Here is a 72,089-nt window from a genome sequence, read left to right as displayed (position 1 = left end):
TTTTCCTTAAACAAACAAACAAACAAACAAACACCTAGAAAGTCATGTGGAAGTCTTGCATCCTCAGGGATTTTTATTTAATTCAAAAGTTCCTCCTTGAACTAGGAGAAAGAAGAACTGTGAAATTTTCTCAATTTATGCTATATCTTGAGCTCTTTACTTTTGAACATGCTCCTTAATTTAAATGGACTCATTTGACTTAGTTTTTTTGCAAACTAATATTAGTGACTGATTTTAGTGTCAAGTATCTTGGTTAACACCACTAGTCAGTTAATATCAATCATTACACCCCTTGGTAAAAGGTTAGGGCTGCTAGATATTGCCATTCAAGTTGCACGCTACTATCTACAGGAATGGAATTCACAAAGAATATGGTCTGAATGGTAAACAAGATTTAGGTAATGTGCAGCATACATAATCTGCCTAAATGTCTGCTGTGACCATGCATATTCTCATAGAGACAATCAGATAGGTATGAATAAGCTAGATACATGTGAGGGTTACATTTGTCCATGATAATTTCCTTAATATAGACTCTAATATCATTAGTGACTCCTCTGCTGTTATACACCTCCAAACTAGACATTTTGTAAGTTCAATGTCACTCCAGGGTTTGAGACCAAGTGTGTCCCCATTCAACAGAAACCTTATAAATCATAAACTAATAATTCAGGCAGAGAGAATTGAATCAGACTCTGAAGTTCTCAATTTGCCAACTAATATCTGTTCTTGAAATTATGTTCTTGCCTCGTTCCTTGGTACCTGAATTACTAGCTGGTTCCCTTCTTCTAATAGAAAATAAGTTCTATGAAGGTAGGAATGTTTGTTTGTCTACTGTGGTCACTGCTATAACCCTAGGCCAGAACAAACCCTCAAATCTAGTAGGTGCAAAAGAAACACAGTAAAACCTTGTATTGCAGGTAACTTGGTCCGCGAGTATTCCATAAGACATGCAAACATTTCTAGTAAGTTTTAACTTGAGAAACGAGCAATGTCTTGCAATATGAGTAGTACGTGACACTGAACGTCATGTGATCAAAACTGAGTCAATGGCTCTTGCAATTTGCTTTAATATATGAGTGCTTTGGATTACAAGCATATTTCCAGAACAGATGATGCCGGCAAACCAAGATTTTACTGTAATTGTTGATTTGTTAATGAATGGATAGAGCACTGTGCTATTCTGTCCAGTTGATCTGGCAGCAGGGATTTTGTCTACTCCTAAACCCTGGTTTCAAGTCAGGCACCCAGACGTTCAACCCTCTGCCATTCTCCTTGGTTCTCTAAGTTGCCAGCTTCCAGACTCTCTGACACTGGAGCCCACATGCCTGCTGCCCCAGATGGTTAAACATCCACCTGAATGGGCTGCCTGCCTGCCTGTGGTCACCTTCATCTTTTCTCTCTGTGTTCTACCTCCTGAGCTGTTTGCCCTAACACCTCAGAGAGCTTACTCTAGTTTTGAGCACTTGCTCTATTATGAAGTGCATCCATTTCATCTCTAGGCCCTAAGCCCTACATCTCAGCCCTCCTCAATTCCCACATAACTTACATCCTGACCATGCTTACTGTACTTGAAGCCGGGTTAATGAAAGATTTTTCTTTTGGACAGCATTCAGAGATTTTCTCCTTTTCAACCCAAAGAATCAAGAAACTGCAAAGAGTTAGAGGGCTCACTGTCAGCAAAAGGGCTCATCAGACCCTTTCAGGATGGACGCCACACTCCTTCATGTCCCCTAAATCTAGAGCAAATTACTAACACTCTCTGAACCTCAGTCTCCCCAAAAGCAAAGTGGAATTAAAGAGCTAGCTTTTGAGAAGTGCACAATATGGCCCTTGGCAGTTAACAATTATCAGCAAATTAGCTTTTCTCCATTACTTTCTTTAAAGAGAAACGTAAGAGCTGGGATTGGCAAAGTTCTCGCTTAGGTGTCAAAGTCTACCTAACGCTGGTAGATTATATCTGATCTGCTTGCCAGGGCCTGCTTCCTGCCTCTTGCTCCATCCTGACAGATCCTACTTTCTGATTATTAGTTTTAGCCTTCTCACCTCTGGTATTTCTACCTGCATTTCAGATCTCACTGTGCATGTGGATATCTGCCTGAATCTCTAGATGCAACCCTTGGTTTGTTCTACCCTCTCATCTATGACGTTACCACCCCAACTCTTTCTATTGCTCAGTGTCCTTTGTTTGACATGGAGAGGGTTTAGGAAATCCAATTTAGAATAAGACTTTTAAGAAGCTGAGAGCCCCGGGGGTACCTGGGTTGGCTAAGCATCTGACTCCTGATTTTGGCTCAGGTCATGATCTCACAGTTCATGGGTTTGAGCCTTGTCTCAGGCTCTGCTCTGGTGGCGGGGAGCCTGCTTGAAATTCTCTCTCTCTCTCTCTCTCTCTCTCTCTCTCTCTGCCCCTTCCCTGCTCACATTCTCTCACTCTCTCTTTTTCTCTCTCAAAATAAATAAATAAACTTAAAAGAAGAAGAAGAAGAAGAAGAAGAAGAAGAAGCAGCCGAGAGCTCCCTTCCTTTCCTCCTCAGGCTTTGAAGTTGAGACTAAAAGTAGTGAACGGGACACCTGGGTGGTTCAGTCAGTTGAGCGTCCCACTTAGGCTCAGATCATGATCTCATGGTTTGTGGGTTTGAGCCCCGCATCCAATTCTGTGCTGACAGGTCAGAGCCTGGACCCTGCTTCAGATTCTGTGTCTCCCTCTCTCTCTGCACCTTCCCTATTTGCGCTCTGTGTGTCTCTCTCTCTCCTTTCAAAAAATAAACATTAAAAAAATTTTTTTAAAGACTAAAAGTAGTGAAATATTTTTTCCTAAATTAATGACTATGTGTCTGAGTTGGGGCTAAAACTTGGGTCTTTGAGAGTCTTTATTCTTCTTGTTCCTTGTTCCTTGTTCCTCATCCATAATCTACCTCCATCTCCAAAATGTCACTGAGACTATCAGCTAGCAAATTCTTACTTCACACTTAGCAGTAATAGGAATATTTTATGAATGATTCCACAAAGCATCCAGGCTCAGAACATATTACATTTTTAGGAGTGACTTATTTAGGAACAATAAATGTGGTCCCTGATTCCTAATCTGCTTGACCAGTTTAAGGAGAGAAAGGTTAACTTAATTATGTTTTTTAACATTAAGTTCTAAGGGACACTCTCCTTTCTGAACTTAAGCCTGAGTAGTAGACATGCCTTAAATATAGTTGTGATACATGGCATTTAACTACTTTGCATTGCCCTAAAGCAATTGTGCTGTAGATAGATTGTGAACTCCTAGAGAAAAGACTCTTAGTTATCTTTGATTGTCCAATATCTAGTAGAGTGCTCTGGCAACATGTTTTCTTTATGAATAAATTCTTCAGAACCAAGCAGTGATATAGGAAATATATTACTGGTTCTGTAGAACCAATCAGTGACATGGAAAACACATAACAGTCCAAAATGTACCCATACTTTAAACATATAAGACAATATAGTTTTTAATTGTTAATCTGGCAAAGGATCTGAGAGATCCTTATATATTTCCCCTGCAATTAGAACCTTACCTTACTTGTTAGGAAATACATGACTCCCCCTTTTCTTTTCTTTTTGTAAAAAGAAGCTTCTCAGGGGCTGTCTCAGATGCTTGTCTTCCCTTATGGGTGATAAAAGTAAGAGTAAGGATTTTAGGCAGCAGCATTACTGCTTGTGAGGGTATAGCTGATAGAATCATATAATTCAGGCATAGAAAGGTTGTAGAGAGATAAAAAAGCAAGTAAAAAACTCCAGCTACCAAAAATCAAGTCCAGTCTACCATGTGAGGGGTGGGGCCATGAATCACTGGAAGCAGCCCTAGGAAGTTCTTTCTCTGTTTTTCCCTCCAACACTGAAAATAGATTTTTTTCTTTTTATTCTTTTTTGTTATTGTTGTTGGTAGTTTCCACTTTGGCGGGGTTAGAGGTCTTTAATGCGTGCAAGGCTAAATGTGTAAATTATCAATAAATCTTAGGAAGTGCTTTAGCTCAGAAAATGTTCACAGCTTATGGAGGATGCCATCTGAAGGAGTGGCAAGTCGACTGTTTACTTTCTTCTCCTCCTGACCTTTCTAACGCCCTCAAACACTCCATTCTCCATCACTCTGCAGGATGGGACTTGTTGTTGGCCATCTGTTTGGAAAACAATCCTCTTGTGGTTGAATCTAATACGTGTAGCACATGGAGTTCAGAATGTGAGATCTGTGAATTCACTCCCACATTCAGATACCAGCTCATCTAGCTAGATCCAGGCACATCGTTTTCAGTCGACACATGTTTTGAAAAATACCAGTTATTAATATAAACAGAAATGCATCTTTTTTGGCTTAAAGGCAATACCTAAAAGAAAACAAACTTCATTTTACATATACTCTATGCTGAGTTCTACTACTATATTTGCTCTAATTTTAAGTATCATTAATAAGAATATAAGCAAAGATCAATTAGGTCTATCATTGTATTTGACATCTTTAAATTGAAGGTAGCAGGGTAGGGTATAGCTAAATAAATTGCAATGGCATTAGATTTACAGGTCTCTGGACTGTATGTTTGCTGTTTTTTTTTTTTTTAATTTTTTTTAACGTTTATTTATTTTTGAGACAGAGAGAGACAGAGCATGAACAGGGGAGGGGCAGAGAGAGAGGGAGACACAGAATCTGAAACAGGCTCCAGGCTCTGAGCTGTCAACACAGAGCCCAACGCGGGGCTCGAACTCACGGACCGCGAGACCATGACCTGAGCTGGAGTCGGACGCTTAACCGACCAAGCCACCCAGGTGCCCCTGTATGTTTCTCTTTAAAGAGGTGCATATGCTTACAAAACTTTCAATAATACTTTGTGTGTTTATTGTGAAGTACAGTGTTTCTGTTTCTTTCCTTATTGCACCTGACTCCAGTCACTTTTATATATTCAGAAGGGATGTTCAAACTCTAGCGTGTGAGATGCACTTTAGGATAAATGATAAGCAGCCCTACCTTTTCCTTTCACATACAATTCCTGAAGGTCAAATAAATAGTATTTGCTTAATAACTTACTGACAGCATTTTTGCAAATGTTAACTGACCAAGGGGATTTACGCTGTTTTATTTTGTTTCATAGACTTGGCATTTAATTTTGCTCCAACTCCTGGGCTCTTTGGAATGTCAGAGCTATGAGTGTAGCCTCATTATAGATCAGAGTTGAGTCCTACTAGAAAAAGCTATTGCCCCTTGCACGCCTCAGCTGAAAGGCCCACATGCCAGGAGTAAAAGGGAATGTTTTAGACATAAAAATATCTCATAAAGCAAAAAACAACAGTTTGTGTGTGTGTGAGAGAGAGAGAGCAAGCCCAGTTTTAGTTGAGAGAATTAGACATTTCTGCCCAAAGAGGATGGCAAAGTGTCGATAGAACACAGTATGATGACCTTACTTGCGATTACGGACATAAACTGATCCGGATATCCTTTCATGCATTTGTTCATTCATCATTTATCTATTTGTGCAACATTTACAGTTGATTCTGATTTATTTATTTTAAGAGTCTTCCCTCTACCCAGCAAAGTGTTTGTGGGTCAATCCAAAATGAGTACTCAGCATGTTGACAATTTTTAGATTTAGCTTTCTTAATTGTTATCTTCCTCTGGTCACCAACCTTTTCTAATCCTTCTCGATTTCTTCACCCTTGCCCTGATTTAGCCCTTTCATTTTTTTTTTTAATCCCTGATTAGTTACCCAGCTCTAAATTTTTGTCTTTTTTCCCCCAATATCTGGATTTCAGATTATCACATTGGGAACAATAATTCCAGTAACCACCTCCTTCATTTTGCCAAACATCAGAGCCATTCTCAAGTACTACTTTTACTGACAGATCCTACTGGAGAGAACTTGGAGCTAAAGGGACATTGGAGTTGAGTGACTGAGACACAATTTGCAAACTAATCTACATCACCGACTTCAGAATATATTTTTCTGAAACTGATTACAGATTTATCTACTATGAAGAATATTGTGTCCTTGTACTAATTATGTCCTACTCCCACATTCTGAAACCTCATCCCTCTTCCTGTTGGATATATATGAGTGTGGTCCTAAATTTTTGCTTGAGAATCAAAAGTTTTTTTTATATGAGACAAACTCAAGTTAATTGGCTGTATTTCTGTGAAATGTTACACGTTATGTGGGCCTAAAGTGTTTGATTCTGGGAACCCCAGTGATATGAAAGATGAGGAAATTAGAGAAATATAAGTTTTATTTTAATTCAACAAATATGAATGTGGTATGTTCATGATTATTGAAAGAATCACAGAATTGAAAAAAAAAAGACTTACTCTGACTTCAGAAGCTCAGAACTCAGTGGGAGAGATATCCAAATACATAAATACAAGTCAGACTGTAAAGTGTTGCAAAAGAAAAATAAAAATATCTACCAGGATAACTTACAGTATTATCAACTTTAACCAAGAGGATCTGAAAAGCTTATTAGAAAATAAAGTAAACAGAGGGAACAATTTGAGAAAAGAAGCTGGTGATTTGCCAACTTCATTTATTCACACAACCTTGCTTAATGACCTAATGCTGGCTGGTGTTAGAGAAATGAAAGGTGCGTCTCTGCCAATAAGGAGCGTCTCTGGTTGGGAGGAGAGACTCAATTACAGTCTGATAAGTGATATCATAGTGAAGGGTAGGTTCTGAGCAGTTATCTAAGGCAGTGATTTCCCAGAATCTCCCAAAGCTCTGTTAAGAAATTATGATGCCTGGAAACCACAATCTCTGTGGGTATCTGCTTTTTGATAACAACTCCTCAGGTGACTTTGATGATCAAACAGTTTTAAAAGTCAATTACCTACTAAATAATGAAACTTGAGTCTATAAAGGGGCAGAGGAGTTAAGTGGTGAGGAGAGGGGAAGAGCAGAGATCTTCCAGATAGAGGAAAAGGCTTTGTCCAGATGCTAGAGAGCGTTACTGGTTCAAAGGAACTGCGTGCATGTTAAGGAGTCGTAACAGGTGAATCTAGGAAAGCAGACAAGGGTCAGAGTGGGAAAGATCTTGCATGCCGAGCTAAATACTTTGTATTTTCTCCTGATAGCAATGGGAACCTTTAAAAGGGTAGTGCAAAGCCAATGTGGTAAAGGAGGTACTGAGAAATTGATGCTAATGCAGCTGACCACCCAGGAAAGTTTTTTTTTTTCCACTGTTTGAATTTTTGTGGTTGGAAAATTTTGTTTAAATGGATGGTCACATGATTAGTTTCCTTCTACCATGAGAATTTTCATGCCTAAACCCCATTTTGGGGCTTTATCCCTTGTAGTTCATTTCATCTCTGTAAATCAGTTTGGCTTAATAGAACTTAGTTGATCAATTTAATCGATCTCTGCCAAAAACAAAACAAAAAAGGTAAAAACAGTGTCTACCAATGTTTTGATTATCTGTTTAAAGTCTCCTTACATATGTAAGAACATTAGTTAGTAGCTTGCATTTGATGTATGTCATTAACAACCATGATATACTCTGATATCTCCACGTGTTCTAATTACTGACCATTGATTACAAAAAAATCCAGTAAAATTTAGTTTTTAAGCACTTGCTATAAGAAGGTGGCCATGCAGGTGATAAGAGGGTGAGGAGGTGCCCTCTATGCCCTGATGAATCTCACAGGCATTGTGGAAAGTGAAAAGTGGAGGGGCTTTGGTCCTATGTATCTCATTCACAGTTGTGTCAGTCACCTTGGATACAATGTTTTCATGGAGTCTCATTGTTTTTCTTCATCTGTAAAATGGGGTGGCTAAACAAGATTACCTCCAAGATAGCCTTCTGGTTTTAACCATGGGTTTCTAGTGATCTAGTAGGAAAAAGTGTGGTGCTAATATAAGGTAGAAGTCTACCTTGTATAGTGGCATTAGTACCATATTCTCTGGAGTCAGTCTGACCCAGGATCCCAGCTCCATTATGTGCTACTTGTGAAAACTGGGATAGCATAAAATATCACTCCAATCAGGCTCAATCAGTTAAGCATCTGACTCTTGATTTCAGCTCAGAGACAGGGCGACCTGTTGGGCTATGCCCTGACAGCACAGAGCCTGCTTGGGATTCATTCTCTCCCTTTCTTTCTGCCCCACCCCCACTCATCCATGCTCTATCTCTCTGTCTCAAAATAAATAAACATTAAAAAAATATCCATCACTCTAGGGGCACCTGGGTGGCTCAGTCAGTTAAGCGTCCAACTTCAGCTCAGGTCATGATCTCACGGTTTATAGGTTGGGCTCTGTGCTTACAGCTCAGAGCCTGCTTCAAATTCTGGGTCTCCGTCTCTTTCTGCCCCTCCCCAGCTCACACTCCGTCTCTCTCTCTCAAAAATAAATAAAAACTTTAAAAATGTTTTTAAATAATGAAAAAATATATATCACCTGTTTCCTCATCCATAAAATGTGTGTCCATAATAGCAATGACCTCTTCTGATTGTTGGGAGAATGAAAAGAGACGATATTTAAAAAAGAATTAGCTCAGTTTGTGTCATGTAATAAGCCTTCAATAAATGTTTGCAACACTAATAATTATTCTTATGTGTAATATATATATATGTATATATATATACATATATATATATGTATATGTATATATATATATACATATATATATATATATATATATATATGTATGTATTATAAGCCAAGAGTTAAAATTAGTTCAAAGGAGAGATTACATACAAACGGGGGTGTCACACTATACTCATAAGAAGATAACATTTGAGAAGTTTCTTGAAGATGGAAGAGGATCCCAATGAGTAGGTTTGGGAGAAAGGGAAGAGGCCAGAATGCCAGAAGGTCTTTCTGATGGAGGGTAAAACTTTACAGTGTTTCTACACGGATATAAAACAGGATACAAAGTACAATAGAGCGCCTTCCACCTTTCCTGAGTGATGTCAATTTCACCGTCTCCCTGAGGGCAGGTTGGTTGAAACTATTTCACTGATAAATTTAGATGAGTGAAGTGACTTGCTTCATAGTTTCAGTACAAAGCTTTTGTAGGACCAAGATGACAATCCAAAGGTCACGAGTGCCAGGCCCTGATTCTATCTTGTTCGGTCTTACGTTGATCTTACACTTGAATCCTGCCTTAGGATCTTATGGAGTCAGAATTTTGGACAGCTACCAGGTAGAGTAGAAGCTTGTCCCTGAACACTTGCCAGGTGTGAGGAGGCCTTGATTTCAGAAGGACTTCCATTTCCCTGACTCATGTACGTTGGCTTTCATAGTTTCTACTGGACACCTGCCTGTGTTCCGCTTTGTCTTGCATCCAAACTCTGATTCTGCCACATTCTTGTTCTGTCACTTTGGTTAAGTCTTTTGACAAATGGTGCTCATTTTCTTCATCTAAAAAATGGTGATATGATGCTTTTCTAATTACGTCTTAATACAAAATTAAGTAATATAAGTGAAAATGTTCATGAACTCCAGTTAAATATAGCTAACTTGATAAAGAGTTATTTCCATTACTTCTTTGAAAACTCGTATATAGACCTTTTATTCATTTGAGGCATAGGTATAGAAATTTACTTGAAGTCTTGTTTTGAACCTCTGTTACATAAATTGACTATCTATAATGACCAAATTTACTGGACAATTGTTAAAGCTACTTAATTATCATAAAAGCTAAGAAAATCTAAAGTGTACCTGGGAGTGAACCAAGTATATGGAATTTCAGCTCAGTATTTTCTATTAAAACGTCCTGCCTCTCATACTCTGGTTTCTCTTCAGATCATATAAATCTTTCACTTTTTACTAAAACATCCTGCCTCTTAAATGTAAAATGTATTTCAGATAAACTATACTATTACAGGACCACTGTAGAGGGACCTATGTCGAATGTGAAAGGTAAACTTATATCTTTATCTGAGAGATAGCAAATATCTATTAAGAGCCTAAATATTATTGAATGCCCTTTCCCCACTGGCATATTTTGTTCTTTGATGAGTTTCCAGCATGACACCTAACAAATGGAAATGCAACTCATTTATTAATTTATGCATTCACTCAATATATAGTTATTGAACCCTGGAATTCAGTAAAACTAGGCACATTTTCTATTTCCAGGAAACTTATATTCTTAAACAAACAAATAACCCCAGCCTGTGAGATTCTACAATGATGTAATCACTGTACTTAGTACAGGCCAAATAAATAAATAAATAAATAAATAAATATCCCTGTTTCATTTGCCTAGAGGATGGCTATCACAAACTCATCCCTCAACAATGAGATTGACCCTTGGGCCTTTGTTCCTTTGTCAGCAATACTCTTTTTCCATCTTTTGTGTTCAGTGACATCTAAGCATTTAAATATCAGATCAACCATCAGCTCCTCCATTAAGTCTTAGCAATAATTGCCTAGAGATATTAATCACTCCATCATTTATGCCCCTAAAACATTTTTCAGAAACACATATTTCAACACAAGATCTATCTATCTATCTATCTATCTATCTGTCTGTCTATCATGTATCTATCTATTTGACTGCAAACTTCTTAAATGGTGTTTTATTGATTTGGGGATAGTAAGCCCATCATATGCTTAACATACACTTTATACTGAAGATTTTTGTTTTGTTAAGCACTATCTGGAGACATCAGACTAACATATAGAAAACTTGAAATAATGACATGCTAAACTATGTGGCTGTGGATTACAAATCCAAACAACAGAGAGGAGAGTGAGCTAACAATATCAAATCAGGGTCCATGAAGTTAATGATGAGGATTATAATAAATGGCAAGAAAAATAAAAACCATCTCAGCCAGAAGAAAGAGCATCAACATATGTTCAGAGACAGAAGTTACCACAGATTAAGGGAAAAAATGCATAATAACTAGAATGGGAGCTACATTGATAAGGACTGAGTAAGAAAGAGGGGGTAATATATCATTGTCTTATGAGAGGTATAGACAGGTTCTACAAAGAAACAGAACTAATAGGATGTGGGAGATATGTGTCTGTCTGTATATATCCTAGTTATCTATATATCTATATCTACATGTATCTATCACTCTACTGTGGTTATGGTGGTGGGCAAGTCGAGTCCCAAGACCTTCAAGATGAATGGTTAAGCTGGAGACCCAGAAGAATTGGTCCACAATCTGCAGGTCTGAGAACCAGGAGAGCCAATTATAGTTCCCATCTGAAGGCTGGCAGTCTGCAGACCAAGGAAGGGCAAATGTTTTAGTTCAAATCTGAAGAGAAGAGAAAAACTAATGTCCCAGTTTGGAGGCAGTCTGATGGGAAGAATTCTCTCTTACTGGGAGGAAGTTTAGCCTTGTTCTATTCAGACCTTCAGAGGACTGGATGAGACCCACCCACATTAAGAAGGACAATCTACTTTACTCAGTATACTGCTTTCAATATTAATCTCACCCAAACACCCTCACAGAAACACCCAGAGTACTGTTTGACCAAATATCAGGGTGCTCTGTGACCCACTCAAGTTGATAACATAGTTAGCCATCTCAAGATATACAGAGGAAATGACAGGAAAGATAAATGTTGTCTCATGTTATTAATAACAGGCTTTCTGAAGAAGGCATCTGGAAAGATATATTGGTTTGGGATAAGTGGGTTTGGAGTATTAGTGGAGATCACTCCTAAAGACAAAGCAATATGAACAAAGATATAAGTCAGGAAAGGTCAGAGTGTTTGTGGTTCCAGCAGTAGCTACTTACACGGAACACAGCGTAGGCTATGGAGTAGAAATAGCAAGATGTCCCCACCACACGTTCCTCCCCCCGAGCAGTCACGTCCTTTGCATTTCTGTTCCCTTTTGGCTCCCTACTGCTTTTCCAGCTCAAGACTGACTGAAAATAATGCTGGATGTGTAAAGTGTAGACAAGTTATGAAGGTTAAAAAAAATTAGGCTGATGAATTTGCTTCTAAATTAGTACATTTTAGGTCACGTGCCAAAGAACCAGAGGGTCAGTTAAGGACTGGAGTTGCTTCTCCTTGGTGGACAAAAGGAAACAGGTCTTCTTAAACGGACTGACACAAGGGGAGGTCCCAGGGACTAGAGGTGAGCAGGATGGGATGGATGTTAGTCAGACTGGCCAGGAGGGGGAGTACAAGCTGTGTCCTAGGAGCCACCAAAGGTAAAAACTAGACAGTCCAGTCCATTTACAAGTCCAAGTGGTCAGTACCAGGATTTCAATGACTGATAGACTCCAAAGACTGTGAATCCAGGAAGCTATTGGAAGACAGGACACTGGCATGGGGTGATTTGGGGCAAAGAGCAAGGGAACGAGTGAAAGTAATTTCCTCAAGTATAATTCATTGATCAGGCCTTGTTTACATTTGCTTCCCCATACCTGGTTGGTGGAGCTCACTCTGGTTTAAAGGCTAAGGATTAGGACAGAGAGGAATTAAGTTCACAGGGGCAGAAGAAAAGGATGCTGTCTGGTCTCTCTGCTACTTCATCACTCGTGCTTTCTTGTTGAAAACGTTCAGTGATTCACAACAAATATCAAGTTAATCCATGCTCCTCAATCTGGAATTGAAGATCTTCTACAATGTGACCATAACTTGCCACTCCAACTTCATTTTTCTCTACTGTCCCAAAAATATGCTAAACTATGGATACAGCAGAGTACTCACTCTTTCCTCCCAGCTCTAGGCCCTTGCTAACAGGATTTTATCACTGATGTCATTTAGCACCAGTGTAGTAAGTGAAATTGGAAGTTAGTAATCCACTGTCTTGATGGGAACTTTCTTTGTGCTATTTTCATCCCAGAGAGCTGAGGTAAGAATACATTAATTGATCCCACTGGATTATAAAGGTGGGCACAGAGGGGCAGTGATAAGGACACAGCCTGAAAGTTTGTGAGAGCATGTCCTACAATCCCCTGATAGTCTTACCCAATGTGGATGAAGGATACACTGAACATTCACCATTCACAGAGTCTTTGGGATTTGTTTTTAATGCTTATTATTTATTTTGAGAGAGAGAGAAAGAGAGAGAGAGAGAGAGAGAGAGAGGCAGAGACAGAGACTGAGACAGAATCCAAAGCAGCTTCAGGCTCTGAGCTGTTAGCACAGAGCCCAATGAGGGGCTTGAACTCATGACCTTTGAGATCACGACCTGAGCCAAAGTCAGATGCTTAACTGACTGAGCCACCCAGGTGCCCCGAAGTCTTTGTGATGTAAACAGAAGAGCTGAAACTAACTCCATAAGTGAATGCTTACATATGAGGAGAGAAAATAAGAATGAAGAGCAAAATGATGAGAAAAACTTAGTAATGGCAAATTGAATGTGCATGAATCATTTGAAAAAAGAGTTTCACGTGTGAGAAGCCTGATTCTGACGGACTCACTTAATACCAATTTAATACTGAACATAAGGATGTCGGTAGAGGGGTGTAGGCCATTCAACAGAAAAGTTTCATGTTAGGATGGCTTTATGAGTTATGTGTTAACTCAAAGGGAGTAAAATGCTAACCTTTGATACCAGGTTTATTCTAGCATATTCACCCAAAGCACCCTTGAAGGCTGAATGGTACCGTAACATGATGAAAGTCTTGTTTTTCCAGGTGAAATAAGTCACAGAATGAGTAATGCTGTAAGCATTGCTGCTGAATTGAGGTGTGATTTTTGATGAATGATTCACTGAGTCATCTCTGAGATTTGGCTTAAGTAAGACTCAAATTCTATGTAAAGTAAGACATAAATTAACAGCATAAAATTTCCAGGACCTCATGCTCTCCCATGTGTTTTCAAATTGGAGAGTCCAAGTATCCCATCATGAACTGATTCATGAACTCTCTACCAGTGGTAAGCCTTCCTCTATGTGAATATCTTCAATGTCAAGAAACCCACCAGACCAGACTGGAAATTGTTGGAAATTTCTCCCTTAACTGAGTACAATTCTGTTTTCCTATGCTTTCAAATATTTTTTTAGTCACATTCACCAAAGCCTCCCAGAAAGATCATCATTTCTTTCCTACATGGCAATTCTCCTATTATTTAAAACCCACTATCATGTTTGTCTCCTTTATTTAGTTTCAAATACCCTCTCGATCCCAACTTTCCCAGCCATACCTAATATGAGATGGCTGCCAATCTCCTCATTAACTTCACTACCTGGAAGCTTCTCCTCTAGATGGGTTCCATTTACATTAACTGGTGGTACTCAGAACAAAGCACAACCAATCTAAACATGGTCTAGCCAGGATGAACACTAGAGTTCCAGTCTAACATCACATAAGTCTCTGTAATACGTTTTTCATTTGGAGGCATTTAGTCCCAGTTTCAACTGAAGTCACTAGACAAAAATATCACATTCCACAATGGGATGAGAGACCCCAGGCAGAAATTGCAAAAGAGGTGTCTTAGAACCTGTTTTGCAACTCTTAGTGGCCAGCTATCTCAGCCCTGCACCACCCAGCATCCCGCCCCCATCGTCATATACTGTGAACTGCAACAAAGAAGATAAATATTAGAAGATTTTTTGGAGACAACTGGTAGTATGTGTTGAGTCTCACTTCCTTGTCATCATGGAGAAAGGAGAGAGTTCTCAAATCTCACTGTAAGTCTAGGGAAAGGGGTTCCAACTCATCTACTCTGAAATCGTAATTCATTGTTTATTATTTTCCAGGCACTCTATTAAGGCTTTTGAAAATGTTACTTACCTTTCATAGCCATCTTAGACAGATTTCATAATTCTCATTTCATTGAGCAAGCAATTAAGTGACCGGCCCAGGAGAGCACATGTGTTAAGTGGCTTAGCCTGAACTCAGGTTTGCCTGCCTCTGAGGTCCAAGCTTTTAACCACAGATTTATTTTGCTATTAGTTATAGTCAGTATGGCCTCTGACAACAGCAACTGATTTTGTCATGTAAGTTTTTCCAATGAGCACTGGGCAATTAAAAATGAGTGAGAAGAGCATTCATGAGTTGTAGTATAAATCAGCTATTCCTTCTAAGGACGTGTATTCTTATAAAGAATATAGATAGAAGGGACAGTGTGTGACACTAAGAGAAACAACAGTTAACACACACAAAAAAACACCTTACTGTTTTTCTGAAACGAAAGTGCTGAGCTGCTTCCACCTACAGGCCAAAGGGGTAACTGCAGTCTTTCCAGTTGTTCAATGAGCTCCTTCCACAGACCAAGAGATCAGCTGCCAGGCTGGGGGAGCCACTCACTTCATCACCAGGTGGCTTTAAGGCTTCATCCAGGCCCAGTGTGTGCCCAGGGGAACACAGTGAATATGAATGGACCGAAATTTCTTAGTGACTGTGCAGAACAGAGAGCTCTGGAGCTGCAAAGATGGTAGTGCCACTTCTGCCAGCCTGGGATTGATCCTGGGGGAGCCGGGATGGCTCAGAAAGAGCAAGTGTAACCTTACTTCCTTTTCTATAAAATGTGGGAGCTGTGAGGATTCAATTAAATTCAGCATATATTTGGTAAGACCTACCTCATGCCAGGCGGAATTTTAAGCACTTGGGGTGCACTGAACAAAACAAAGCTGTCTTTATGACACTTACATGAGATAATGCATTTGAAAATATTTTGTAAACACTGCTGAGCCACATGCATGGTGACAATTGTCCTTTGTGTTTCTATTACATTGGGAAACTCTGCTTTTTTCTAACTAATATGCCTGGACATTATTCTGAGGAGTGGAACTATAACTTAAGGTTGTATTCAGAGTTACCTAAGTGGAGTTCTTCATTTCACACCATGAGCCTGGCTCTGGGTCATAGACTATAACTTCTCCAAGACAGGGACCACGTCTTCCATCTTCTATTTTTTTCTGTGTCCCCAGAACCTCGCATAAAACTGGAGTCAGAGTAGGCTGCCCATAAATGTGGGCATGGAACAGAACTAAACTGTGAATGAGTTGATAAAGCTAGTTACCAGAGTCGACAGCACGGGCAGAAAGCAAAAGTCATTGTCTGTATGGACTTGTGAGTGATTTGTTCTCCTTCTACACTCTCCATCTTCACAGCTGCCTACACATTTCAATCTTCCTTAGAAATGCACACACATTCCATCATGAAGTCCTTCCTCCTCTGTTAGTTGGTATGGCTCTCCTTTCCTGGGTCCCCTTTCATATTATGGACTCACCCACAGAAATGAACATTTAAATCTGATTGCCTTGTGTTGTTCTCTAAAAGTACTAAACTTTTGATTCAGGAACAGTTCTATAGTTATAGGAATAGTACCTTCACCTTCAAAGATATGCAATGTTTAGTACCACTTGAGGAATGAAAGTAATTTATAGTCTATACTTTTCTTATAGAAGAATCTCTGATTTCCCAAGATACACGTGTACATGTTTGTGTTTGCATGTAGAATGCATGCATGTGCTCAGCGTTTTCTCTCTTTCTTGATCTTCTCTGTTAAGCTCTTATATCTGGATCTGGGACCTGCTATTGGTTATCAATAGGGAAGTGTTTGTACCAAAGATGCAATTCTGACATCTCCCCTCCCATGGCTTTGTGGTCTATAATATATGACTATGAAAAATAGTATGCTGGTTTTAATTCTGATTTTCTTCTCTTCTTCTCAGTCTCTCAGTGTGGTCATCTGTTTCAGAATCAGAATTTTAAACAAGACATTTGTAAAATCTGAACACGTGCCCTCCACTCCCAATTTCCTGAATTCAAATCTTTGAGGGTGGAGCTCCCACTTCTGCATTTGTAACAAGTGGCTTTGGAAATTCCAGTGTGCACTGAAGTTTTAGAACCATTGCCCTGGGTGCACTGTTAGCGGGAATAGTTCATTGTGAAAGGTCCCTAGGTGGAAAGCTAGCTGCTAAGTCCGGGATTTTTCCTGTAATGGGTTGTGTGCTTTTGGAATGGGTTTCCTCTCCCAGACCAATAGAGCGTGAACGTTTTAGATTTTAGGGCACAGGGAAAGATTCAATTGTGACTCAGCAAAATAGTATGTATGCATTGTGGCTGCCTTACACCATAGATAATTCCATTCTTGAATGAACACTTCAAACAATAAGCATTATTTTTCCCAATTGTTAAGTAAAATAAGTCAGTAAAATTAGTAAAATTGAAAGCATCTCAAGTGCAACTTATAAACTAACAGTAACTACCTCTAACATATGTATCCTCGTTTATGGTGACAGTTATCTTCCACATATGGTTTTACATAAACTTATGCATTTACTCTTAACTTTAAATTTACATTTTTATATATTTGAACACAAATGAATTAAAATGAGAAAATAACAAGTTTCAGTTATAAAAAGTTATTATTTTAATATATCCTTGAAGGATATTGTATCAATACTGATTTTAGACTTTTACCCTAAATAGTATAACCCAATCATTTTTAAGTTGGAAAAAAAGTGATCCTTCTTTGAGCCGTTCCTAAAATAATTATCTTAGTAGCTGAGTCTTCCCAAAGTAATGACCTATTTGTAATTCTTTTCCTGTTCCTCACCACCCTCTTCTTTTTCTATCTCACCCCTTTTGTATTCTCTCTCTTGGATTAAGAACCATGTAATATAGTTTTAATTATTACACTTAAGTGCTGTGTTTTAGTTTAGAGAAGTCTATCTGATTATGATAAAATGGGTGTGTGTATGCTCTTCTAGGTATTTTAAAAAGACTACTGGTTATGGAATATTTTTACCCAATAAAACTACCCATTCAGATAAAAGTAAAGCTCCAGTTGTATATGCTATATCAAAAACTTTTTAAAAATGTTTTTCCCTAACATAAACTGGTGTTTTTGTTCGTTTATTTGCTTGTTTTTTGACATGCATTCAGTCAGGAATATATGGGAGAAAAGTAACCATATAAGGACTTCTTGGTCATGTTAATATTTACCACTTAACTACTTTTGTTGGATACTGTCCTAAATGATATACAGACACAATATCAGACAATTCTCACAAATGTCTCATGAAGATGGCATTAGTACCTCCAGTTTTCCAGAACCCACAGCTCAAGTGCCCTCTGCCTATAAGCTTCAGAGCAAGGATTTACACACAGAACTGACGATGAAACTGCGCACGCCTTCCCACTCTGTGGTGCCAGAAGGTTAGGAACTGTGACTCCACCTGGGGCTAGGGTGCTGGAAACCCTTCAAGGAGCTGTTCTGCCCAACACTGTGGAATGCAAACTCCCTTGAGCAAACACTTGTTTAGCATAGTTTCACCAGTGGCCTGTCTGTCCAAGGTAGTCAACGAATATTAAAATAGTCCTCATAATAAAAGAGCACTCAGTCAACCGTGTAGCCTCCTTACTGAGGGGGAGGAGAATAGCTCACTTTCCCTGGAGGGCCTGAGAAAGATCGGTTTACAGGCGTCAGCATGGGGTGTGACCCTTCTTCTCTCCATCTTGGCGCTGGCACGTGCCTCGGGTGACCATCACCTCACATTAGCCCACAGTCTGGCCCGAAAATGTTACCACAGTGCCTTTTCTCCCCCACCCAAAACACACTCAGCCCTTTCACTGACCTGGCTTCTGATTGGAGGCTGGTTGCTTTGGATAATGACCTCCAGGACCCCTCTGTGGGTTACAGCCTGTTCGTGTTACTCTTACCACAACTTAAGACATCTGCGGTGGGGTGTGAGGAAAAGTAAAAGACCGGTATTTTCACATCCCCAGGTACCAGAAGCTCAGAAGACTGACAACGTTCCAGCCACCTGAGTGGGCCCAGGGCTCGCAGCTGCCCATGTGTCCCTTCCAGACAGGCTGCTTGCTAAAATGAGGGATCTTCTTCAGTACACCGCCTGCTTCTTTGCCTTTTTCTCTACTGGGTTCTTGGTTGTGGCCACCTGGACAGACTGTTGGATGGTGAATGCTGACGATTCCCTGGAGGTAAGAAGTCAGCACCTTCTTTTTCTGACCCAAGCCTGTCCAAATTTTCTCTCAGCCCTGCTGTCTCAGGATGCTTACTGGGGATAGAAATAATAGCCAACGTGGATGGACTTACTCCTTACTTACTACTTACTGAGTCTTATGTTAGCTCATTTAATCCTCACAGCTGATCTATGAGGTAGGCATTGTTATTATCCCATTATATAGATGAGGTAACTGGATAATCCCTCTTTTTTCTTAAGGATAGATTCGCATAAGTGTAATTACATAATCCCTGCCACTGAGTCTTCTAGAAACTCACCTCTTCCACTGCTGCTTATACTAAATTAGAATAACATTCCAGTGACAGCCTTTCTCATAACCATTTTCTAATTTGGATAACAGCATTATGACTGGCCTCTCTTAAAGAGTGATAATCTAAGAAATTGAGTAATCAAGCTCAAGGTGTATAAAAACCTACCCATTTCCTACATAAGAGGAATTGTTATTTTAAGGTGTTTCCAAGTAGGAGCGAGAGGAAGAACAAATCTTTCCAGTGGGTCCCAAAGTACGGGGGACAGATATGGATTTAAGAAACTCTCAAAAATAAGTTGCTCTTGGAAGCCAACTGTTAACACAAATGAGTGAGTGGTTCACATTTGCAGATTTTATTTTTCTTACTGGAGAAGCTCAGAAAGAAACCATTTTGAAATTTACAGTAATTTCCTGCGGCTATAGGAATGTGAGGAAGGTAGAACTGATTAAAAATCAAATCTTCAAAATCAGCTACTGTTCATTAGTGAGGTTTCAGAAAAAGTAGGTAAGAAAAGAAACAATATATCAGGAACTCAATGACTATGCAGCAACTCTCTTACTTATATCCTGAGGGGAACAATTTGTTCTAACAAATGCTATAATATCACCTCTATGAAGTTTAGGAAAGATACCCAAGAGCTAGTTTATATATTTTTTTCTCCTAATTTTATTTATTAGACTCTTATGTTACAGTTAGAAACAGAAAGTAATGACCTTTCTATTCTGCTGTGTATTATTTTGGCTTGCTTTATTTATTTATTTATTTATTTATTTATTTATTTATATTTAGCTTTTAATTTTCCTCTGACTTCTACATGGCATTTCAAAACCAACAGAGTTATAAATACTTCTTTAGAGCTAGAAAATTATGTGCCTGAAAATTGCGATAGAATTGAAATACTGCAGAGGATGTGTGCTATATGTGAGTCCAGTGATGTATGTTATCTGGCCTCGCATGTAAGTGGTGAATGAAAAAAAGAATGCCTTTTGAACAGTGCTCAGAGAAAAGTGCAGATAAAAATGTCTGCTGCCATTAGCTCCCCAGAATCCAGACTGCCAGTAGTAGGAGATTAATTTAAAAATATATTGGACTCTAGCACACACAAAATTATTTTTGAAAAATATGCAAAATCTCATCTAAGAGCACTGTTAAAATATTTTCTGAAACAATTTGAAAATCTTTCTGCTTAAGCCGACAGAAATAGTAACTTCACTTGGCAAGAATGGAAGTTTAGGAAGGGTCAGACCTTGCTGAGGGAGATGGAGAGTCCCGGCATTTAAAGCATTTTCTTGCTTGTATTTCAGTACATCCAACCAATTTGCCATCTGCTCTGTGCAAGAACACTTCTAGTTAAAATGAATGGTATGAGCAGTCCAGGTTATTCACCTCAAGTAAATCCTTGCTAACTTTGGACAAGAGTTAGTATTTCTTGGCTTCTTTCTTATTTCCCATACTTGAAACATACTATGCAAACATTCTCCAAGACGCTTCCACATTAAAAGAAAAACTGTAACAAATGAGGCTTCTGCTCTCCAACAATCTCTATTGGTCAGTATTTTCAATGCGACAGGGACCTCTTGTAATAATTGCTCCTTCAGTTGGCCAATATATGAAGGCATACAGTTATCCACAGATTTCAGTGTTCGGATACCCACTGACTCAAGTCTGTTACTCTCGCTCCTTGCTTCCTTCCTTATGTATGTATCATTTTTGGTCCACATGAGCAGCTCACTTTAAACAACTATTGGACAAAAGTTAACACAGTAAAAGTGCTTTAAAAAAACCCACCTGTGCAGTATTTAAGCAAAAAGGAGTATTATGAATTTTTAGCTTTGTTAGCTTTGTTAATCTTCTAGAGTGATGGAGATGGAAAATGGAAAATGGATTCAACAGTTCAATTCAACGTAACAAACATGGAATGTATGACATATAAAAAGTACTGGGCTAATCTTCCTAGGGGAGGCAAAGATAAAGCGGGAATGGGTCATGCCTTCTAGGAGTGGACATTTAGTAGAGAAAAAAGATACACATGGAACTATAATGAAAGGCATAGGCCAGTTCATATTTGAGAAAGAAATGAACAATATACCATTGAAGCAAAGAAGATAGAATGATTATTTCCTGTTGAGGACATTGAAGCTGGCCTCAGGGAGGAAAAGGCATTTGAGCAAAGCCTCCAAAAGGACTTCAAAAGGTAGAAATGGCAGCAGGGGCCTTCTAGACGAGAGGATACATGGCAAAAGTACAGAATGAGTAAAAACTCAAGGCTTGTTACAGGATTAAGATGAATAACTGGGAGCACAAGGCAGAAAGAGCTCAAATACTCTTTTGTCTTACTACAGCATACTCAAAATAGTATAAAACATTATTTTGCCTTACTCATGCCTCCCTTGAAGAAAGTTCTTTGCATTAAGTAAAAATGTTAGGAGAAAAGAAATGGCACACGGATGGCACAGTGCACAGCTCCAAACCAGGGACTGGGGGCCCTGCTCCTCCATTACTGATTCCTGTGTCTCTGGGAGGACTGATGCGGTGGAAAGATCTAGGGCTTCGAGATTATTCCAGCCTGTGTTCGCATCTTACGTGTCTTCCATTGAGCAAGCCCCCGCTCTGTCTTCAATTAGCTCAGTTTCTTCAATTAGAAGATGAAGTAAACTCCATAGTTTTAAGATCCTTCCTCAGTCTTCATGTTGTTTAACACAAGGACTCCTTGACTATGACTGTCTGTGATCCCAAAGTCATGGCCACTCACTGAAGGACCCATGGTGTCTACAGTCTCCCCAGAAACTTCCATTTGGAATCTAATGCAAACCCTCTCTGTTTCTCTGTTACTTCCTATGTTCTTCCTTCCATATTACTCCATTCCTCATTACTTATTTCTTCTTGTCCTTCCCTCCACCCTCTTTTTCTCGCTACCTCCATTCTCCTTTTTTCCCTGTCTCCTTTCTTCCCTCTTCTACCCCTTATGCTCTTCCTCTCCTTACTTATTCTTTTTCCTTCCCATAATTTCCCCCTCATCTCTGTTTCCTTCCCTCTCTCTCTCTCCTTTTATTATTTTCTTTCTATCTTCTTTCATTCCACAAATACTGTCTGATACCTCTGTCCCCCTGGGGTTGCAGTGGGTAGACGTTTGGAAGGAATATGTGACCTGGATCTACCTTGGGTTGTCCCAACATTACTGGGAGTTATGGGCAAGTGAACTGAAAGTTACCATACGGTGTGACAAGTGCCATGATAACAAATAACTCTGAGTGACTGGCTCACCCAGTCTTAGAGAATGAGTAAAGGCAACCCAGAAGAAACACCTAGCGTAGGACCTAAGGACAGGTGAATAAGGAAGAAGTAGAGAGTATTGCAAGCACAGGAAATAGTATGGGCAGCGATCCAGGTATGAGAGCAATATATGTGGCTTTGGACTATGTCAGCATGGTAAGAATTTCTAATGTAGGGAGGAGACAATAGGAGCTTGGTCATCAAAGGCTTTGTGTTCAAGTAAAATATAGATCTTACACTGTAGTGAAAGGTGTTTCACTGTAAACAAATATGCACACGTGTTTTACAAATATCAATTGTTGTGGCTACTTATGGGGAAAAGTTAGAATGAATAGAAGGAAATGTAGGAGACTAGTTGGGAGGTCTTTGCCGTAGAACAGGAGGGAAACATTGATGGCTTGAACTAGTGAGGCAGCAAGCATAGAGAAACGTGAAGATATGGGAAGCTCTAAAGAACTTGAATGGATAGGATTAATAAGTGCATGTGGAGAAAGGAGCTGATTCAAGGGACAAGCCAAGGTTGAAATCCACTTTACTGTTTTTAAGCAATTAGAGGAATGGTGGAGTCACTCACCAAGAGCTCAAATGGAGGAAAACGAGTCTCTGTACAGAAGTCATTAAGCAGCAATGTCCCTGGACCATCCCACTATTTTTTCCTCACTGAGATTATTATACAGCACCTCGAGGGGGCCAGGAGTACAATGCTTTCTAGTGGGAAAGTTCACAGGTTGGACTTGATGTGAGAGGACCCTAGATTAAATCCCACACTCCCAGGCAATACCTGTATGCTTTTAAATAGCAGACATTTAAATTGCTATAAAGCACATTTTTTCCTCTGTAAAGGGAGGATAATAATGTAATAAGTGCCTTGTGAGGATTCAATGAGCTTGTGTACCTAAAGCATTTACCACAGTCCCGGGCAAATACAAATCAGTCAATAAACGAGAGATATATTATTGTCTATTTGCAGTTTATTGTTTTGTTTTTGTTCTGGAGGAGGAGATGACATTTTGTATAATGTTCACTGAAGGTAGAGATATGAGATTTAAGTTCTATCCCTGTGTTAGCTATTGATTCTCTTGGAGAAATTTTGTTCACTTCTCTGAGCTGTGGTTTGCCCATTTTTATACTTATGACTGTTTCCTTTTTATCTAACCAGGGAATAAGAGCAAACAATAGAGACAAAGTAGCATGAGTTACCTATTAAATGCATCTTTTTTTTTCTTTTTTTTTTCAACGTTTATTTATTTTTGGGACAGAGAGAGACAGAGCATGAACGGGGGAGGGGCAACGAGAGAGGGAGACACAGAATCGGAAACAGGCTCCAGGCTCTGAGTCATCAGCCCAGAGCCTGACGCGGGGCTCGAACTCACGGACCGCGAGGTCGTGACCTGGCTGAAGTCGGATGCTTAACCGACTGCGCCACCCCGGCGCCCCTAAATGCATCTTAGAAAGAAAAATAAACTGAATTATTATTATTAGTTTGTTAACTATATTAGAAAATATGAAATTCTTCATTACCACACTGAAATAAAAAAAAAAAGTAGTTTCTTGGCAAAGTTCTTTCAATTATCAGAGGGAAAGAATGTTTTCACAAGATTAATCCCTTTTCAGTTAATCTTGCATTAATTATTTACTGAGAATTTGCTATACACCAAGCACTATTATGATTAAAATTTTATTACCTCAAATGAAGGTTTCTCACATTTGGATTTATTTTATCCCCATGATCAGGTTCTTCCCTGGGATTTCTAATTACATTAATGGTGCTGCAGTTGTTTTGGATATAAAATAAATGTTAAAATTATCATACCTGCATGTACTCTGATTATATATATATATATATATATATATATATATATATACTGGTTTTACTTTCCCGACTCATTGCAAACTCATTCAGCAGACATTGGCGGCTACAGATATTCTCTTGCTCATCTCATGATCTCCTCCTCTTCACACCAATTTCCACATCATGGAAACTCATGATTCACATGAACTGACAGGGCGCATCTATTAAGATACTTGGCATGTTTATGAAAAGATGAATATCATGCGATGTGGTCTTTGGAAATCACACATTGAGCCATAAGTGAAAAGTATCTCTGTGGGGAGACCACCACCATTTTGTAGGCAAGGCTTTTTAATCTTAGTACAATTTAAAATTGTTGAAGATATGGATTTCGCCCCTTTTTTTAAAAAGGCAGGAATAAAAATCTAATTCCCTGGGATGTACAATAAGGTTGGTGAAGAGTGTATTCTGGTCCAGAGAATATAGTTTTTTCTGCCTGGTGCTTTAAATAAAGACAGAAATGAAGAAACGAAGAAAGGAAAAAGCAAACTAATATTTTATTACCATTCACTCAGCAAACACTGATCTGTCACAACTGATGCAGTAGTCATTGCAAAGTTAGGATGCCATGCTTTCAGAAGCATTCTAAAATGATTAAACGTGTGATTCAAATAAACAATAAATGTTAAAACTGATATATTTAGGGGTGCCTGGATGCTTCAGTCGGGTAAGTGTCTGGCTCTTGTTTTCGGCTGGGGTCATGATCTCATGATTCGTGAATCTGAGCCCCACATCAGGCTCTGAGCTGACAGAGCAGAGCCTACTTGGGATTCTCTCTCCTTCTCTCTCTGCCCCTCTCTCACTGGTGTACTCTGTCTCTCTCTCAAAATAAATAAATAAACTTAAAAAAATAGAAATGTTTAGTTCAAATATGTAAATTAGGTAATATAACCATGAAGACCATTTTACCTACTAAGTAAGTATTATCTCGTTCTTGCCATTTTTACTTTTAGCCAGCCTCCCACAAATAAACAGGCAGAACTAAACCAAATGTATTTCAGCAAATAACTCGTGGCACATAAATGGAGAGGAAAAGAAAGGTAACATCTATTATGCTTACTTTAATCTTGCTTCTTTATCTTTATAAATGACTGTTTTGAGTTCTTTTAGACCTTGGGATAGTTATATATATATATATATATATATATATATATATATATATATATATATATATTTGAGAGAGAGAGAGAGCATGAGTGGGGAAGAGGGGCAGAGGGAGAGATAGAAAGGGAGAGAGAATCTTAAGCAGGCTCCATGCTCAGCATTTATCCCTACATAGAACTTGATCCCAGGACCCTGGAATCATGACCTAAGCCAAAATCAGGAGTCATACACTCAAGTGGCTGAGCCACCCAGGTGTCCCAATAATATAAAATATTAAAATGAAAAGTTCAGAATCCTGGTATAAAAAACACTCAAATGCATTTCATGTTAAAATTGAAATTGTCTCAAGTATTAGTAGAAAGGAGGTTATTTACTATGGAATTATTAAGGTTTTGCATCTTAATGAATATATTTAAGTAAATACTGGTAACAGCTAAGTTGTATCTTCTGTATTAAAGAACATTGACACAAGAATGGTAAAGTGGTGTGAAAAGCATAAATTCCTATAATATGTGTGTGCAAGGTGGTTTTTAAAATAGTACATCTTCATGGCTTCTTCTACTTTTCTTTTGGTTTATGCATACTTCTCTATGTATTATATTTACACACACATCTCAGTGCATATGCACTTATAACTTAATGCGCATTGACAAAGAAAAATCTTATTTTATAGTGGCCAGCCAACGATACATATTTATTAAAACTATTGAGTATATAAATATATTTTTCCCCACACAGCCGGAAGAAAAATAAATGCCGATTAATTAAAGTATTTTTAAGTTTCTCTAATTCCCAAAAGATATATAAAATACATGGAGGCAAGACAAACACATCCAGTACTACAGGAAACATGACAAGGCAGGCAAAATTGTATGTTGCTGTCTGTAAATATTTCCAGAGTGACAAGGAAAAAAAATGGCAAAGACAAGGGTAGAGAAGCCTTAATGGGAAGTTGCTAAAGAGATGGGAATAGGAAATCCCAGGATTAAGGAACTAATTTAGGATACTATAAATTCAACAGGGAAGATACGTGGTCAGTATGGTGTCCTAAAGAATTTTCTGAGTGGTATCCTGCTCATCCCGAGTCCTGTGGTAAACACTTACTTCCCAGAGCTGGTTGAGTAGATAGGGTCCAGCGTGACAATAAATCAGTATTAACTCTATAGTCTAAATCATAATTCTTTGACTCCTAGATTCAGCTGTTTTATCCATTCAGTCAAGTCAGAAGCATATATTAAGCACCAGTTGTGCATAGAGTGTATCAGTAACCATTATCTAAAGACAGATGGTTAATGTGAATTTTAAAAAGTGACCAGGACGCCTGGGTGGCTCAGTCGGTTGGGCTTCTGACTTTGGCTCAGGTCATGAACTTGCTTTCGTGATTTGGAGCCCGCGTCAGGCTGTGTGCTGACAGCTCAGAGCCTGGAACCTGCTTCGAATTCTCTCTGCCCCTCCCCTGCTCACACTCTGTCTCTGTCTCTGTCTCTCTCTCAAAGGAAATAAAGATTCAAAAAAAAAAAAAAAAAGAAAGAAAAAGTGACCAATTTTTTTTTTCTTAATAAACATCTTTTGAGCATCCATTATGTTCCAAGCAGGAGGGTCTGTAAGCTCCTTGAAACGAGGTGCCATACCTTTCTTGGGCTTTGCTTTATCCCCAGCATTTTGTTAGTCTGTTGACTGGCACATGGCAGATCTTCAATGAATATAGTTTGAAAGAGGACAACAGACAGACTTGGGAGACAGATGTCTGCAAATGCACAGAAGAATAGTAATGCAATATTGTAAATACTATAGAAAATATGCACAGATTATGGTATGATCTAGGAATAAATTAACCCTAGCTGGAGAAACTGGGAGAACTTCTTGGAAGAAGGAGTATCTTTGAAGTGCCATTTGAAGGATAGGTAGAAATTTGACAAATTGAAGGCAAAGGGAGTCATTCTCATTATTATACACGAGGAGTGAGAAAGTTAAATGCTGTTAGGAACCAGGTAACCAACATCCTTGAGAGAGGCAGATTGGGGGAGGAGAGAGGGAGAGGAAAACTGTGAGTACAAGCCCCATCTAAAGGAAGCAGCCAGTCCCTTGGCGCTAATCATTGTTATGTGGGACTGAGGAGTCCAGGTGGCCAGCATGACTAAGTTGCCAAAGGAAAGCAGAAATATGGACTGCTCTATAAGATCTCTGTTTTACTATTGTAATTAAATAATATTAAGAGATTTATGCCAGCCTCATGTTTGTGACTTATGCTTTTATTGTTACATCTTGGATAAACTGAGTTCTCCCCATTTAGGAGATAATCTCCTCACGTCAGGACAGATATTCATTGAAATAATATAGAAATCCCTCTAGTATCATTATCTGTATTTAATAATGTATAAATTGCATGTTAAAAGAGTAAGCTTAAAATTGCAATCTTCTATTTTGAATGACCCTGCAAGATAAGAATTATTAGTTAACATTTTGCATTTTTGCCCTTTAAGAAAGGTTAATCATAATATTTGAAGCATCAGTCTCCTTTTTAAATAGAACCTTGTCTTAAAACTTTTAAGAATTTAGATTTACCTGCCTTTGAGAGAGTTCTTAATAAGCCTCTGTATAACACAGGAATAAGTAAGTGAAGATTATATATTATAGCCAAGGAGGGCTTCCCTAAATATGATAAATACCATAAAAAATTTTAACCTTGTCTTTGTGCACAAAGGCACCTTTAAGGGTGTCTCCAGTAAGTGCTATATTAACACAGAAGTTTAGTTAATTACAGCCACTATTCTCACGTACCTTAACCGAGTGTGAATACCAAGCAATCTAATAGTGTGCCCCTGAGCATTAATACCTAATGAAATTAGATTCCTGTTTCCTCTAATGAGCTCATTGCTTTTCTAAATATGGTCATTGCAGGTAAATGATCAATAGCCTTGAAAATGACACCACTGCTGGATTATTTTGCCAAGAGACTCTTTTTTAGTGTAAAATGAGTATTCCTACATATATCTCTCAGGTTCCTTTCTAAATAACCTCATATATAAAAAGAAATACCACAGTAGGAGTGTTTGTTTGTTTGTTTGTTTGTTTGTTTTAATGGGGCTATGTTAGGCAGCAGGAATTATGGACAGTCACTGTCTAATTATGGAACAGTGACTTCAAATCCGTATAACCTAGCTCTAGTTGGTGTAAACTGGATCCAGTATGTTCTTGTTAATTGAGGGACTGAACAGGAATAAGCTATGAGAAGTCCTGTTTTCTATTTCAGTATAACAGCTCTGTACCAGTCATATCTACTGTATTTGTCTCCTAGGGCTGCCATAACAAATTACCACAATTTGGTGGCTTAACTCAAGAGAAATTTATTCTCTTGAGTTAAGCCACCAAATTGTGGTAATCCTTACCACAATTAAGTTAAGGGTAAGATCCTTAACTTCACTACATATGCAAAGTCCCTTTTTCCTTTTTTTTTAAATATGAAATTTATTGTCAAATTGGTTTCCATAAAACACCCAGTGCTCATCCCAATAGGTGCCCTCCTCAATACCCATCACCCACCCTCCCCTCCCTCCCAACCCCCATCAACCCTCAGTTTGTTCTCAGTTTTTAAGAATCTGTTATGTTTTGGCTCCCTCCCTCTCTAACCTCTTTTTTTTTTCCTTCCCCTCCTCTATGGTCTTCTGTCAAGTTTCTCAGGATCCACATAGGAGTGACAACATATGGTATCTGTCTTTCTCTGTATGGCTTATTTCACTTAGCATAACACTCTCCAGTTCCATCCACGTTGCTACAAAGGGTCATATTTCATTCTTTCTCATTGCCACGTAGTATTCCATTGTGTATATAAACCACAATTTCTCTATCCATGCATCAATTGATGGACATTTAGGCTCTTTCCATAATTTGGCTATTGTTGAGAGTGCTGCTATAAACATTGGGGTACAAGTGCCCCTATGCATCAGTACTCCTGTATCCCTTGGATAAATTCCTAGCAGTGCTATTGCTGGGTCATAGGGTAGGTCTATTTTTAATTTTTTGAGGAACCTCCACACTGTTTTCCAGAGCATCTGCACCATTTTGCATTCCCACCAACAGTGCAAGAGGGTTCCTGTTTCTCCACATCCTCGCCAGCATCTATAGTCCCCTGATTTGTTCATTTTAGCCACTCTGACTTGGCGTGAGGTGGTATCTGAGTGTGGTTTTGATTTGTATTTCCCTGATGAGGAGCGACGTTGAACATCTTTTCATGTGCCTGTTGGCCATCTGGATGTCTTCTTTAGAGAAGTGTCTATTCATGTTTTCTGCCCATTTGTTCACTGGATTATTTGTTTTTCGGGTGTGGAGTTTGGTGAGTTGTTTACAGATTTTGGATACTAGCCCTTATCTGATATGTCATTTGCAAATATCATTTCCCATTCCGTTGGTTGCCTTTTAGTTGGCATTTCCCATTCCGTTGGTTTTGTTGATTGTTTCCTTTGCAGTGCAGAAGCTTTTTATCTTCATGAGGTCCCAATAGTTCATTTTTGCTTTTAATTCCTTTGCCTTTGGGGATATGTCAGGTAAGAAATTGCTGCGGCTGAGGTCAGAGAGGTTTTTTCCTGCTTTCTCCTCTAGGGTTTTGATGGTTTCCTGTCTCACACTCAGGTCCTTTATCCATTTTGAGTTTGTTTTTGTGAATGGTGTAAGAAAGTGGTCTAGTTTCATTCTGCATGTTGCTGTCCAGTTCTCCCAGCACCATTTGTTAAAGAGACTGTCTTTTTTCCATTGGATGTTCTTTCCTGCTTTGTCAAAGATTAGTTGGCCATATGCAAAGTCCCTTTTTCCAAAAAAGATAACATCCAAAAATCCATAGGTTCTGGGGATTAGGACTTAGACAAATCTTTGGTGGGAGAAGTGAGGGAGGGGGCATCATTCAACCCATCATACCTACCCTTCTTCACTTTGATTGTGGTTAGTTAGCAATGTTGAACACTGTCACTACTCAGGTTGTTACGATGTTTAAGTACTTTACTAAGATCACTTATGAGCAAATCATTTATATTGTGTGTTTGTAATTTTTTTAATTCTTATAACTGTCCTAGCACTATCTCCTTTACACAGATAAGAAGATTGAGGCTCAAAAAAAGGTAAGATCTTGACCAAAGATACAACACATTTAAAAAGTGTCAACTTAGATTTAAAGTCTATACTTTTTTAGTGGCAGCTTAAGTTGCATGCATATCTAACTTGAGATGCTCACATCCATCATTAAAAAATTGGTATGTTAACTTTCACAAGGTAGATCTGTGTTAAATTTTTGGTTACTGCAGTTCCTGAGGCAGATAATATCCCCAAAGCATCCCTTCAGTTTTAACCTTAGGAAGAGCAAGCCAAAGTGAAGGTTTGTAGAATAATAGCCATAGGACAAGATTAAAGTTAGGGTTTATAACCCTTCACCCCAAGCTATCTTCTCATTTTCAGTGCTGGAGTACTCTAGCCTGAAATGGATTTGGAATTTCTTAAAATGGTTTTAAGTATACTGTGGTGCTTAAGAGCAAGCACACAGATTGCTGTATTTGTGAGCTATGCTTGCTTGGGGTTATCACTTACCTTTCCTATTCCTCATTCTCCTTATTTGTAAAATAGCTGATAGTAATTGATGTCTCACAGGAGCAGTTAAGGAATAAATGGGATAATAATATACTTAAATAGTAACTGCTTCACAGTATGGACTCAATATAGATTTATTATTACTGATTATGTGTATTTTGCCTATAAAAGGACAATAGAAGTACAACATTGACATTTGTAGTGGAAGAACAAGCAGTAAAGTTTTATTTGGCACACAATACACCTGCAAGGTAGAACACCAAGCAAAGCTTCAAAGCACAAATATTCCCTGATACGGTTTCCTTTTGCAGATCAAAGGGTTTTATGTCCCTTCCTTTCTTCTTCACACCAATTTTAATCTCCCCGCTTTGGCATTTCTCTTCCTACATTGTTATTTAGTCTTTCTTTAAGGAAAAAAAATAAGTTTTTATTTTCCAAGATAATTCTTGGTTAAATTTTACTAAACTATTCCCAGAATCCCAAGGTAATGTGAATCTGTAATTGAATCAGGACAAACAATCATATTAGCTCTGTTCCATATGCATGAGCTGTGTCAAGAATATTTGAAACTATTTCCCATTGGCATGTTTACAATTTTAGGAAATCTTTTGTGACGTGCAGCTTACAGATAAAACATGGAATGGCTCTGGGCACTGGTGTCTTTTAGCTCTAGGTGGACACTTAGAATCATCTGCACTATGATTCTAAGTAAAAGTGGTTTCCAGCTGTCAGTTTCTATGACATTAATGCTCAGTTCGTTCACATTCATATCATAGCTGGAACATTTGTAATGTGTCAGTGGAGCAAAAAGGAAGAAGCTGTGGGTCTTTATATTTCATTTGTTGCTGTCCTGAGGTATGGCATTCTTTGGCAATTATTGTAAAATTGTGAACTTCATATACAATAATACCTTTCTTCATGGGACTCAGTGTTTATCGGGGTGAAAAATTAATGTACATTCTTAATAGACTCAGGACGTCAAGAGTTAGCATTTATTGTTATATTTATTTATTTATTTATTTATGATGAAAAATGTCAGCAGAGGAAAAGTGACATAAATTGTCTCCGTGTGAAACCATGACTCCACGATCAAACCAGCCATAGACATTTGCCTATATGTAATGAAGACTTTATGTAGTTAGGTACCACTGCCCCCCCTCCCCACCCCATCAGGAAGTGAATTCATTTCCTGGTGGAGAAAGCCTTTAGTTGTTAGTGCTTAAGGGAAAATACTGTAAAACACATTGTGTTTGTGGTAAATGAAATTCTGATCACGCTTGCAACCAATGTACTTTACTATCAAATGCACAACAGCCAAGGTCTTCCTTTGATCGAGAGGAACTAGAGTGTGCCTGCATGAGTTGTTTCACACAGTGTCTTCTCCCAACATCTAGGTGAGCACCAAATGCCGAGGCCTCTGGTGGGAGTGTGTCACGAACGTTTTTGATGGGATTCGCACCTGTGACGAGTATGATTCTATCCTTGCCGAACACCCCTGTATGTATGCCTTAGACAACCCCTTGCCAGGGAGGGAACCCAAACAGGTTTTCATTGTGTGTGTGTGTGTGTGTGTGTGTGTGTGTGTGTGTTTCTACAGAACTATGGTAAAGTTCTGTCTCATTTTAAATGTTTCCATAAAAAGTTCAGAAACGTGAATTGAAACACGTTGGGCATATTTTATCTTTTTCCATGTTGTATACATTCTTTTAAGGTAAAAATATTAACTTCTTCATCTCTGCCCCCCTCCCCCCAAATACCTGGCAGAGTGTCTTACACACAGACTTAAAGTAAACACTTTTTAAATTGAGATGAATTCTTCAGGGTGTGGTTACTGGAGGATTAGAATTGACACATTAGAGGAAAACCATTTCAGAGATGTCTTTTAGCTGTGATGTAAGTCAAATAGGAAGTTGACAGTAATTCATTGAGAGTTGCTGAGAAAGAGAGAAGGTGGAAACAGAGGGGGCAGAGACAAAGAGAAAAACAGACATGGAGATAGGCAAAGAGAGACACACAGATTATAGGATCAGGGAATGAAAAGAATCAATACATATGACACACAATTAACAGAAATAGTAAAGCCAGCTCCTTCTTCTTCCTAACCTTTAGCTTTAAATTTTAATTAGGTATTAACAAGGTCCATATTTCTATGAAGAAAGAGATTTCATAGATGAAAAAATGTTATCATTGATTCTCTCAGTATTTCTCCACAGCAGATATTTATTTATTTAGAACATTGAATCATGCCAAGAAATACTGGTGCTGTTGTTAAAGCTAATTGGTTTTGGTCTCCTTCAAAGCAGACGGGGTATGGTAGAGCATGGCAACTTCTTTTCTGAAGATAAATGAAAAGCAAATGCTTGGAATGTGACTTTTCCCCTGGACAGCTATTTCAGTCCAGGGATAAGCATTTAAAAGGAGCAGTGCTCTAAAATATCTTCTTCTGCTATTTAGGATTTGAGTGTTTTTTTTTAACCTAATTCATAAAGCCTATATTTCATTTTTTTTTGAAACTTCTTAATTCTTTCTCTTTTTCCCTCCTTGTGGTAACGTACTTCTATCCACGAAAAAGCATGATTTGGTCAATAAAAATGTAAGCTCATGTGGACACTAGGCTATTCCAGAAATGTGGTGCTATGGTGGGAGCGGAGAAAAAAAAAATAAAGATAAAATATTTCAAACTTGTAAATGTTGTTATGTACATTTATACAAGAATAACAGAAAATCACTTATAAGCTTACTGCACAGAGAAAACTGCTGATTGTATTTTTAAATATTTCTTTTTTTAATCTTTTGCCTCACATTTTAAAATATGTTCTTACCTATGAATTTCAAATAATATCTTAAAAAGTAATTACTTTTGATTAAGAAATTCCATCATATGCTTAGAGACTACAGCTACAAACATGTATTCTAAGAAAATAACAACTATACCCTCTAAGTTAGGATATTACCTATAAAATTTTATTTTTAGTCTTTGATATCTTTTATAGAATCACAATTAGATAACTTTTCCCACTGTCCTATGGACCTAGGATATACAGACCCAGACAAAATTTTTTTTCAGGGCTCTTGTTGATATAGTTAATTTGAGTTCCCTTTTCTCCAGTCAGAATATTTAACATTATTCTAGCAGCCAGTTCTCAGACAATACCTGGGAAAAAAATTCCTGGTTCGTTAGCATTAGCAGTCTGCCTGCAGAACTGCCCTCTTAGAACTGGACAGGCCATAAGGCTGGCTGGATAATACCATAGACATGAGTCCTGGAGTTCTACAGAGCATCAGAAATCATGCTTTATGTAGGATCAAGGCTTGGAGAGGGGAAAACCAGGGTCACAATTTCAACGTGTCCCATTCAAAGGCAATCCTGGCCCTATTGGTCCCAGGTCCAAAAGGGACTTAATATTTAAGGAAGGCACTCCAAAGTGTGGGACTGCTTGGCTTGGGGTGCTGAGTAGGAAACCCGCTTCTATATATATAGCCTAGTTAGGCACATATTTTTCTCTTTCTTGAAATTTGAGAAAAATAAGCCTTAGATTTGGCCTAAATGAGAAATATAAATCTAAATTTTTTGAAATAATGCCATATATTAAGATCTTAATTATTCACCTATTAATCAGGTAAAAGCTGATTTTATGCATTGATTTCCTCTTAGATGGATTATAAAGGTATTTTTTTATTTTAAATAAATTGGCCACATTTTACAAGCCATCTATTACTAAATCAGCCCTAAATTTATCTCACCACTGCAGAAGAATTATTTAAAATACAAGGAAGCCCCCATCACTATGAAAATAAAACATAATTACAATACCCTCAAAAAGAATAAATTGTATTCCTCCTTTCCATTAGTGAGCTAAAATAGTAGTAGTTTTGACATCAGGTAATTAACCCTCCATTTCTGACAAAATTTCCCATTTTTAAGTTAGCATAACCGAGACTCACAGTTCAAGAGGTTTTCACATTTGAGGATGCTTCCACTGCAGACGATGATTGCTACTATTCCACTTCTACTTACCTAATACCCTCTTCCCTGGACCTTCTACCACATACTCTCATTGGCCATAGTTGAAATTTGCTCAGTTGACAGTGCAAGATTAAAGGGTTAAGATGGAATGTTGGCCAAGAAGGGTCACCCCTGGAAGCGATGAAAAAGAATATGATCTGGCCTTTAGAAGTAGTCTTCGACTAAATAACAGAAGCTCTGTAGCTCCTCCTCCTTCTAAAGAGATGGCTTTAGAAGAGATGGCTCCCATTAGCCTGAACGGGCAAGAGACATCTTGAATCATTTTATCCTGCTCCCCTGTACCAAATTTTAACCAGTTATTTTAAGTATATTTTTCAATGGAACTTCAAACAACTATAGTGATTGTTTATTTCTTAAATATTCATTGGCAACTCTGCAGAATAGATACTCTACTTTCAATTGAGTATTCAGCTATAATACTTGTGAACAAGTCTCATTCCAGAACAAGAAACAAACAAGGAAAAAGGTATTTAGTGTACACGATAGGCCAAGCATTTTGCTAGGGGGCTGACAAGTCTAAGTAATAATCAGTGCTTAAACAAATAATAATACCGATAATCTCATGATATTTTTGCATTTTATGAAAAAAAAATCCAAGTTCATGCAAATTTAAATTCTAATTCAATGGGCATTTGTTAATGTATGTAATTATCTGTTCTTTGGCACACCTCGACATTAACGTGTTTCCTTCCTCTGACCATGATTTAACCACATGCCCTGATCTTCCAGTGAAGCTGGTGGTAACTCGAGCGTTGATGATTACTGCAGATATTTTAGCTGGATTTGGATTTATCACCCTGCTTCTTGGTCTCCACTGTGTGAAATTCCTCCCTGATGAGCCATACATCAAAGTCCGCATCTGCTTTGTTGCTGGAACCATATTACTAATAGCAGGTACTCTCTGCACTAGGGATGGGGGTAGAGGTGCTCATCTGCAGTCTTGAGATGAAGGAGGATGCTGTTGTGAAGCAGTTCATTTTTTTTACGTTTATTTATTATTAAGTTTTGTTCCAGAGAGAGAGGAAGAGCACACGTGCACATGTGCAAATGAACAGGGGAGGGGCAGAGAGAGGGGCAGAGAGAGAATCCCAAGCAGGCTCCACAGTATCAGCACAGAGACCAATGTGGGGCTCTATCTCATGACCCTGAGATCATGACCTAAGCCAAAATCAAGAGTCAGTCACTGAACTGACTAAGCTATACAGGTGCCCCGTGAAGCTGTTCATTTTAACATCATATGTGACTTGCTTTTCTAGATTGAAGGAATAAGGAGCACATCAGCCCTTCTTTCTTCAGCTGTGAAATCAGATAATTTTTGGTACGATGTTAGTTCAAAGTTTATTGAAGTCCTCAAACTATTTTTAACCATTTAAAAAGTTATATAATGGTTTAAAATTTTCAAATAATTTATTTTTTATTATTCCTGAAGTTAAATCCTAAAGTCCCAAGGTCCCATCTCCTTACCAGTACCCACTGTAGGAGTAGGCAATTCTTTAGCAATTCTTTAGCAACTAAGTTGTGCCAAGTCCTATGTCAGGTTTTCTTATGTGCCAACCCATCTGAATGTAAATGTAACAATAAGCAGATTATATCTCCACTTAAGAGGCAGATGAATAAATGGAATTCTGAAGGATAATAAATCAAGCATGACTTATAAACAAGCCAAGAAGCACTTTACATGGTGTTTATTGATGAAAAAGCATCATTAAATTCTGTCATTAAATTCACTTTAGTCTTCCTCTGTCACAATATGATGTCTTCTTAAGACCTTAATGCAAGTTGGGAGAAAATACACTGTCCAAGAGACCAAAGCGCAGGAAGATTGAAAACCAATGGGCACACCCCCAGAGAGGAAACTATCTTTTTTTTTTAATGGTAGTAGTGAAAATTTAGCAAAGCAAATATAAGTGATAACTTCACCAGGAAGTATAAAATGAATGGATAGGGATTTTGGAATTAAAAATACTTGCAGAAGTGTCTGGCTGGCTCAGTCAGTAGAGTATGCAATCTTGATCTCAGAGTTGGGAACTCGAGTTCCACGTTGGGGGTAGAGTTTACTTAAAAAAATTTTTTTTAGGGGCACCTGGGTGGCTCAGTCGGTAAAGTGTCCAACTTCAGCTCAGGTCATGATCTTGCTGTTCCCGAGTTTAAGCCCCACATTGGGCTCTGTGCTGACAGCTCAGAGCCTGGAGCCTGCTTCAGATTATGTGTTTCCCTCTCTCTCTCTCTCTGACCCTCCCCCACACATGTCTGTCTTTCTGTCTCAAAAATAAACATTAAACTTTTTTTTTAAATTTTTTTAATACTTGGAGATATATATATGTGATTTTTGACCTTAGGCCAGTTTCTTAACTGGTCTTCTTTACTTGATCTGCAAAATAAGGCCACATCCCAGCAATAAAATCTATTCTGAATTGCTGTTGTAAAGATCCAGTGTGGACAGAGTGAGCCCATAGCAGAGAGCCTAACCCATCACACAGTCAAAACTGGGGCCTCCCTGATTTTTTTCACACAAGCATTGAGTCAAGGCCTGATGATCCTTAGGTTGTATTAAAAAACCATAAGAACTTAGTAAGTTTTCCTTTTTAAGACATTTATTCTCATGTCTAGGTTGGCCTAGTGATAACATAGAGCTTTTGTATGTAACCATGTGTTTTATTTAACAAATTTAAACACCATTTAATGCATACAGTTTTGTTCCAGAATACTTTCTGAGATACCATTATATATGCCCCTTTTTATTTAAAAAAATAAAAATCAGCTAAATATTAAAATATGAGTTGATTGGGGCGCCTGGGTGGCTCAGTCGGTTAAGCGGCCGACTTCGGCTCAGGTCATGATCTCGGGGTCCATGAGTTCAAGCCCCGCGTCGGGCTCTGGGCTGATGGCTCAGAGCCTGGAGCCTGTTTCAGAGTCTGTGTCTCCCTCTCTCTGACCCTACCCCGTTCATGCTCTGTCTCTGTCTCAAAAATAAATGTTAAAAAAAAAAAAAAATTAAAAAAAAATAAGAGTTGATGAAAAATTCCCTATAGGAATGGATGAAGAAATGATGAAATTAAATTTCCAGATATTGCCAAAGGCTTGAAACCATCATTTGAAATTACTATGCCAAGGGTACCTGGGTGGCTCAGTCAGTTAAGCCTCTGCCTCTTGATTTTGGTTCAGGTTATAATCTCCTGGTTCATGAGTTTGAGCCCCACATTGGGCTCCGTGCTGGTGGTGCAGAGCCTGCTTGGACTTCTCTCTCTTTCTCCCTCTCTCCATGCCCTACCTCCCCCCCCCGACTCTGTCTTTCAAAATAAATAAACCTAAAAAGAGAAGAAATTAGATATATATTATATAATTATATTATATTACATATAATAAATATATATAATACATAAAATACTAACACCATACATATATATAAATATATATGACATGCTATTTTCATATGGTATAAAATGAAATATATGCATATTTCATATATATATGTATCTATGTGTGTTATATGTATATATAATTTTACATAATCTGTTTCTAAGTTTTAAAAAAGGAATTTCCATCTTAAACCCATAGATTAGAAGTATTGTAGAAAATAGGTGGTAATTTATACCCTGTTATCTAAAGGTTATGTGTTCATTATCTGTCTTAAACTTCTTGCATTAAACAACTGGGAAAATAATGCAATGAAATGGTGACTTAAATACATATCACAGACCCCCTAGAAAAGAATGTGAAACACCATTTCCACATAGCATTTTGTCCTATAGCTCCTCACCTTTTTTTTTCCTGCACCTTAGCACTGATGTGCAATTTATACCTTTAAAACAAGCAGACTCTACTGGCATCATTCCAAGCCAGTCAAATTGTCAGATAGACTAATTTGGGGGGTTAAATTTTGTTTAAAAGGAACAAAATTTCTTAGTTTGTTCTCTCATGGTGTGTGGGTGGTAGGTAAGAATTTATTTTAAAATAAAGACAATTTTTACTCCAGTTATTTGTTTTTAAGCCCAACAGACTAAAATTATTGACTTCAAAAAACATAGTTTCCATATGGGTGCTGATTATGTAGCTGACACAGCTTTAATTGTGGGTCCAGGGGGTGGGGCAGAGAAGAATAGAATATTCTTAAAGATATATACTTTTAATTAAAAAAATCAATAGAGTGAACGTATGCTGTGTATTATTTGTCTTCAATTTTGTGTTCTCTCTTTTTTTCTGTTGTTTTTCATATTTCCTTTTACACAGCATTCAAAATAACATGTGAGAGAGGAAAATTAAAGAAAACCACAATGATCATTTTAAGTTTACACAAACAGATGAACACTGCATTTTAAAATTTTTGTATTTCTCTTTATGTGTAAACTGATACATAATTTGGAAGAAACACAAAATAGATAGCAATTATTATTGCCCCTCCAAATGATTATTATCCCTCTCTAAATGATGCCATCCATTTTGGGTAGCAGTCCATGAACTTACATTTGGAAAGCCTGTATTATTTTAGCAACTTTTCTTTCTTTCAGGTGCCCCAGGAATCATTGGTTCAGTGTGGTATGCTGTTGATGTTTATGTAGAACGTTCTTCTCTGGTTTTGCACAATATATTTCTTGGCATCCAATACAAATTTGGTTGGTCTTGCTGGCTTGGAATGGCTGGGTCTCTGGGTTGCTTTTTGGCTGGTGCTGTCCTGACATGCTGCTTATACCTCTTCAAAGGTAAGAACAAAATAAAATAGCACACTTACTTGCCTCCATTATCAATCTTTCCAATCTGGTAGAAACAGTTCTCACCAGTGCAAAATAATGTTGCTTACTTGATCCCTACCTCTTATAAAAAATGACACTTGAGAAGTTTCTGTTGTTCAAAGAAAACTGATTTGCAATATTCAAGCCTCATACCTCATAAGTGGTATATTGGGTGAAAAAACCACATCTATAACTGTATCCAATATCTAAATATATAATGATGATTTCAATGTGTTCATAATCTTATATATCTAACTTCATCTAATCTACTAAATTTATATCTAGAGTTAAACAGAGAAGTAGACTGAGAGCCAAGTCAAATATTTGTTGTTAACAAATATAATGTATTACTATTGGGTTTCTAAAAATATTGTTAAAAAGCAAGAAAATCCATCTCCTCATCAGGAAAGAAGGAAGGAGGGAAGGAAGGAAGAAAAGAGAAAGGAAAGAAGGAAGGAAGGAAGGAAGGACAGAAGAGAGGGAGGAGAGAAAAAGAAGGAAAGTACCTAAGCTTTTAATCTAAAAATAACTTTCCAGATGAAAATCTTAGATTTTATTCTAGGGTTCTTCTTAGATGATTCCTTCTTAAAGTATTTATATTTTTGTCTCTTTATGAGAAGAATGTGTAAAATGACATTTTTCCCCAAAGTTCACTGAATCATAATTATTTCTATACAACTACATTTATCTCTTTCCAACAGATGTTGGACCTGAAAGGAACTATCCGTATTCCATGAGGAAAGCCTACTCAAATGCAGCTATTTCCATGGCCAAGTCATACGTAGCCCCTCGGACAGAGACCGCCAAAATGTATGCCGTGGACACGAGAGTGTAAAGTGCCACACATCAGTCTGTGTATATATGTTCCTGAAATGATCAATCAATATGTTTAGGTTAATACAATAGCAGGTTGATCTAGGAGCACTTACTTAGTCCTCATGTTCAACTAAGTTAATTGCTCAGCTTAATCAGGAAGTTTGATTCTGCTATCACTGCTCCTTTTCTGTTATTCCCATATTCTCCCTCCTTTCTACCCTCCTCTTGCACATGCTCACATACACTTGCCCTGTATTTGCAGATAAGGTTGCTAGGATATACAAATGTTTGTTTGTGATTTCATATTGCTATTAGAGATTGTGACATGGTGATATTCAAGTAAAATGATACTTTAAGACTAGAAAGCAACCTTTAAAAGAGGCCAGAGATTCTAATCTTTGAAGGTATTGACAGCCTCTTAGCTCCTTCTCTGGCTTTTGGTTCATTCTTTGTGTTCTCAACTGAGTGAGTTATTTGATAACTTTGAAGATGATTTTCCACATTTAAACTAGTATATCAAACCCTACTGTTACTCTGACTCTGTTAAAATAGAAAAAAGAAATTAACAGCTTCATCTACCAGCTGCTGGTGGAACCGAAAGATAAGAAGTGTCCCCTCCATACTTGGAATGTCAAAAGCAAATGTCAGATTAATAGCACAGCAGTGGTCACTGTCTTCCTCGTAAACAACATAAGAGATCTGTGTATTATTTTATTGCGACTGTAAGTTTGCCTATATATTGCCGAATTATTAGACCACAGCTGCAACAGCTAAACCGGAGAGTTCAGTCATTTATATATTGGATATCCAAAAATGTTTCAGAAATGCACCATATTAAAATTCACTGATTCAGGTGTTCTCCCACCAACTGGATCCTTAGCACCCAGGAAAATATCTGACAAATGATAAAATTTAACAAATATTTGTTGATTGGAAGAAATAAATCCTCACAACTCTCCACTGAAATAAAGATCAGTTTTTCTCACAAAATGTCTATTTGTCAAGAAAAAAAAATGGAATTATATATTTAATAATACACGTAAAGAAATCAGTGAATGATTGCTAATAGCATCTTGTTCATATTCACACTGTGGTCATACATTTTTTTTAAATGGTAGGGTTTGTTTTTAAAGTTATATAATTTAATCTCAGGTTTTCTGATTTCTTGTAAATCACATGAATTGCTTAATGCTTTTGCAGTACCTTAACAGGCTACCCACTGAACTAGATAGTAGTTCTCTGGAAAATGGAAATTTAGCTGCGAATTTCTGAAGACCCCCAAAAGAAGTATTTTAAGTTAATAAAAGCTAAAAACAATGTGAAAATAAGATGATGAAAGCCTAGAACATATATTTACATTGAGAGTGGTGTTCATGACTTCACATGGTATCTCTTTACTAGTATTCTCAGGAGAAATTCTAATCTAACTTTAAGGTTAAGAATAACTGATTCACTTTTATTTCATGGATATTATTAACCATGTAATTGACACTTAAAAAATTATTTGTAGATCACGTTTACCTGTTATACTGGTGTCATTCTATGCAGTTTAAAATTAATTTCGTGTTGTTCTTTCTCAGCCTTGGTTTTTAAAATTTTTATTCCCATCCTTATTTTATGATACATTGTCATGTTTTACATATTCTAACAAGTCTCTTGAAATTCTTCTTGGGAAAGGCGGGGTAAAATTAATTAAATAACTCATTAGATTTTAGAGAGATAAATTTTTCCTTCCTCAAAGACTTCATTTGTATAAGAAAATATTTCAGAGGATTCAGAATATTGACATTCATGAATGTTTTAAAATTTTTCTCAATAAAAATGTTTCGTATATCCTCGGAGAAATATTCATTTTTTTTATTCCTTTGGGAATGTTTATTACTAATTCACTATAATTTAATGAATCTTCCCAAAATAAAGCATAACAAAGAATACAGTGACAACAAAACAAATATTAAATAGTGAGGAAGTAATAATTGACATGGTAGCAACTCAACATGCCCAGAAAGAAAAATTAAGATAAGCCCAAAATATACAAACAGTATCTGATACTAAAATTCAGTCGTATCTTGTTACTTGGAACAAGAAAAAATAAAATTTATAAAATTGGACAATTTTATTTACCTATCTCTCCATTAAATCCTATTTTCTAATATCACACTTTTAATGGAAATTAGCCTTTTGTTATTATACACGTTGTATGTGTGCATTACAGAAAGTTGGAGAACAGGGGCACCTGGGTGACTCAGTCAGTTAAGTGTCCAACTTCAGCTTAGGTCATGATGTCACGGTTCGTGGGTTCAAGCCTTGTGTCCAGCTCTGTGCTGACAGCTTGGAGCCTGGAGCCTGCTTCAGATTCTGTGTCTCCCTCTCTCCCTGCCCCTCCCCTGCTCATGCTCTGTCTTTGTCTCTCTCTCTCTCTCTCAAAAATAAACATTCAACTTTTTAAAATAAATAAAACAGAGGAATTAACTGAGAATTAGGTAGTAAAAGAATTATTGGAGCAGGCTCTGCAGCTTTTGAGCTCAGAAATAATTATTCCCAAGTAAATAATGTTGGCCCCTGATGTGCAGTAATTAATTGAAAACAGCATAATGCACAATGCGATATTGGTTACCCTATGTTTCCATTCAAAAACGCTGGTGATTTGTCACTTAAAATTTTTATTGAGATAATCTTATTATCTCAATAAAAGATAAGGAAGAAAACAAACAAACAAACACACAAACAAAAACACTAATTATTCCAGCACTTAGAGAATCTATTGAAACAGAGAAAATTATATATGCTTAAGATTTTTCAAAAATTAACAATACAGAACTGTGAATATTAACATCTCTCTTACCAGCATCCATGGACTTCCCTTACAGTCTCTCTCCCAAGAGTTGTACCTCTTACATATTTCTTGTATCCTTTCAAACAAAAAAAAAATAAAATTTATGGCATATATAGATCCTTGGAAAATGTATTCACCATGCTGCTACTCAGTAGTTTCATTTTTAAAATAAAATCAATAATTAAATATATTTATTGGCATTTTTCCATAACACCTCATTCTTTTTAATGGCTGCATAGTTCATTGTTTATATAAACTGTTATTTATCTCATCTGTCCCTTTAAATACCTTCATTTTTGCAATTATAGGCTATGTGGCAATGGATATTTTTTTAAAAACACCTTTGTCTTCATGCAGGATTATAACTATAGCGTTACTCTCCCTGTCTAAGAGTGGAAATGCTGAGTCTATGTGAATATATTAACACTTTTGATATCTATAGTCAAATTGCACCCCCCAAAAAACGTACTGATTTACACTTTCACCGGTAACATATAAAAGGGCTTATTTCCCTACAGTGCCATCAACACAAGATGTTAACAATCTTTAATATTGCTATCAGTATCATGGGTAAAAAAGAATATTATATTGTTGCTTTGATCTGCATTTATTTAAATAAATTGAGCACCATTGATCAACTTTTTTTAAAATTTTTTTAATTTGCATCCAAGTTATTTAGCATTATAGCGCAACAATGATTTCAGGAGTAGATACCTTAATGCCCCTTACCCATTTAGCCCACCCCCCCCACAACCCCTCCAGTAACCCTCCGTGTGTTCTCCATACAGTTGATCAACTTTTTAAATAATCACTAATTGTTTGAACATTTCTGCGGATAGCAATTATAGATTTTCATGTTTTTGGTCCTATGTTATGGTGCTTCCCAAATTTCAAAGCTTATATTGATGAGCTTCTCAAAGTGTGTTAAACTAACGATGCTATTTGACATGTTTTTAGGTGGTACGTTAAATATTTATGTTTTATAGCCATCTATTTATTTGTATACGGATTTGAAAAAGCACATTTTCCACTTACAATACAATTTAAAGTTTCCATTAAACTTTTTTTTCCATAAAAATCCATTTAAGTTTGAAACTGAGTTGAAATATAAAAATAAGTAAAAACACTTTTCAGGTAATCAAAAATGAGATAGTCCATATGTGAAAGACTGGATTTTGGTATACAATGGTTTAACTAATTCTATTTTATTCTTAAAATAGAATATACTGTAAGCAAAAGGTACAATAGCTTATTAAATGTCTTTGCTCATACCAAGTTCATTGCTCATACAAAATAAAGGCACAAGCTAGGATTAGAGTTAGCAAATTAAAAATGGACATACACTGTGTTAAATAACAAAATTCAACCAAGTAAATGTGAAGATCTAATCGGTTGTCTTGAACACTTCATGAATCAAGCAGCACCCCAATCCAGCAGCAAGCAGAGAGCTGCTCTGAGGAGCTGTACAAAACTGCAAGGTTTTTATGGATGAAGTTGGGGGCAAGAAAATTATTAGCAAAAGGAAAAGATTGTTCCAGAGGATGCTGTTTGCAAAGTGTCTTAACATGCTGATGACCTCATCTTTCTTTGGGGGATGAAGAGGACCCAGGTGACAGACTTATTGGCGTTGATGGAGAAAACAATTCCTGACTGACCTGTTAAGGTCACATTTCTGGAGAGGCTCAACTGCAGTTAGATTGGGTATTAAGCCCCAGTTTGGGAACTCAGTTCAAGTGACACCATTTGGAGCCTGCAGTTTTCTATTTTTTAACCGCTCAAATTCACTATATATGTTTCCAGAGCCAAAAAAATAAGAAAATGATGTTTGCTTATTTACATATATGGTTACTTAAAACACATCCCAGAAATCATATTTTCCCACTCATAAATACTTCATTATATAATAAAGACCTTTTTGATAATATAAGCACAATACCATTAATGATGGGTCAACAACATTAACAATTAAAGACTCCTTAATATCAGTTTTTCCAATATCTGATTTGTGGCTACTATCTGCAATATATGTTTTAAATGGATCCAAAATTCCAAATCCAAAATTGTCCACACTTTGCTGTTGATATGACTCAACAATGATTTTAATTTCTATAGTCTATATTTGAATCCAGGTTTAGGAGACTTTGGCGAAATGTAAAATACTATGACATTTCCTTTGCAAAAACTTGACTCCTTCCACAAAACTGACAGCTTTAACATTTCTTGATAGTACTTGGGGGGCAGGGGGAGAGAAAAACCAGAGTTGAAAAGGAAATTGAAAGTTTGAAAGAAGGAAAGGGGATGATTTTGTGATGTAGCTTTCATACAGATAAAGGGACATGAAGCCAATAGACTTCGGTCTTGAATTGTTTTCCTGAATTTGCTGGAGGAGGGGCTGGATGTCAGTGGAAAACTGGGGAGGGTTGTTGAAATCCTTAAACTTCTCTGCTGTTTTTTAAATTATGATATTGTAAGCCAAGCTAAGCCCAGAGAACTTGGGGAAGGAATTGAGATATACTCTGGTTGCAAACCATAGTTTCTCCTTTACTAAATTAAAACACGCATTACACTATGCCTTTCTTTTCTAAAGCTATTGAGTGGGAAGTATTGATTGGAAAAGGATATCAGGGGATATCTATTTAATAGAGATGGGAAAGGCTTTGAGGTTAGTAAATAAAAACAAAATAAGCTAATTTGGTTAATACAGCAGAAACTGAAGCACTTAGCAAACTTTTTCAAAACAAAGATGAGGGAAACAGAAAAATATTCATTATTGGAGAATAAAAATCGGGAGCTAGAAACATAATGGAAGACTTCATCATGTGAAGTTAGTGTCCCATTAATGGCTGTTCTGAGTATATGTCAAATCTTGTTGCTTTCTCAATGGAATTCTTGACTTATGCTAATAAAATTACAGTAAAAGAAGATATATTTTTAAAAATATTGTATTTATTTTTGAGAGAGAGAGAAAGAATGAGCAGGGGAAGGGCAGAGAGAGAGGGAGACACAGAATCTGAAGCAGGCTTCAGGCTCTGAGCTGTCAGCACAGAGCCTGACTTGGGATTCGAACAGGGGAACCATGAGATCATGACTTGAGCTGAAGTCAGAAGCTTAACTGAGTCACCCAGGTGCTACAGAAAATGTATTTTTAAACAAACTCTCTTTTAAAACCTTACACAGTTTAGCTCTGTAATGAAAAAAACATGTATACCTCAAACAGCGAAGCAAAAGCCCTGTGGTTCCTCACTCTTTTGCTTTCTCTTATATTTAACAGCTTATCAAAACATTCCCCAGTAATATTTTAACATCTTTTTTTTTTAATGTTTATTTATCTTTGAGACAGAGAGAGACAGAGCATGAACGGGGGAGGGTCAGAGAGAGGGAGACACAGAATCTGAAACAGGCTCCAGGCTCCAAGCTGTCAGCACAGAGCCCGACGCGGGGCTCGAACTCACAGACCGCGAGATCATGACCTGAGCCGAATTCGGCCACTTAGGCGCCCCTGTTTTAACATCTTTAGGAGATTGGTATCCCATCCCTTCATACCAACTCTCCTCATATAGCGTTGAATTTTTTTTTTTTTTTTGCCATATCTCAGGTGACAAATATTCCACACAATATCAGGTTAAGTTGCAATCATTCACTGATTATATAAAATATGTCCATAGGCTTTCTTATTTTGTGTCTCTCGATATTCTTCAAGCAAAAATAATAACTAAATCTAGAAGGCAATTAATTAGTGGTAACTAAGACTCTTTAAGTTTATAAATTTACCCAAATTTAGATACATAAAGGAGAGAATAATCTGAATTGACACTTCAGTTTTCATATGCAATGGAAAAAAGAAAAACTATTAAATATAAAGACAGACATAATTATATTAATTGCTAGAGAAAAAAATTTCTCTTAGTTTTGCTTGTTGGATCCCATAAACAGATGTTTCCAAAAAAGAAGTCTTTCCCCAACATCCATAATAATAAAAATAAGAAACCTGTATTTATTGATAATTTCAACCTGCATTCATTGATAGTTTTAGTGCTTCTGAGCAGTACCATTTTTCATTTTATTAATGTAAAAATCTGCCATCTTGATTAGTATATATTATTTGCTTCATGAGTTAGGTATAGACTGACATAATTTTAGAAGGAAAGAATAACTTTTCTAAATGCACAAATTTACGTTTTTAAGTTTATTTGTTTTGAAAGAGAGAGAGAGAGAGAGCACAGGGGAGGGGCAGAGAGAGGAGAGAGAGAATCCCAAGCAGGCTCCACTTTATTAGTATGGAACCCAACATGGGGCCCAATCTCATGAACCATGAGATCATGACCTGAGCTGAAAACCAAGAGTCAGATGTTCCACCAACTGAACCATCCAGGCACCCCCACAAATTTAAATTACATTTTGTTTATCACTAAATGATTCCATTTTGTAAAGGGATGTCACTTTTACTTCATTTTCCTAGAAATACATTTAGTAAAATAACAACACAAATTATACTCTTTTCCAGGATCCAGTATTAAATAGGAAAGGCAAAACAAAACAAAACAAAACAAAAAAACAGCCTGTATAGAGTTATTTTGCACAAAATCACAAAGCAAAATGAATTTAAAAGCAAATGATCCCTTTGGAATGTATATTTTCTTTTTTTTTTTTTCTGTTGGTCTGATTTTAAAAAATCATTCTCTATCAAAAGTGGGGTCTCATTGCCAGCACATTTTCATTGTCTCATTTTCTCTTATACCATCCTGAAGTATTTCACATTTTGCCTTAGATATAATATTGTGCTGGAGTTTCATTTCATTGTTCACATGAATGCTGTTCAGCTCTATCCCAATTCTATTTCATTTCCGTGAAAGATATTGAATTTTGAAGTTGTCTTTTATAAAAGTTGTGTTCCTCACACAAATGAAACAAGTCTGGAACTACAAAACCAGAAATGAAAGGGGAACTTGTGGTCAGGTAAAAAAGAAATAGGCTGGAACTGTAGGGTCGGTGCTGTAGACGCTACATGTCACATAAACATCGTGTGCATAAGTTAGCCCGCCTTTGTGGGCAATGCTAACTCAGAGGTCCCATCCTCATAAGTAAGGGTACATTTCAGATTTTCTACACCTGGCCGGTGTCTTATCTGATGCTCAGCTTCACTGTGAGCAATATGAGCTAATATATTCCTCATTGAAAATTTGAATGTCATGATTATTCCATTAGGCTTGGGTCTGTCAAAAATCTGATGTCAATAGTAACCCAGCTTCATGATTTCATCTAGCCGTTAAATCAAATCTAACACTGGGCTAGAATCATAGGTAGGCTTTCATGCCCTCTGCTGGATGTTCAAAGAAAAAGCTACACCCTTTAGCAGTAAGAAAAGCTTTGTTAAAAAAAAAAAGGAATGGTCTTTAACAGAAGACAGAAACACTCTAGTCCTATTAGAATTAAAATCTGAGACAACAGGTTAAAAGAATTTTAAAATGGGCACTGAGGAGGACACTTGTTGGGATGAGCACTGGGTGTTGTATGTAAGCGGTGAATCCTGGGAATCGACCCTCAAAACCAAGAGCACACTGTATACACTGTATGTTAGCCAACTTGACAATAAATTATATTTTAAAAATATGCAAATAAAATAAATAGAATTTTAAAAATTTATTGGTGAACTAAGATGCAAGTAAAGATTTTCAGAAATGAGATGACAGAAAAAAACACAGGTTTATCATTTTAAATTTCTTTTTAAAAGTTTATGATAATCATATAATCCAAATTAGTTTTATTACTTTCAGTTGTTTTTAGTGGACCATAAAGAGCATCTGCTAGAACTTCTAAGTCTCTGTCTGGAGATCAGAGCAAAATAGTGGAAACTCTAATATCATTAAAAATCATACTAACTTTGGTAGAAAAAATACATCCAGAATCTCGGACAATAATTAACATGTAATAGTTGTTTAGTATGTGGTTTTTTAGAATTAAGTAAAAAACGTAGTCTGGGATCTCTGATGAGGTCTTTGCCAAAAAAGTTTTTATGGAAAGAAACCCTTTTTCTACCAGCCTTATTCGCCTGCCCACACCCTATCCCCATTCTTTCTTCCCTACCCCCCTAAATTAACCAGCCGACCACATGCCAAGCATACGTGTTGGTTAGGCTTGTCCTGACACATAAATTCAAGTCACAAAAATAAATTCCGATCACTTCAACCATATTGTCACTAATGTCTTTGGGAAACTCCAGATGCTCAATCATTAGCCCTGTTTCCAGATGTGCTTATACTTTTCTAGGTATCAATGTAGCCACTGCCTGTTCTATACCTGGGATGAATTTTAACATAGGAAGCTCATCGGATATGAACAAAAACTCCCTAGCATTACTTATTTGAGATAAACTTAACTATAACCCATTTTCTCTGATGTTTATTTTTGTAGCCACTTATGCAGTTAGAGGATCATTGTGGAAAAAAACCTGGAATAGGAATTGAAAGATCAAAATGCCTAGTCTGTAATATAGTCTCCCATGCTAATTAGCTACACGTCTTGGGCAAGTCAATTACCCTTCCACAACCCACATTTTCTAATCTGTTAAATGAAGGCAGTGATATATTTTTATATTTATATTTACATATATAGAGAGAATTAAAGTAACACACATATTTAGTTTTAAAAGTCAAATAGTACTGTAGACTCATGATAAAAGCCAGCCCTTTTCCAAGTCCTATTTCTTGAGGCAATAATTTTCAACTCATTTAGTGTTTTGCTTCAGATACTTATGACCTAATTTCCAAATGATGTACTTTACCATTATTGTTTTCTTTTACTTTTAGATATTATTCACTGACTTCCCACCATCTGACTACGATTTAGTCTTCTTATTAAATCCTACCACCTTTCCTCAATCACACTTCCCCCTCTGCCTAGCTTATCGAGATGACTAATGTTCAATGTAAAACTCAATATTAATTATTTACATTATTCATAGCATAACCATTTCGGGGGCTGAAGGGTTAATCCAACCTCTGTTTTTCATAGATTTATAATTGCCTTGTCTTTTCAGTTCCTTCACTTTCCATTTACCAATCATTCATTTATCACCACATTTTCATTTATATCTTTTCCTTTATCATCCCTCTTATCATCCTACACCATTTGCTGTCATGTTCTGACTGGAACTGGCTCTTCTATGGGTTGCTTAATACTATCTTCCTGTAGATCATGTTTATGATAATTTCCAGAATTCCCTTCACCTCTCTTACCTCTTATTCTTGGGCCCTTCTACATTGTTACAGAATGAATTTGCTTCATTCTTCTCAGTTTCTTCCCTGGAGACACTTAGCAAAGTGGATAAACTTGAAACCCAAATGAATTATGATTTCTCCATCTATACACATCTGAGACATCTTCCAGGTACTAAAATCTTGTCGTGCATCCTCTTTGTCATCTTCTTGCCACTCTCTTTGTTCTTGTGAATTAAAAACATTTTTACTTTTTTACTGTAATCTTAGTGGATTTCAGAAGGGAATGGATATGTTCAATTTCCCATGGATACCCTGAAGTTAGGAATAGCTTGGTCACAAAATTATGACAATAAAATCTGAAAGCAGTGTGTGCATCTTAAACCCTGCATGCCTACCTGGGATTATTAAAGTACATTAACACAAGTTTCTCTGGTCTTCTTTCAACAGTAGATACTAATGAGGTTGTTTTAGCAGCACTAAGCCAGCTGTCCCTGGCTCTTACCCACATTCACTGTCATAAAGCCTTGTCCCCATCAAATCTCATCCTGTTATTTTTGGGACTTTCCAGAACTAGGTAACATTGCTTAAAAAATGTGTTTGAATACATGCTAAGTAACAGACTCTTTTATACCCTTGGATATAAATTATTGAATAATGCAAAAGTCCCTCCCACATAGATTTGCATTCTATCAAGGGAAGATGAATACAGATTTTAAATAGAATTCAAATATGTAGTAGAGTAGATGAAAAATTCTTTGGAAAAAGTATATCTGAGAGAAAGAATTGAAAGTATCAGGTCTGGGAAAGGTTGCAATTTAGAATAATCAGGGGCACCTGGGTGACTAAGTTGGTTAAATATCTGACTCTTGACTTTGACTCAGATCATGAGTTTGTGGTTACTGGGTTCAAGCCCCACATTGGGCTCTGTGCTGACAGAGTGGATCCTGCTTCAGATTCTCTCTCTCTCCCTCTTCCCCCTCCCTGCTCTCTCTCTCTCTCTCTCTCTCTCAAAATAAATAAATAAAGTCAAGAAAAACCTTAAATTATGAAAAAAAAGTAGAATAATCAGTGTGGGTTTCATGAAAAGGTGACATTGGGACAAAGACTTAGAGGAAGTAAAAGGGTGAAATAATATCGATATCTGGGGGAAGAGTATTGCAGGCAAAAGAAACAGTGAGTACCAGAGTCCCTAACAGAAAGATGCAGGGAGGTTAACACCTGATAGGTCTGATAACAGTGTTCCTGCGGCAAATGAGGAAGGATATGACTCATAGGAAAGGAGACTGAACAGGGTATTGATCCTACAGGGCCATGGGTCAAGGACTTCGGCATTCTCTCTCAGTGAGGTGGAATGTCATTGGAGTTTAGTTAAGGGACATGATCCTCCTTACGTTTTGAAAAAATGACTCCAGCTACTGTGTTGGAAACAGAATACAGAAAGGCAGGCTAGAAGCAAAAGGACAAGTTGAGATGCTATTACAACCATCCAGGCAAGAACTGGTAGTGACTGGCTCACAGCAGAGATGCAGTAGAAACTGTATAGAGTGTAGGCTTATTTTGAAGTTAAAGCCAAGCCAGTCCATTTTCTTGTTTTGTTTGTTATTTTTTTAAATATTAATTTTTTATCAATTTATTTATTTATTTTGAGAGAGAGAGAGAGAGAAAGTGAGCATGAGTGCAATGGGGCAGAGAGAGGAGAGAGGATTCCAAGCAGGCTCTAACATGGGGCTCCAACTCATGAACCATGAGATCGTGACATAAGCCGAGGTCAAAAGTCGGACGCTTAAATGACTGAGCCACCCAGGTGCCCAAGAGCCAAGCCCTTTTCTGACAACACGGATATAGGAAATGACACAAAGGGAAGACTCAAAAATGACTCCAAGTTCTTTGGTCTGAGCAACTGGATATTTGCTGTTACCATCAATTGAGATGAAGGAGGTTTGGATAAACACATTTGGGAAAAGATCAGGAGATAAATTTGGTCAAGTTAAATTTAAGAGGTATATTAGATGAATAAGTGGAGATACAGGTTGTTTTGTTCGACAAATTTGTCAGCCAGTGACAGCCGGACATGTGCCACGGATTTCTTTTTCTACCCCCTTGCTGATGGCCACCGCAAAAATGCCAGTTGAAAATGTCCCATTGCTACTTCTGTACTCAGGGTTCTCAATGAGAACCTTGATATCTAAGCCAAAGGTTCTTATCATAGTTCCCCAAGAAATGCCAAGTCTTCAGACACCAGAGAAAGGCTGAGGGCTCCAGAGTCCATATCTACTCATGAGAGCTTTCTTTTTCTCCACACTGTGCTATTACATATGGTCCACAGCTTAGGTAGAGTTCTTCAGCTTCTATCTACACTTTCTCTCTCCTCAGGCTGAGACAGGCAACTGTTTGAACTGGGCTCTTAATCTTCCTCTTCATTCATCCTTCACCCTTCAATTCTGAGTGTCCCTTGTTCCCTAGTGTCACCTTTTACCTTAATTCAAATATTATCTTTCTGGTCTGGGTCTGGCACCATGCTCGGGTCATTGTGAAATTATGACAATTCTTATTAATTCCATACTAGGGGGGGAGGTCAGATTAAAAGAGAGATAATAAGGCCAGGAAAGCTGTGATGTGTACCTGGAGTGAAATCCCAAACTTAATGAAAACCCACTCCATGCATTAATCACTGTCTATTTGAGTACTGATGGAGAAACATTGACTTGATTGTGTAGCACAGAATATAACACAGCAATGATACACTAAGAGTCCACTAATTTACTACTGAAATATCTTCCTGACCCAAATTCTTTCCCCACATTCATTCTTCTGCCTATTTGTCCTTTTTCAGGCTATATTAATTGATTTCTGGGAATTCCCACTAAATAAAAGAATTGTTCCTAAGTTTGATTTTTAGAATTAAAAATATTTCTGATGTTTCCAGTTGATGATCCAGAGCTAAAATCGACTTGATTTCAGAGTTTCTTCATATGGAGGTGGGGGTCCTAATGTGCCAAAACATGGAGCAGCATACAGTTCAGGGTTTTGAGTTTGAAGGTGAATTCCAACAGTTGAATTCACAGCCACTTCTGTCCCTGGAAAGAGAAAAACAGGGACTGTAATCTTTCTAGTCAGCATAAAACAGAAGTACAGGAACTGCCTAATAAAATCTGGCATTTCTTGGATCACTAGAGCAACAGAAAATTATTTGTACCCTTGAGAAAAAATTTACAACTATCTTGCTCTCTACAGTGATAGGTTAGTAACTATAGCAAGAAAATTTGCTCTCGTGAACAGACTATATCATCACTGACTAACCCATCAAGAAGCATTTACATTTTAGCAGCTGAAAGTAGGAGGGATGCCCTTTTTGGTAGATTAGAAGATAAGATTCCTGTAAATACTAATGGTATTTTAGCTAATGTTTCCTTCATGGGAAATGCAAATTTCAATACAAATATTTAAATATAATGTCTGAACTTCATTATTTTAGATTTATGCTCTGCAAACTACAACTAACATAATTAAACATTTCTCTATAATAAATAGTAAAAATGTTAACTTGTGCAAAGTTTGCACTTAAAGTACACACACACACAATAAAGAAAATACATTACAAAAGTTTTGAAAAATGCTTCAAAATCAAAAATTTGACTTTATTATTATTTTTAAATTTTTTATGTTTATTTTAGAGAGGACAGAGCATGAGTGGGGGGAGGGGCAGAGAGGGAGAGGGAGGGAGACATGGAATCCAAAGCAGGCTCCAGGCTCTAGCTGTGGACACAGAGCCTGACAAGAGGCAGTGGGGGGAAGGGGGACTCAAATTCATGAATCCTGAAATCATGACCTAAGCAGAAGTTGGACGCTTAACTGACTGAGCCATCCAGGCGCCCCAAAATTTGAACTTTTAAATTATGCACACTAGACGCCATTAAATATCAAAAACAAGCATTTTCTTCCTCAAACTGATCACTTGGAGAGATGAACTTATTTCAGTACCTCTTTTGGAAATCTCCTATTAGTATTCCCTTGAAAGACTGTTACTATTTTTGAGTTACAACAGGAGCCAACAGTAATATTTCATAACGACATCTCTCCCTCTCCCTTTATATATATATATAAACCAGGGTTTATATATATATATATATATATATATATATATATATATACACACACATATATATATATATGATTCCTTCTTTTCAAAACAATAACAACTATAAATTTCAGTAACAGCTCTAAATTCACCATTAAAGAAAAAATAGGCCCTTGAAATAAATCTAGCTCTTTGACCATTTTTGTATATTGAATTTAATTGGAACACAGCCATGTCATTCATTTACATATTGTCCCTTTTTGCATTACAATGGCAGAGATGAGTAATACCCACAGAGACAACTGGCCTGCAAAACCAAATGTGTTTCCTATCTAGCCCTTAATAGAGAAAGTTGGCTGACCTCTTCTTGAAGGGTTAAAATGTGATACCACCAAGGAGATCCCAAAGAAAATGACACAATTATCAAAACAACTTAAGGAATAGTTACATGTTAAGCAATAGCTGTATCACTGGAATCCAAACGCAGGTTGCTCACAATCTTTACCTTGGAATGAATAATGTTTATTTGGAACCATGAATGTTCATATATTTGTATTTGTATTCACTGGCTGGGAGAGCAGAGTAGAATAATTCAAACATTAATATAATCTATGAGGGGTAGAGAATGTTGAATGGAAACCTGGTTCAGCACTTTCCTGGAGGAATTATTTATTTAATTGAATGATCTACTCCTAGGCTACAACATTTTTGTATGTCAGTTTTCTCCTATGCAATAAAAGGATAATGTCAGTATCTATGTCTGTAAAAGCAAGGCTAAATGAATTTAGAGTGCTTAAAACAAAACCCGATAGATAATAATTATCCATTAATAACTAATTATCATTAGTAGTAGTAGTAGATACATCAAGAACTCTACCATATGCCAGGAATATGCATGCATTTTCTTTTATTTACAATATTATGTTCTAATTTATCTTATTTTAATGGTTAAATATTTAATCATTATCGTTATCAACATTATAGCACAGAGATTATTAAACAGAATAATTTGTGGAGTTAGAGGCTTTTGCAGTTAGGAAACTTAGGATGATGTAAGCTAAGTCTGAGGCACTGGATAAAACAGTTAACATTGGCAAAGCGTATTTGCCCCAGCACCTCCCTGCATTGTGGGTACTGGTACTAAGCATTGTCCATTTCCTAGGTGAACTGCTCCTGGTATATCTAGTAGCAAGTCAATGGTCATTTAGCCATCATTCTGCCTGGAGTGGTTGATCAGATTAACTTGACAATTTTTAGCTCAAATTTATCTCTGCTGCTGCTATTATCAATATTGTGCTTCTGGCAGATGGATATTAACAATTACTCTCTGTGGTAGGTAAGTTTTATGTTATCGTCTTACTACAAATTTGGCCGTTGCTCTTAAGCCTGTTATGAAAACCACAGGGCATTGATTTGATAAACATAACTAAGTCCATGTGCTCAGAAAGCTTTTGTGAAATCAAACATATATCAGTTTTTAATTTTTTTCAAAGCAGGTTTACAGGCAATACCGGTACCCTCCACTTTCCAAATGTTCGCATTACCCCACTTCTGTTTTATGAAAGACGTCCATTAGTAACTGCTTTTGCTAACCGAAAGAAATTCAAAGAGGGTTTTTGTTTTTACAAAAAAGGGTGAAAAGAGAATGATGTTCAGTATTTGTTTCGCAGTGAGCCACTGTAGAGGCAGTGTGCACCTGAGCAGGAGAGTGGCCCCACGCAGCTCCTTCCCTGCAGCTACACTCCACCTCCCAACATCAAGCCACCATGGCTTTGAAATGTGTCTGTGAGCATCTCTCTGTGCTTTATCTTGACCTCCTTTGTGCATTCAGTAGCAAGGTGTGTTCTAAGGAATCAGAAAAGACAGGTTATTTTTGGGGTCTGGAAACACTCAAAAATTTTTCCATATAAATTAATGGTAATCGCTTCTTTAAGTCTTTTCGGCTTATGAAAGGCTTGCTTTCAGATAGCGGGGGATATCTGTATCGTATGAAGGGAGCGGTGAGCAGACATAATTTTTACGTTCTGAGAAATTAAGCTGGAAGAACTCAGTTAAAATGCCTGCAAATATCCTGTCATTTTCTATGGAACTTCTGGCGAAGGTATGAGTTTGTTGTTGAATTCTGTAAAACCAATCTACTCACTGCTGAGTTTTTATAGCCAGAGTTCAGATTTCCCACATCGTTAAGAGCAGTCCCATTGAATTGCCTTATTGAACCTGCCCCTTCCACTTCTTTCATCTCTTTTCATTTCTGTATCTCATTCCTTCCTCTTCTATCAGAGTGGTGGACAGTGCCTGAATTTCAGTCACTGTTCTACTATCGGCTAACTGTGTCACTTGATTTCTAAGTGCCTTGGTTCCCTCATCTTTAGAGTGTTCAGAATGATAGTGGACCCCTTGTAAGGTTGTAGAGAAGAATAAACGAGACTAGAGATGGTAGTACAGAGCATGGCACATGGTAAATGCTCAATAAATTGTGAGCTGTTACTATTATCATGCCCTGAAAAGAAAGCATGTGAATGAAATACTCCCTCTTTCCTCGCCTAAAACGAGTCACAGAATATTTACATGGAGAACATAAAGTATACAGAAATAACACTTCAGAAACCATCCTAGGGGCACCCTGATGGCTGTTAGTTATGTGTCCAGCTCCGACTCAGATCGTGGTGTTACGGTTCATGAGTTTGAGCCCCATATCTGTGCTGTTGGTGCAGAGCCTCCTTTAGATCCTCTGTCTCCCTCTCTCTCTGCCCTTCCCCTATTCTCTCCCTCTGTCTTTCAAAATAAATAAACATTAAGAAAAAAAAAAAAAAGAAACCATCTGAAGATAAGATAGGATCCGAGAGAATTGGGGGAGGAAAGGAGGGGCATGGAAGGGTAGGCTTCTTCTCTGTCCCTGTCCAGTTCTCTTTCCCCTCCCCAATTCAGAACCCTCCCATTTAATCATTGCTGAAAGTTTAGTACTTCTATTTACCCTGAAGTAAGAAAAGGGGAAGATTATCTCTGAAATTGCAGAAGAAATGGGGTCAGGAAGATTAGATCTGAAAGGCAGCATTATTCAGGAGATCAGCCCCCAAGAGGAGCTAAGCCAAGATGAGTGTCTTCAGGAAGGGTGTCAATGTGGGTGCTCACCTTGCTGGCTTCTCAGGAATAGCATGGGATCTGTTTTCTGCCCTGTTAGAGCTAATAGGACCCAGCTCTGAATCACATAGGATGGAAAAGCAGTCAATATAGATTTTATAGTAATTTATTACTTTAGTTAAATAATGGCAAGGATCTCTCTGCTATGCTGTCAATAATGGTGGGATTCTCTCCTCTATATTCTCAAATTTTCTTTTCTAATGAACACTAGATTTCTTTTTCTCCCTCAAGCCCTTAGTCCTTCTCTCACCTACCAGACCCCAAATGTTTTTCTTTTCATTATCCTTAAATGTCTTGCTTTCTCATAAATAAGAGTTTCATTCAGCTTCAAAACCTTATTTTCAGTGAAAATTTACTTTCATTATTTTCAGTAAATTAACAGAAAAATTTCTGTTTATAAACAAATTTAAAACTTCTTTGCCATTTTTTAAATACAGATTTAATAAGCAAAACCATTAAACTGACAAACTCAAAACTTTTTCTTAAGTCACTTGTATTTCCTCTCTGTTCAGCCTGTCTCACAGTCCTTGATCTTGGGGTACAGATGGTTATGGAGAATTTTAATGATTTTCTTTTCCCACTTTACTAAAAATTTGCATACATTCCTTTAAAAAATCACTTTCTGTTGCCCAATGTGGGTTCTCTCAACTTATACATTTGAAGGAGGGAAGACCTGCAAATCTCTTGTTTTCTGTGGACTTTGCAGATAAGAAGGATCTTAAAAGCATCATTAAAATAGGTAAGGCAAGGTAAGGCCATAAGACAACATTGAAACAAGAAATCATGTCTGCCCCTAACACAGGTGCTGAGTTAATTCTAGAACTGCTAGGGTCCGATGACTGAAAGAAGGGGTGAGAGGTCTCAGAGACCACTTTATGGACAACCCCATTCAGGAAGGCATAGGACGTTGAACAGGTCCTTCCCAGGGAATAGCACGGATGCTAAGGGAAAACGAAGGATCCAGGAGATGAGTCAGGGGTAGCAGGGGAGGGTGATAATGGGAAGACAGACTATCTAGGAGACCCCTGGGGCTGAGTCCAGGAAAAGGAGGCGGGACTGACACAAGAGAACAAAACAAAACAAACAAACAAAAAACAAGCATGACTTTAGGGCTTGTATGAAATAAATAGGTATTAATTTCAGTACTCAAAATATCTCCAGCTTCAAACTGTAGATTCCTTCTCCTTTTGCTCTTATCTTTCCCCTTTCCCTTCACCCTCCTGACTTTCTTTTGGTCCCCCTCTTTCTTTCTTTCCCTAGCAGTACCACCCTTCCTCCTTACCCTCCAAGGGGGTAGCAGAGAGATTTTTTTCTCCCTTTATGGTGCGCAAATAATTTCATTGTGATATGTTATGGACATGGAAACATAACATGTTTACACACTGTTTATGAGGATCCCAGGCCACACATTTGCCTTTCTCTCTTGGATATTTCTAATTGAGATAATTGACAACTTGGTGGGGTGCCTGGGTGGCTCAGTGGATTAAGTGTCCGACTTCAGCTCAGGTCATGATCTCGTGGTTTGTGGGTTTGAGCCCTGCATCAGGCTCTGTGCTGATAGCTCAGAGCCTGGAGCCTGCTTCGGATTCTGTGTCTTCTTCTCTCTCTCTGCCCCTCCCCTGTGCTATTTCTCTCTCTCTCTCTCTCTCTCTCTCTCTCTCTCTCTCTCTCTCATAAATAAATAAACATTAAAAAAAAGGTCATTGACAACTTGAGCCATAATAATATTGCCTGGAATTGCTAGTGAGAGAAATCTCCCATTGTACACATTTTAACAGCACTCAATTTCAGTCTACTCTACCTTTCCATATTCTGTCAAAATTCTCTTCTTGGCTCTTCAGTTGAGGGCAGCTTCTATGGGACCCTGAGAGTCAAATCTTGGATCCACAGATCAGAAGAGCAGAGCTGTTTCAACTAATATATTCAACAAATAGTGGCAATAGAATGAGATAATTTTTGAAGAAATAAAATAAAGATCTAGGAAGAAACCCAAGTTTAATAGAGCAAATCCAGTTCTCTCCATTAAAATGTTTTAAATGACCCATTTCCAACATTTTGTATTCAGGAGGGAATTTGCTATCTTCCCCTTTGTGCTCAGAGGATGGCAGGGAGTCCAGAAATCTTATTTCATATTCTCGCGTCACCATTATCTTTCAACTGGGTTCTCATTTTCCTCTGTCCTCTGACCTGAGACTGTGAGGAAAACACAGGTGAAGCCCCATACCCAGCCGTGTGGGTGTGTGAATCTGGCAGTGACTGGATCACCTTGAAGCTGTGAGCACATACTCTATGGGGTACTGTGGAGATTTGGGTCCTGACCTCCCCTGTAGCCGTAAAAAGATCCTGTAGTGGTTCCGCATTTCTCTTTTGGAGGAAACCTCTTTTTCCAGAAACAGTAGATCGAAAGAATCGTTTGTCAGGGGAAATGAAAGTGTAATGGGGATGCAGTGGGGAAATGAAATCCAGTCTGGGTCTGGGTCTGGGTTTCAGAATGCCTTAAAAAATTGACTCTCTGGGATGTGTAATACACAAATTGCTAGTCAGAAAGATATCACTAAAGATCACAGAGAATACCACTTCAAAAATTATTCTGTTGCAATTTTTTTTCAGAGAGAGAGAGAGAGAGAGAGAGAGAGAAAAAGTGAAAGAGAGCACAAGGGGCGATGTGGCAGAGGGAGAGAGAACCCCATGCAGGTCAGGGGTCATGACCTGAGCTGAAATCAAAAATCAGATGCTTAACCAACTGAGCCACTCAAGTGCCCCTGTTCTTTTTTTTTTTTTTTTTTTTTAGAGAGGAAACACAGGAATGCAAGGAAGCACAACTCTGGGAGCCACATTCACATCCAAGACTGTGTGAATAGCTGTTCACTGTCTGTACAGCTACTCTGAGCATCCCTGAGATAGGATAGATGGGTGGGAGGTGGGATAACCTAACACCCAACTAGGCAAGGGGAAAATAAATAAATAAATAGAAATGGGAAACTGAGCCTCTGGTCCTAAGATGGAAAGTGACAAAAATGAGTTTTGTAATAACTTCAGCTGAGGGAGAGTTTATGTGTTTCTTGAGCAAAGTAAGATTCAGTGAGCTACCAGTGGGATTAAGGAGGACCCAAGAGAATGAGAAAGGGGATGTAGATTCTGGGGAGTAATCCCTACCGTTGAGGAATCACCCAGTGGAAATGTCTGGAGGTTTGAGATACCAGGCTGTACTTAGCACAAGGGATGAGGTGACTAAGCCATGAGTGTCCTGCCCAGATTTCTGCTGGCTCCCTACCCTCAATTATGGACAACTTGAAGTCTATTAGTTGACTTGCAGCAAAGGCCTATGTGGTATATTTATCCAGCACAGTGAGAAAAGTATATAACATCCTTTGGGAGAAATAATAGCCACTTTTCCAGGTTGGTTTTTAGCAGTTAGAAATAACATCCAAGAAGCCCCAATCTTGTGCCTAGCACTTGGTAGATGTGAAATAAACTGTGACTGTATTTTTTTAAAGAACCATTTCTTCCCAAGTATATTCTTTTCCTGTCCTTAATGACTTCAGGGTCATATAGCAATACAGAGAATGTGATTCTAATGCCCTGCATTTGGTATGATTATATTCAGATTATTGTAGTAATCGATCATGCTTGACACCTTCTCTCCCAGTCATACCTGTCTGTTGAGGCAAGTTCAGGCAAATTCAAAAGCATATGTGTAAACCACCACACAGGAAATAGAAAACATCAGATAAATGGGGATGTAACTGTGGCAAATAAACTGCATTAAAAATGATAACAGTATAACTGGGTAGCTTACTTATTAAGAGGAGACATTTTTAAAGATTCAAGACAGTCTAGAAAAGAGTCTTCTTCTGAGTAAGTAAAGGCTAAGAAGACCAGAGAAGATTCTCCTCTTTAGAAACTCAAGTCAGGTTGGAAGAATCATAATTGCATTTATTTGTTAAATATCTCAAATCAAATAAAGAAAAATAGACCAATGTGGCCATGTTGACCACTTTGACTAATAAAATTTATTAGAATGTCAGTGACCCGATTTCCTCCTATGCTTAATAGAATGTGTTCAATTTTAAGAGAAAGATTATTTTTTCATTGGAGACTTTAATTATCCTTCCCCAAGTAACCATTTCTCAAATTGACATGTGTTTCTTCCATTAAATATAACTTTTTAAAAAGTCAATAATAAATATAATCCCTAAATCTTAGAGTACCAAGTTTTGATATTAAAACATTTAAGCTAATTTTTTACCCCACTTTTTATTTAGCTGTTAGTTTTCTCAGGGCATGCCCTGCTCCATCTATTAAAAATCTTATGCTGGTCCAAGTTCCTGGAGGGTGGCTGTTAATCTCCACCACACCCTCCCAAGGCAACTATGGATGGTGTACAAAATAGCATCTTAAAGGGAAAGTTTCACAACAGACGGTCTGGTGGAGAACAATGCTTAACACAAATAAATAAACTATGATCTGTGACCTCCCAGATCAATTAAGTGATAGTTCTATTACTTACAGCTAAGGCTGCAGCTACAAATAACTCTGAAAACTTGGATCCATTCCTTACTCTTATGTAAACTAGAAAATAGCAGAAAGGGCATAGTTTTGGGGGTGGGGGTTGGAAGCAGGCAGGATCAGGGTGCTACTTGTGTGTCTGGAGAGAAAGGACATGGATATTGACATCCGCCTGCCCGATTCCAAGTATTTCAGGCTGTCCATTGGTAGCAGACAATCTGGAAAGTGTGGTTCAATGTCATTGCAGATAAGTGAGGCATAGAGAACTTAGTAAATGAGACTATGAACACAAGGCAGGCTAGACTTATATCAAAGGCTCAGAGAGACTATTCTGTACCTTAAACCCTACCACTCACTTGGAGAGACAAGTCCTGTGTCTCTCTTCGCTTTTGTGTATTGACTGAGAAAATGTTTAGGTCTATCCTTGTACTAAACTACGAGTCATTTCCCTAAGTCACATTTGGGGGGGGGGGATCCTCCTTTCTTCTGAAGTTATCTCATGTAGACTTTCTCCTCACTGAATTCCTTTGAGTCTCTAATAAACTATGTTTTGTTCTCAGTTCACCAATCTGCTTTCCAGAGGTTAGTTTTTCAATTCACTACAAACCATTAGATTTCTAACAGGAAGTCTAGAAGTGTGCAGACAGCTCACCATAAACGGGGTCCAAGTCTCCAACAGCAAAAACAGCCATAGTGCGTCTTGGGGAATCAATTCGAGGTCTCCGCAGCCAGCAATGGAGGCAGGAGAACACTACTCCACAGAGAAGAGCCACCAGGAAAATCAGCAACAAGAACCTGATGCCAGAAGAAGCAGCAGAGGAGTAAGTAAGACTGCTGCTACTTCCTGGAGAAGGGGCAAGAGCTTCAGGAGCTAGGATGCAAGGTTCTGTGAGGCCGGATTCCTTGAGCAATCCCCTGCCATACCTCATCCATCCTCACTGAACCAGCAATATTCCCTGCTGCAGAGTGGTGGATCTTGCCAGGGGGTAATGATCATTTCCTCTGGAAATTGGAGGGGTGTTCTAAGGAACGGGGTCTTTGTTCCTTCCTTCATTCATTCATTATTCCTTTCTTTCAGCCAGCCAGCCATACATTCAACTAGTATTTAAGCAACTGAACAGGTTCTAAATGTTGGGGTTGGGGATTTAAAGGTGGACAAGACAGGAGCTAACCTTCTAATTGAGAGAACTGATAAACTTGCTTAGAAAATATGGAAGTCATGTATGAGGAGATTGATAACAACTGTCTTATAATTTCTGAAGGACTAGCTTATAAAAGGCAGCGGTTTTATTTTGAGGGTTTTCAAGACTTTTGGAATCAGTAGAGGAGTCATGTGGTGGAGATTTCAAGAGAAAGAACAATTATTTTACTGTTACATGTCTCTAATTTGGGAACAAGATATTATTCCTAAAAATAGTTATGTTCCCTGTCACAGGAAGTACATTAGTAAACAGGGGACAATAAACTGAAAATGATGTTTCCACATGTATTACATGACCCCTAACATTTCCTTAACTGTATGATTTCATGTGCCATCTCAATTATTTAGGACACAGAGTGTATACATAACACCAAAAATTTATCACAAATTGGGATGTCCTTACCAGATATACCAGCCATTTGTGTATTGATCTTTATAGTTTATGCACCTGGTGGTAGAAGGACAATAGTTAGTGCTGGACCTCTAGCTGGTCAAAGCCTATTCTTTCAGACCATGTTATCCGTTCTGACCCTACCAGTTTCCCTGGAACAATACTCACTGCACATCACACCCCGCCCCAGCACAATTAAGCAAATGTATACAGTGTGCCCGCTTCATTCAGGACACTAAGAATACAGGTAAATGTGAAACTATCCGAAACATACATAGATAATTGCACTTTAATAGGTTTGATTATCGAGTTACATATATGGTTGCGTATTGAGAAAGTAGTGACTAACTTCCCAGGGCTAATATGTCATAGGTATTAGGTATTAGGCAGATAATCTTCCCACCATTCTGTTTATCCAGAGACCTAGACTTTTTTAAAATGCAGTCACCTGGAAGGTTTAAAATCTGTTAACCTTTAATATTTTGGTAAAAAGAAGCAGGCTGGAAACCAGCTTGGAGGAAGAAATTGGGAAAAAGGGAAAATGAATGAATGTGGGTACATGTGCCGTTTATCAAGGAATGAGAAGCTGATTTCTTCAGTCAGGATGGACAAATCATTTGCGTGTCTAGGCACGATTAAATCATTCTGGGACAAGTTTATTTACTTATTTTTAGTTTTCAAAGAGAGAGAGAGTGCAAGAGGGGAAGAGGGGGAGAGAGAGAGATTGAGAGAGAGAGAGAGAGAGAGAGAGAGAATCTTAAGTAAGCTCTACTCTCAGCATAAAACCTGACGTGGGGTTCATCACAGGGCTTGGTCCCACGACCTTGGGATCATGACCTGAGCTGAAATCAAGAGTCAGAAGCTCAACCCATTGAGCCACCCAGGTGCCCTTCTTGGATAAGTTTTAAAAGATCACACGAAAACAAAATTCAAAAAACAAAAACAAAAACAAAAAAACAAAAGAAAACAAAAACAAATGAACATACACATTTAAAAAAAAGGAAAAAAAACAACAAAAAATAAAACAAAATCTGCAGTGTGATTTTCAGGGGGTTTCACTCCCCAGGTGTAGATACCTCTGTGATATTCCACTATGCCAGGCATGCTACGCTGAATGTAGGTTTGCTGACAGCATTTTCTCATACTTCAGTACATGGACCATTATCAAAGTATTCTGGGATTAAACAGTGGAAACCTGTTCATCACAGCTCTATAAGCTTGTGAGTTGGAGCTGTACTTAATCATGGCTACTTCAGTCTTTGTTAAAATAACACCCAGTACTTTTCAGCTTGAAAGCACTCATAACTGTCAGCTAATTTATTGCTCCCAACATCTCCAAGGAGGCAGTGTGTCATGTTTATCATCACACTAGTCAGAAGTGACTTTTTAACAGTTGTGAAGTGTCAACATAAAAATTTTACCCCAAATATTTAATAGGAAACTTAATCACCCAGAGAACAGGTTTTTTTTTTTTTTCCTTTCATTTTTTGTGTTTTAGATTGTGTGCGTGTGTGTGTGTGTGTGTGTGTGTGTGTGTGTGTGTGTTCACCTAAAGTCACAGGTTCAAAAGGCTGGGAAAAAATGGCAGCTGAAGTATAACTTTAATAAAGCATCCTAAGACAAGCAATCATCAACAAAGCATTTAAAAATATTAATGCCACATCCTTATAAAAGAATGTTATCCAGTCATCAAAAAGAATGTAGATTCATATTTATAATTAAAAGCTTTGTGAAGTAAAATGATATAGAGGGCTCAATTCTACTTTGTATATTTTCTTTCATACAATTACAATGATTTCACAAAGTAGTTATTATATAGTAGTACACTCATATACACCAAATTATTAACAATGCTTCCTTCTCTGGCAGATGGTATCATGAGGCTCTTTATCTTTTCCATATTTCCATACTGTTTGAAAATACGATGTATTATATTTATAGCCATACAATTTTAATTATTATCTTAAAAATATATAAATCTTAAATATGTAGTACCTTGCCTTAGATGGATGTGGGGGAATTCTCTTGTGTCCTAGCCCAATAAAAGAGAAGAAGGTTCCTGTCTGGAATCTTAAAATCTGAAGGCATGATCAGAAGTGTGGATTTCTTTATCTTCCTCCATTATAAATCTGTGCTTACCCTCCGTACATGTAAAAATAGACCATATCCTTATCAGAATGTCAATTCTAAAGATTAACTACCTCAATTTGTTTCTCAGATCTAATTTTTGAGCCACTCAATATTTGTTTCCAGTGATAGCAATTATCCAAATTGACTTATTTCACTTTCTCTTTCTGATCCTGTGCACCCACAGGTGCAGTTTCTGATATGCCCTAAATACAATGGCCAAGAAGCAATTAGCTGGACAAATGCTAAATGATTAAATAATTTCAGAATTGCAGGCACCTTTGGGATCATTTCTTTCACTCTCAGAATTTTACATACTTTACAACGAAAACCCAGAGTAGGAAAGTCAGTGGGGAAGTCACTAGCTGGCCAAAGAATGGATTTATTTATTTAGTTATTTATTTATTTATTTATTTATTTATTTTTAATTTTTAAAAAAATGTTTATTTATTTTTGACAGAGAGACATAGAGCACGAACACGGTAAGAGCAAAGAGAGAGGGAGACACAGAATCTGAAGCAGGCTCCAGGCTCTGAGCTGTCAGCACAGAGCCTAACATGGGGCTCAAACCCATGAACTGTGAGATCATGACCTGAAGGGAAGTCAGACCCTTAACCAACTGAGCCACCCAGGTGCCCCAAGGCTGAAGAATTCAAACCAGATTACAGGTCTTCTGACTCTGTGTGCTTCCCTCCTATTCCCCCCCCCCCATTATTTCCATGTTTTTCTCAAGGTCAATTTTTAAAGATTTTTCTTTTTTTTTCTTTTTTTTTTCATTTTAAGTAGGTTCCAAGCCCAACGTGGGGCTTAAACTCATGACCCTGGGATCAAGGGTCTTCTACTCTATTGACTGAGCCAGCCAGGTGCCCCTTAAACAGATTTTTCTTAATTCTTAAAAAAAAACAGTATCTAAACTGTAATAATGTTCTAATTGCTCGAATTTTAGATGCAAGATAGTCAGTGTAGGAAAAGTTGCAATTTTAAAAAATGAAGTTACTATTTGGAGATTTATATATGATTGGTCAAATTGGGAAGGTGCCAAAAATGAAAAAACGATCAGGAGAAATGAGAACCAACTCTGATGCTTAAGAAAGATGTTCCCAATAATCAGAGTTCTCTGGAAGTGGTTGCTGATGCACATCATTTCTGACCCTACTGGAAGGCTATTGTCCTTCTCTGCTTGGGTGTTGTGGAGATGATTCTTCCTCTACAGAGATGATTAGACTTATTGATCTTTATTATTCTTCTCAGTGCTGAGATTCTGTGGACCTAAGATTAACTACCATTTCATTAATTTGATAAATTCAGGAAGAAAACTGCAGAGTCACTCTGTTGGCTCCTTTGCTAGAATCGCCCAGAACTTCCTGTGCCAGGCATTCTTCTAAACCAGTTATATAACTTCAGGGGAATTAACTCGCTTTCCAATTTACAACGTTATTAGGTAAGGTCACAATATTATAATCCTCATTTTACAATTCAGAAAATTCAGTCGGGGAGACATTAACTGGCTTGCCCAAGATAACCGAGCTACAAGTGGGAGAGTCAGGCTTCACATCCAGACCGTCTGGCAGTGGAGTCGGTGTCTCCTACCACCATGCAGCAACCCCCCCCAACTGCCCCGGGAACAGTAAAAGCCGGCTCTGGCCTCACATTACTATGTGGAGTCCTGCCTGAATGCATTCAGTATCCTGTGCTCCGAAATGTTTCAAAAATATTAAAAATTCCCCCCCCCAAAAAAAAGAAAAAAATAGAAATGAGAGTGTGGAGGGTCTCACACAGAGAGACTAAGCCAAGAGTGAGATCATTTTTTAAACTGAATGTAGTATGTAAAATTAGAACCCAACTCGAGATCTGGCTTAACCTTTCTAGCAGTGAAGAGGATGAGAGGGAGAACTGGCTATATGGTATCCTCTAAAATTAACAAAATCATGCAGCATTACTCACCAGATGCACAACTATTCCTGGAGTAGACACCAGGGGAGAATTCAAACTATGGGGCTTTATGAAGAGGGTACTGTGGGCAATAGGAGCAGTGTTTTTCATATGCCCTTAGAGTAAATGCAGTAACAAATTTCATGGGTCCTTTCTTTTTTAAACCATTCCTTAACATAGGCAAAAGTGAGATTTAGCTACAATAGTCTGGGAGAGAGATAGGTGCCATATCATATCACCCAGAGACGGGTGACTTGACTTAATTAATCGAGGGGAGGTTGTGTAGTATCTAGAAGAATAGGTGAATCATATATCCCTCAGGTATTTCTGCCAGTGTATCATTTCATTTAATATTAGACATACAATATAGTTTTGTAGTGCAAAATTATAGCACGTATACAGTAGTATAATAGTACATACAGTATACGTATGTGTATGATACATGTGTATAGTTGTAATATAAAATTCTGGACTCAGGAGTGAGTCCTGGGTCCAAATCCAAGCTCTGCATTTTACTTGCTTACTCTTGAGAAAAACACTTCACTTCCTCAAACCAGGTTAGATGGCGACATATTAATCAATTAATGCAATCTGTTAATGCAATTCATTTACAGAATCCTATATATGTATGATCATACATAGTATTTAAATTTTATACAAAGACAGCCTAGCAATGCGTTGTTCATACTAAAGAAATGTTGTTATAAAAATAAATTGAGGAGGTTAGATCAGAGAAAATACGTTTGAAAACAGATTTAAATAGAACTAATCATCTCTCAAACACCTTCCTGTGGTGACAAAAGATTTGGGAAAGCATCTTCAATGTATACAGTCACTTAATCCCACCTGCGATACCAGGTACTTTCTTGCCTTCTCTTTTTATCTTCTGCTAACTTGCATTTTATTTGAAGTAGTTTCTTATTTCCATTCAAAAGAAATGGTATTAAATAGTGACAAATACAACAGACATTTACATGCAAAGTGAGGTAGCCAAAAAATTGTACTTAAGTACTAATTGAAACCCTGCGTTAATTCGCTGCTGTCTCCCTTTGAGTCTCCATTTCTTTATGTGAAAAGGAGACCAGTGGCCTCAGTGACTCTAAAGGCAGCTTATCAAGTTCCTCAACAGTATAGTTTCCTATCATGTTGGAGAATTACGTTCAACATTTATGAGCCTTTCCAATTATGAATTTCTTTTTCTCTTATTCTGGGTCAAAGGCAGAAGAGATTGGGCAAGATGAGGCAGCCAGGAGGTCCAGAGTTAAGTAAATACATCAGTCATCAAGACCTCCATTATGCCACAAACACCAGAAGACAGAAAAAAACAAGTCTAAGATCAGTGCAAAGAAAGAACAAAGGAGAGCAATGGAAAAGCTGGAAGAACAGCACAGACTTAACATGCAGCTTATCAATAATGAGATGAACCACCAAAACCAAGTGAATGGTTCCAGGGCCGAGGAAGGCATTCACATAACATGGCCTCTTAATTTGGAGGCAATGCCCAGGCCTTGAGACTGTGGCCTTGAGGGTAACTGGCAACGATAATTGAAAACAGTTAGTTGGCAGTGAGGGCTACACCCAGGAGAAGACAGTGCTTGGCAGACATGCTTTTCTGACACTTGCACGAAGTCACAGTGCATTACAGTTGTCATTAATCAGCAGCAGTGTTATTAATGGCACCTTCTCCTCATTTCCCGAATAGAATTCTGGGAACCATTAAGTCTATAGCACAAAGAGTGAGAAAATTGAGGCAATTATTCACGTAGTATACATCAAAAGCACTTTGAAATATACATATAATACAGGTTAGAATTTTTGTGAGTTTGCTTCTATCTGAAAATGAATATGCAGAAAACTGCAGCTCACTATCACTGTGACTTAGGAGTGTGGATGCAACCATAGATGACTTTGTGATTCTTTCATGAACCTAAAGAACCCTCAATACCTCAGTGGTGGAGAATGGAGTAAGCAAAAATACCTAGAAATCAATGAGGCCCCATATATTTAACAAAGCCAATCATAATGAAAGTGCATCTTTTTTCTGCGTTTAGAAAAATTGAGCCATTTGCATTTAAAAACAATTTACTCTTACTTTGCTTGCATGATTATAATCATGTGAAACTCATTTGGGGCTTCTCAAATGACTTGAGCCTTATTTATTCTTTGAATTTTGAAAATGCTAAATAAAAACATGGAGCCTCTTGCTATTTACTTACATTTCCTTTTCTTCACATGGTGGGTCCGAGAGCACCAACTGAAACACATGTTTAGAACAATGAAACCCGAACTTCTCATTAGTCTAATCCTTTAATACAAACGGCGCTTAGAGACAATGTGGGTTTATATCATTTCGTTTGTTTTTTTAATTAAAAGCTCTGTTGCAGAGTCTATTATTGGTGCACAGAATTTTAATTGAAAAATAAAAATCTCTGGATAGATCCTCTAGCTCAGCAGTGACAGGGGATATACATTGTGAGCCAGATTCCTATCCTACACACCCTTACAGATGGATGTGAAAATGCCTTTTGTTCGTTCTGCAGGCAGATTTGGCTTGCTCTAAAGACCTTTTTTGCACCTTGCATTTTTTCTTTGTTTTCACATTTTAGCCAGAGGAAGGAAGTTCATTATTTGCGAGTAGTATTTTCACACAAAGAAATCAAGTTCCCTACCTGAAAACAGAAGTCCATTCCATTAGCATTAATGGGTGTTAAATATATGCATGAAGAAGTGACTTTAACTAGCTCTAAGGGGAAGGTCGATTTAAAATTACATGACATTCCAGTTGAGATTTACTTTTTCTCTCTTTATCAAAGAAGAGAGAAAAAGTAATAACCTTGATTGCTTTGTTTTAAACAACCCAAACCATAGGAATTTCAATATAATTATCTTAGTTCTCTATGTTGAGCCTTGCAGGTTACAATAACACATCACAGAGGAAAGAAAGTACTCCTTCCTAGAGGTTTTGTTTGTAGGTTTGTTTTTCCCTTGAACTGAGACTCTTTCAAGAAAATCTTTACAAGTCATTTATATGTAGTCCTAAAACTTGGGTTAAGGAGATCAGTGTAGTATTTATTTTTCTGGACTATACCACACAAATAACAGAACAGATACGAGGTTGCAAAATTTAAAATGATAGGCTTGGGAATTTTTGTGAGACACGTCTTTTTTCCCTTTAATCCCGAATGCATCCTCTTCAGCACCTTATATTTACACCACCACGTTTATCTGGGCAAAGAGATTTGTGGAGTCGCAGATGGAGCCATGAATTGGCCATCAGAGAGCATGGTAATGAACAATTTATAAGCACAGAAAATGAGTTGCACTCTCTTTTGCTAGAAATGCTGCAAATAGATTTGCATACTAACTGAGAGGAAAATGAACATTCAAATTTTGTTCATAAGGAAAGTTTATTTATGAGTAGATGAAATCATTTGGGATCCAGCTTAACAGATAAACAAATAAAGCCCGCATTTCAATTTCAAGTCACTTCCTAGACTTCTTGGGTGCTGCACCCTACCTAGCAAGGGGTCCACAGTCTTATATTATTACCACCTCGCTGCCAATGCATTAGCTGTCAGGCTTCAGGCTTATCGTGAAATGGTGAGCAAAGTCTTAATGTATTTCAGACCTAAATCTTTCAGATACATTGCGTTCAAGTAACACAGATACAGAGATGCGGGTATTAGTCTGAATGAGATGCTAGAGCAGAGGAGTCAAAATAAACTCTAAGATGGTTCTGTCTACATTACTCAGCACTGAAAAAATGGTCAAGACTTAAGTACAGTTGCAGGCAACAGTAAACATGTCTTAAAATGAATCCTGCCGCAGCAGTTTGATATATCGATAACATTTTTTATTTAAAACAATTCACAGCCTAGTAAAGTTAAGCAAAGACTAAATTGCATCATATTACTTCAACAGCAACAGAACTGATACAGATACAGAAGAAAGAAAACTACTGTCATGGACCATTTTGTTTTCTGTATCTCTGACCAGTAAATATAATAAGTCATAAGATGCTGGCAACACTTTCTTAAATGGAATCTTCTAAATGTAAGAGTAGTTAAGGTACCCAAAGAACAAACTATCACAATCAGATTCTTAGAGTACCTCCAAAAATCTTTTCCCGAAAAGAGAGATGGTTACCTGGAATAGTGGCAAACACGAGGTTC

The 72,089-nt window shown here is 37.6% G+C and overlaps 2 protein-coding genes and 1 long non-coding RNA gene across 3 annotated transcripts in view; 1 reads left to right on the top strand and 2 right to left on the bottom strand.

Annotated features, from left to right (window-relative positions):
- Nucleotides 1-18,211: 18,211 nt before the first annotated feature.
- On the top strand, nucleotides 18,212-43,930 carry CLDN16 (claudin 16). The gene is given in 7 exon segments (XM_015064370.3): nucleotides 18,212-18,628; nucleotides 18,631-18,678; nucleotides 18,680-18,814; nucleotides 32,307-32,409; nucleotides 35,669-35,833; nucleotides 39,448-39,639; nucleotides 40,371-43,930. Coding segments are annotated over 7 exon segments (921 nt in total). The 5' UTR covers nucleotides 18,212-18,484; the 3' UTR covers nucleotides 40,505-43,930.
- On the bottom strand, nucleotides 31,903-40,506 carry LOC128315216 (uncharacterized). The gene is made up of 2 exons (XR_008297747.1): nucleotides 39,404-40,506; nucleotides 31,903-35,050 (listed from the first exon to the last, which is right to left on the bottom strand). It is a non-coding gene; the product is annotated as an uncharacterized LOC128315216 (long non-coding RNA).
- An 8,257-nt stretch (nucleotides 43,931-52,187) lies between the features above and the next one.
- Nucleotides 52,188-72,089, bottom strand: part of TMEM207 (transmembrane protein 207) — a 20,115-nt gene continuing 213 nt past the window's right edge. The window contains exons 1-5 of the mRNA XM_015064372.3: nucleotides 72,064-72,089; nucleotides 70,134-70,171; nucleotides 63,871-63,915; nucleotides 62,919-63,061; nucleotides 52,188-53,615 (exon numbers count right to left, since the gene is read on the bottom strand). The exon at nucleotides 72,064-72,089 is cut by the window's right edge and continues 213 nt beyond it. Of these exons, the coding sequence (XP_014919858.1) occupies nucleotides 53,479-53,615; nucleotides 62,919-63,061; nucleotides 63,871-63,915; nucleotides 70,134-70,171; nucleotides 72,064-72,089 (389 nt within the window). The 3' untranslated portion in view covers nucleotides 52,188-53,478. The remainder of the gene's footprint in view (nucleotides 53,616-62,918; nucleotides 63,062-63,870; nucleotides 63,916-70,133; nucleotides 70,172-72,063) is intronic.

This window comes from Acinonyx jubatus, chromosome C2, assembly GCF_027475565.1.
Source record: "Acinonyx jubatus isolate Ajub_Pintada_27869175 chromosome C2, VMU_Ajub_asm_v1.0, whole genome shotgun sequence".
NCBI lineage: Eukaryota > Metazoa > Chordata > Mammalia > Carnivora > Felidae > Acinonyx > Acinonyx jubatus.
The sequence above is the reverse complement of the archived record's forward strand: the minus strand, read 5'-3'. Positions and strand labels throughout refer to the sequence as shown.